Source organism: Rhinopithecus roxellana, chromosome 18 (genome assembly GCF_007565055.1).
Source record: "Rhinopithecus roxellana isolate Shanxi Qingling chromosome 18, ASM756505v1, whole genome shotgun sequence".
NCBI lineage: Eukaryota > Metazoa > Chordata > Mammalia > Primates > Cercopithecidae > Rhinopithecus > Rhinopithecus roxellana.
The window spans coordinates 55975905-56047993 of record NC_044566.1 but is presented as its reverse complement, the minus strand read 5'-3'; the positions used below and the strand labels follow the sequence as shown (position 1 = coordinate 56047993).

The 72089-nt window shown below is 39.5% G+C and overlaps 1 protein-coding gene across 5 annotated transcripts; it reads left to right on the top strand.

Moving 5' to 3' along the window:
* The first annotated feature begins 15775 nt into the window (after positions 1–15775).
* On the top strand, positions 15776–27087 carry CCNA1 (cyclin A1). 5 transcript variants are annotated; one of them, XM_010383103.2, is made up of 9 exons: positions 15776–16030; positions 17251–17439; positions 21846–22092; positions 22284–22408; positions 22862–23085; positions 24185–24389; positions 25329–25442; positions 26380–26513; positions 26819–27074. In XM_010383103.2, the coding sequence occupies exons 2-9, from the start codon at positions 17275–17277 to the stop codon at positions 26868–26870; spliced, it is 1266 nt and encodes a 421-aa protein (XP_010381405.1). In that variant the 5' UTR covers positions 15776–16030; positions 17251–17274; the 3' UTR covers positions 26871–27074. The 5 variants fall into 5 exon arrangements, with proteins under 5 accessions (XP_010381405.1, XP_010381402.1, XP_010381403.1 ...); XM_010383100.2 differs by lacking the exon at positions 15776–16030 and adding an exon at positions 16084–16421 and having other exon boundaries at positions 17254–17439; positions 26819–27087; XM_010383101.2 differs by lacking the exon at positions 15776–16030 and adding an exon at positions 16084–16421 and having other exon boundaries at positions 26819–27087.
* Positions 27088–72089: the final 45002 nt, after the last annotated feature.

Here is a 72089-nt window from a genome sequence, read left to right as displayed (position 1 = left end):
AACCCCATTGAAAGCTGGGCAAAGAACATGAACAGACACTTTTCAAAAGAAGACATGCATTCAACCAACAAACATATAAAAGAAAGCTTAACATCACTGATCATTAAAGAAATGCAAATCAAGCCACAGTAAGATACCATGTCATACCTGTCAGAATGACTATTATTAAAAAGTCAAAAAAACAAGAGATGCTGATGAGGTTGTGGAGAAAAAGGAATGCTTTTATGCTGCTGGTGGGAGTGTAAATAGTTCAACCACTATGGAAGACTGTGGCAATTCCTCAAAGACCTAGAGGCAGAAATACCATTTGACCCAGCAATCCCATTACTGAGTATGAACCCCCCAAATATAAATCATTCTGTTATAAACATACATGCACGTGTATGTTCACTGCAGCACTATTCACAATAGCAGACATGGAATTAACCTAAATGCCCTTCAATGATAGACTGGATAAAGAAAATGTGGTACACATACACCATGGAATACTATGCAGTCATAAAAAGGAAGAAGATCATGTCCCTTGCAGGGATATGGATGGAGCTGGAGCTGGAGGCCATTATCCTTAGCAAACTAATGCAAGAACAGAAAACCAAATACTGCACATTGTCACGTATAAGTGGGAGCAGAAGGATGAGAACTTGTGGACGTGGAGGGGAGTAACATGCACTGGGGCCTGTCAGAGAGCAGGGAGTGGGAGGAGGGAGAGGATCAGGAAGAACAGCTAGTGGATGCTGGGCTCAATACTTGGGTAGTTGGATGATCTGTGCAGCAAACCACCATGGCACATGTTTACCCTATGTAACAAACCTACACATCCTGCACATGTACCCCTGAACTTAAAATAAAAGTTGGAAATTTAAAAAATGCTGTACAACTTTGTTTTTATACAATTCAGATCCCCATCTTTTCTCCAAAGTGCAGTTTTGAAGTGGAACGTGATGATATATGGCTTCTAAGAAAAAAGATTAATAAAGTCTTTCTGATTAATGATCTAAGTCAAAATTTAAATGGATACATTCAAAATCAGTTCCACCCTGAATCACCCTTGAATTACATTGCTACAGATTATTAAATCACTCACATTAGTTAGAAATTGCATTTTACTTATCACACAGAAATCATTGCTGTTGTTGAACTGACAGATGATTAACCCCCAACAAATTCCAGTTTATCAATATTAGAGGGAGGGCAGAGCACTGCACCTCAACACATGTGAGAGGACATGCCCAGCCCTGTCTATCCCAGCCTAAGAAAGTTTTCTCTTTTGTTCTTTTGGTGGCCTTCGATTATTCTGGAGTGTTTCTCCTTCACTATTGTTCTGGTCTTAGCTTGTAATCAATAGTTAATCATAACTTCAGAAGTTTCTAGTTAATCAGAATTTCAGAACTTTCTATGTTGGTTACACTTCTTAACATATCAAAAAAGCAAATTTCTATCTTGTTTTTATGTACTTCTTCAGGAAAAGGATCAAAGGCCAGCTTCCTATAACACAAAGGCAGCTTGAACATGATTCAATATCTGCTTCTGGTGGGGTAAAATGTTGATTGTGGATTCAAAGCAAGTAAATAGAAACAAAGAAAATATTTGTTATATTGATCATCTCAAATATTCCTTAGAGTGTGCCATTATTTCCAAATCCCACTTATAAAGTACACAGTATTTTGTCATTATTTAGTTGAATTTATTTTCACTGACTGGTATAGGATTGGTATAGCAACAAGCTGTTAAACTGACCTCTCTATTTCACTAGCTTCCTTCGGTTCCCTCCAGCCTGAATTGCAAACTCTATTTCTCTTCCTCTTTTAGTAACTGTGCCTGCTAGCTTCAGAAAAAAAAAATTCTAATATGTTATATATAAATTGTCTTGGACTTGAAAGCCAAAAAATCAGTTCTAGCTGTATATCTTCCATATTCATTGTAATTGTGAAGATTTCTCCCAGAAAATTTCTACTTGAAAAACTTATCATCTTAATACTTAATGTTATTCTCATCACAACTCCAGAATTTTTAATCACAATACAGTATCCTTGCTTTATTAGGTACATAAGTATATAAAGGAAAGCACTCTGGAATCTGTCTATTGAAAAGTAAGTCTACTCAATTAAGGAAACTAGTAATAGAAATTATTTGTTTCTAAAAGTGAAACTGTCCCTATAAATTTATAAAATAGCAAATAAGGGAGGGAGAGAAACAAAACAAAGATAAACCAAGCTTACAGCATAGTCACATTAATCATTAGGTCAGCTTGCTTTTTGACCAGCTTCCTCATAGTTGTTTGTTGCCTAATGTTCCAGAATTATTGGACCTTGTCATAAGACTTATCGTTTTTCTTAACTGCTCTATAGATAACCTAAGCATTGTGAAATATTGAGTTTTCCATTTGAGATATGATTTCAGTTCCCCTGTACCAGTAAAACTACTAACACCAGATGCTCTGAAGGATACCACAAAGAGTTGACTCACTAAAGAGTGCAGTTTCCACATCCTGATGATTTCATGCCCCTTACCCTAACCAATCAATGACTCCAATTTTCCAGCCCCTTACTCTCCATAATCCCCTTAAAAACTTTAGCCCAGAACACCTCAGGGATATGGAGTTAAGAGTCTCTTCTCATCTTATCACTCTTCTGCCTGGTAATCATTAAACTTTCTCTGCTGTCTCAGTGTATTGGTCTGAGAGCAGGCACATGAACCTGTTAGTCTAATAACAATAGTATCAAAACGCAGAAATGTGAGCACACTGCTGCATAAATGATCTATTTCGTATTTTCCAGAAAGCAGATAGGCAGCTCATTGTATTCCAGTAAGGCTCATTTACACAAATAATGGGTCTGTTCAGTCACGAAGCGAGAAACGAAGCAATATATCTCAAATAAGGACATATCTTGGGTGCTGATGAATTATTGTCTGAGGAATGAGGATATCACAAGCCTGAATGTCAATCTGAGAGGCAAATTCTTAAATTATGGAAGGAGGGTATGAATTTGGTCACAAAATTTAACATACAGCTTTAGTAACAAAAATGAAGCTTAAGCGACAATTTACACAACTATTATGTAAGTCTAGCATTCAGCAGATCTAAGTAGATGTATATCTATAAAATTAAATGATAAAAGTTGGGTTAATTTGCCAGGTTAACAGAATCCAGATTGATCTTTTAGCTGTTCTTGTTCTACCTCTGGACTATTGCATGATCCTGGAAAAGAATGAACAGTTTTTTAACAAGGAAGATGTGATTTCTGGACGAACTCTCCTTGTTCATTTATAAATGGATCTTCTTTATAAATCACATGATGAAGTATGTTTGTTTCTCAAAAAAAACCTCCTCTACATAGATGGTTTCATGTCATCATTTATTGGTACACTTTATCCTAAATTATGGTATAATAACTTAGGGGGAAGCTAGTCAAGAAAAACGTACACATTTGCATACACAGTAGCAGATCTAGACTAATTATGATCACTCTTACTGTGCTATGACTGTTCTCAACTACCACCTAGTCTATCCTGCATTAACCAGTATCGTAGCCACTAGCTGCCTGTGACTACATAAATTAAAAATTCAGTTCTTCAGTTGCGCTGGCTTCATTTCCAATGCTCGGTAGCCACATATCATAGGAAATGCAGGTACAGAACATTTTCAACATTGCAGAAAGTTTTTTTTTTTTTTTTTTTTTTTTTTTTTTTTTTTTTGAGACAGAGTCTCACTTTGTTACCCAGGCTGGAGTGCAGTGGGGCAATCTCTGCTCACTGCAGCCTCCACTTCCTGGGTTCAAGCAATTCTCGTGCCTCAGCCTCCCGAGTAGCTGGAATTACAGATGTGCACCATCATGCTTGGCTAATTTTTGTATTTTTACTAGAGACGGGGTTTCACCATGTTGGCCAAGCTGGTCTCAAACTCCTGACCTCAAGTGATCCAGCTGCCTCGGCCTCCGACAGTGTTGGGATTACAGGCATGAGCCACCATGCCCAGCTGGAAAGTTCTAATGGATAACACATTTAGCTTGAACTTGCAGCTTGCCATGGTAATTGACTTCTTCAATAATAATTTTTTTATTATTCAGCAATTAATATTTTTATTATAGGAAATTTAGAAACTACAGATAAACCAAATGAATTCAACTAGAATCAGCTAATCCTGCGATACAAACAGATAACTATCTAATATTTGGTATGTATTTTTGGTGTTTCTTCCAAGCATATAAAAATTTTAAGTGAAAATCCAGCATACTAAACTTACTGTTTTTGTACTTTATCTCATAAAATATGTTATGAACATTTCTGTATGTCACTTTTTCTCTACATAATTAATAGTTTTTCAGACTATTACTGCACAGTTGTCACTATAGACTCCTACTGCCCTATACTTCATTTAACAAATTCCTTCATTTGAAACATACAGATGATTTTTTAATTTCTCTATTATAAAAAGCTCTATAGGTGTAACTTTGAACCTATTTATGGTTAGTTTCTTAGTATAAATCCTAGAATTGGAATTCATTAGTGTTAATTTACTTCTGAAATGTCACTTTTAGAAATTTAATTTGATGGAGATAGGTCTGAACCAAGGTTTTCTCACCTACGCAGGACAGGGATTAATGAAATGATCTCCAAGTACCCTCCTAGCTTTTCAGATCTAAGAATTTTTTCAGTGAGTGACAAAATATGAAATTCCTAAGAAGGAGGAAAGAAAAAAACACAAAGGTTTGAAAAAGCAATTTAATACATCAGATTTCCTCCCTCATACACATACAATATTGTCATGAAATCAGGAATTTTGGGGCTGATAGGGGAAAGATATGACCACCAGGTGGTAGCAGTACACAGAGTGCTTTGTGTGGTGCTTGGACAAGCTCTCATGTAGGAGTGTAGATGGGAGTGAAGCCCAGGGATCTTGGAGACCTGCCAGAGACAATGGCGTGGGTCCACCACCCAAAGGGGAAGAGAGCAAGGGAACTCCCTGGGGAGTGGAAAATCAGAGAAAGGAGGTTACCTGGCTAGGTGATGTCTCTCAGCCTCACGATGTGGGAGGCTCTGGGTCAGAGAGTTAGGAAGAGCAGCACGGACCTGGGTATTCTATAGCCTCAGGGTTTGGCTTATCTAAGGCTAACAGATGTTGGTGGGATAAGCAAAGCAGGCAGGCTCTGAATGACTAAAAATATGCTTTCTCAGGCCATATTTAAAACAATTGGCTGTACAGGAATTTGAGTTTGCTGCCGGCATGCTTTTGAGCCAATGGTCTTGGTCAGGAATGAAGAAGTAAGCCACGTAAGACCAATATAGAGGGGCCATCTTTTTCTCATTTTTGGAACAAGCATAACTTGCATCTTATTATTCAATCACTTAATCAACAAACATTTATGAAGTGCCTACTATGTTCTGAGCACTAGGCCAGGAAAAGAGCTTCCAAAATTGAGGAAGATGTCATCCCTGACGCTAAGGGACTTACGATTTTGGAAGAGGGCATTTTGAATGGGAGAGTGGAACCCTGAAATGGTAGACAGGAAGCTGTTGCTCTTTCCCTCTTCATGGGTTTTCCTAGAATAGCTGTCTATCTACTAATAATTATTTTACAGTGGTGGTACATTGTATCAAATGTGTTACAATCAATCTACTTTTTTCTCCAACTCCATAATCAATCTCTGTTAATAAGGAGAATTCATTATTATTAAAACTCATACATATGTAGGGATGGAGGTAGAGGGAAAGGTGGCAACTCTGGGCAATTATTAGAAAAGACTTTATCATTAAGATGTCTGAAATCAAATTTGCCCTTCACTTTCTTTTTCCTCAGAATTTAGCTAATCTTCTGGCATTTCTGCTTCTGTTAACTCCACTATTCTGTCATCAACCTGACCTAGAAATTGCAAAATGATGTTTGTCTCCATCTTCTCTTTCAAACCCAGCATACAGTCAGTTGCTAAGTCATCTAGGTTCTGTAGTCAGAGTGACTTCATTGAGCCTCCTGTTCTTTCTGTGTCCATGGCATGATCCTGGTTCAGGTCGCCATTTCCTCTAGCAAGTATATCCTGAAGCATCTCCTACTCCCAAATCCCAGGCTACTCATTGCTCTCAGATGGTTCTTCCATAAACATAGTTCTAACTTCATCATTCGTCTATTCAAAAGTGCCACAGCAAACTCCTTATTCTGGCATTCAAAAATACTACAGGACATTATCCCAATGTTCCTGATTGTAAAGTGTATCCTTTACTATAATCTCAGATGCTATAGGACATCAGCATAACCCATAACATGTTTTATAATCATCTTCTCAGAGTCTTCACTCATGCAGAACTCTCTTCCTAAAATAGGTTCCCCAAACCCTGCAGATCAAAACCAGATCCAGATTTCAAGGCTAAACACAAAACCACCATTTTCAAGAAACCTTTCCTCATTTCTGTAATTAACTGAAAACATATGTGACTTTTAACCAGAACTTTCTCTGGACTTCTTAGAAAATGTTTACTTCACTCTAATTATCTTGTGGCAAATTATTTGTGTATTTGACTAAATAAGACTAAAATCTCCTAAAAGACTAAACTTTGCATAAGACTCTTTGTTACTCATTTATGCAACTTCTGTGTCTATCATTAGAATAAATTAAAATGTGTTGTGCTTTTCATATACACAGAGAACAGTGTACTTCAGGTGGACTTTTTTTTCACTGTTGATTAGGCAGTGTGTTCAGTAATGGAAACTGATGGATGAAAAAAGATATTCTTTGTCAATAAAAACCAAAAATAATAATAAACAATTCTGATATCATGGATAGAGCCACCAAGCTGCCTCATTCAGTCAGAAAAATATTAATTGCCAAAAAGGAACACATTCATGCACACAACTTTATGACTTATTATTAAAATGTTATATGTGTTTGTGATTTCTTCTTTCCAAACAGAATTTTCACAACTGAAAACTATATAGATTCTTTAGGCTTTTTTTTTTTTTTGAGACGGAGTCTTGCTCTGTCACCTAGGCTGGAGTGCAGTGGTGTGATCTCAGCACATTGCAACTTTCACCTGCCAGGTTCAAGCAATTCTCCTGCCTCAGCCTTCTGAGTACCTAGGACTACAGGCATGCCACCACTCCTGGCTGATTTTTTTATTTTTAGTAGAGACAGGGTTTCGCCATGTTGGCCAGGCTGGTCTTGAACTCCTGACCTCAGGTGATCTGCCTGCCTCAGCCTCCCAAAGTGCTGGGATTACAGGTGTGAGCCAGTGCGCCTGGCCAGAGGATATAATAATTTTAAATGTATATGCACCCAACATCAGAGAACCTAGATATATAAAGCAAATATTATTAGAGCTAAAGAGAGAGAGAGTCCCCAGTATAGTAATATCTGGAGACTTCAATAGTCCACTTTCAGTATTGGACAGATCTCCCATACAGACAATCAACAAAGAAACACTGGATTTAATCTGCACTACAGACCAAATGAATGTAATAGATATTTACAGAACATTTAATCCAAAGGCAGCAGAATACACATTCTTTTCTTCAGCACATGGATGATTCTCAAGGATAAACCCTATGTTAGGCCACAGAACAACTCTTAAAGATTAAAAAAAATTGAAATAATATCAAGCATCTTCTCTGACCACAATGGAGTAAAACTAGAAATCAATACATGGAAAATAAATAGTATGCTCCTGAATGACCAGTGGGTTGATGAAGAAATTAAGAAGGAAATTGAAAAATTTCATGAAAACATGACAGTGTCAAAACAACATACTAAACAGCAAAAGCAGTACCAGGGAAGCTGATAGCTCTAAGTGCCTATATCAAAAAAGAAGGAAAAGCTTGAATAAACAATCTAATGATGCATCTTAAAGAATTAGAAAAGCAAGACCAAACCAAACCCTAAATTAGTACAAGAAAAGAAATAATAAAGATCAGAGTAGAAATAAATGGGACTAAAATGAAGAAAATGCAAAAGATCAATGAAACAAACAGTTGGTTTTTTGAAAAGTTAAAATAAACCTTTAGCCAGAGTAACTAAGAAAAAAACAGAAAAGATCCAAATAAATAAAATCAGAGATGAAAAAAGGAGACATTACAACTGATAGTATAGAAATTCAAAGGATCATTAGTGGCTACTTTGAGCAACCACATGCCAATAAATTGGAAAATCTAGAAGAAATGGACAGATTCCTAGACATATGCAACCTACCAAGATTGAACCAGGAAAAAAACCCAAAACCTGAGCAGACTAATAACAAGCAATGGGATCAAAGCCATAATAAAAAGTCTCCTAGTAAAAAGAAGCCTGGTACCCGATGGCTTCAATGCCAAATTCTACCAAACATTTAAAGAACTAATACCAATCCCACTCAAACTATTCTGAAAAATAGAGAAAGGAACACTGCCAAATTCCTTCTATGAGGCCAGTCTTACCCTGATACCCAAACCAGACAAAGACACATCAAAAAAGAAAACTAGAGGCCAGACCGGGCACGGTGGCTCATGCCTGTAATCCCATACTTTTGAAGGCCTAGACGGGTGGATCACCTGAGGTCAGGAGTTCAAGAGCAGCCTGGCCAACATGGGGAAACCCCGTCTCTACTAAAAATACAAAAATTAACCAGGCATGGTGGCAGGCACCTACAATCCCAGCTACTCAGGAGGCTTAGGCAGGAGAATCACGTGTACCTGGGAGGTGGAGTTTGCAGTGAGCCGAGACTGTGCCATTGCACTCCAGCCCCAGCAGCAAGAGTGAAACCCCATCTCAAAAAAAAAAAAAAAAAAAAAAAAAAAGAAAAGAAAAAAATAGAGGAAACTATAGGCTAATATTGCTGATGAATGTTGATGCAAAATTTTATCCTCAACAAAATACTAGCAAACCTAATTCAACAATATAGTAGAAAGATCATTCATCATGACCAAGTGGGCTCTGGGATGCAAGGATGGTTCAACATACACAAGTCAATCATTATAATACATCATATCAACAGAACAAAGGACAAAAACCATATGATCATTTCATATGGCTTTTTATTGATGTTTTTATTGATGTTAATATTGATAAAATTCAACATCCCTTCATGATTAAAAACCTTTAAAAAATTGAGGATACAAGGAATATACCTCAACACAATAAAAGCCATATATGACAGACCCACAGCTAGTATCATACTGAATGGGGGAAAAGCTGAAAGCCTTTCCTCTAAGATCTGGAACACAACAAGGATGCCCAGTTTCACCACTGATATTTCACATAGTATGGGAAGTATGGTTAGAGCAATCAGACAAGAAAAACAAATAAAGGGCATCCAGATTGGAATGGAAGAAGTCAAATTATCCTTGTTTGCAGATGATATGATCTTATATTTGAGAAAACCTAAAGATTGCACTAAAAAACTATTAGAATCGATAAATTCAGTAAAGTTGCAGGATACAAAATCAACATATAAAAAGCAATAGCATTTCTATATGACAACAGTGAACAATCTGAAAAAGCAATAAAAACATAATCTCATTTACAAGAACCACACATAAAATTAAATATCTAGGAATTAACCAAAGATATGAAAGATCTCTATAATGAAAATTAGAAAACACTTATGGAAGAAATTGAAGAGTACACCAAAATGGGAAAATATTCCTTGTTGTTGGATTGGAAGAATCAATATTATTAAACTGTCCATACTACCCAAAGCAAGCTACAGATTCAGTGCAATCCCTATCAAAATACCATGACGTTCTTCACAGAAATAGAAAAAACAACCCCCAAATGTATATGGACCCCCCCAAAGACCCATAATAGCCAAAGTTTTCCTAAGCAAAAAGAATAAAACTAGAGGAATCACATTACCTGACTTCAAATTACACTACAGAGCTACAGTAACCAAAACAGCATGGTACTGGCGTAAACACAGACACATAGACCAATGTAACAGAATAGAGAACCTGGAAACAGATCCATACACCTACAGTGAACTCATTTTCGACAAGGATGGCAAGAATGTATACTAGGAAAAAAACAGTCTCTTCAATAAATGGTATATCCCCATGCAGAAGAATGAAAATAGACCCCTGTCCCTGGCCAGTACAAAAATCAAATCAAAATGAATTAAAGACTTAAATCTAAGACCTTTCAAACTATGAAACTACTGCAAGAAAACATTAGGGAAAATCTCCAGGACATAGGTTGGGGCAAGTATTTCTTGAGCAATACCTCACAGGAACAGGCAACCAAGGCAAACATGGACAAATTGCATCACATCAAGTTTTAAAAGCTCCTGCACATTGATTGCTTCTCGGCCTTTTGGCTAAGATCATGTGTAAAAAAGTGCCTGCACAGCAAAGGATACAATCAACAAATTGAAGAGACAACTTAAAGAATGGGAGAACATATCTGCAAACTACTCATCTGACAACGGATTAATAACCAGAATATATAAGGAGTCCAGACAACTCTATGGGAAAAAATTGGATAATCAGATCAAAAAATAGGCAATAGATTTGATTAGACACTTCTTAAAAGAAAATATACAAATGGCAAACGGGCATATGAAAAGGTGCTCAACCTCACTGATCATCAGAGAAATGCAAATCAAAACTACAATGAAATACCATCTCACCCCAGTTAAAATGGCTTATATCTGAAAGACAGGCAATAATAAATGTTGGGAGGATGTGAAGAAAAGGGAACCCCTGTACGCTGTTGGTGGGAATGTAAATTAGTACAAATACTATGGAGAACAGTTTGGAGGTTCCTCAAAAAACTAAAAATTGAGCTACCACAGGATCCAGCGATCCCACTGCTGGGTACATACCCAAAAGAAAGGAAATCAATATATTGAAGAGCTATCTGCATTCCCATGTTTGTTGCAGCACTGTTCAGACAGTCAAGATTTGGAAGCAACCTAAGTGTCACAGGTGAATGGATAAAGAAAATGTGGTACATATACACAATGGAATACTATTCAGCTGTAAAAAAGAATGAGATCCTGTCATTTGCAACAGGATGGATGGAACTGGAGATCGCTGTGGTAAGTGAAATAAACCAAAGAAAAACAAACTTCTCATGTTCTCACTTATTTGTGGGATCTAATAATCAAAACAATTGAATTCATGGACATACAGAGTAGAAGGATGGTTACCAGAGGCTGAGAAAGATAACTGGGGGCTTGGGGAAGTGACAATGGGTCCAAAAAAATAGAAAGGATGCATAATACCCACCATTTGATAGCACAACATGGAGACTGTAGTCAGTCATTTCATTGTATATTTTAAAATCACAAAAAGAGTACAATTGGATTGTTTGTAACACAAAGAATAAATGATTGAGGGGAAGGATGCCCCATTTCCCATGATGTGATTAATATGCATTGCACGCCTGTATCAAGACATCTCATGTACTCCATAAATATATACCCCATTATATATCCACAGAAATTAAAAATAACTTTCCCAATTATTTGTAATTATTTGTACAGCCATTGAAAATGGCTGTATTGTCCCACTGAAATTATTTTTTCCTTGGTGCAGAATCTGGGAGAGGCCTCAACTGTGCATCATGGGAAACTGATTTTAATAATGCATCTCTAGTTGTGCGCGTGATTAGGGACTGACTGATGGTAACTAAAGTCAGCAGAAACTTCTTCCTCTCACCAAGTTCCTGGGAGGTTGACTTCTTGATGAGTTAATTGCTAATGGAGTCTGTACCTGAGCCAGTAGAGACAGTCGTGAGGGGTATTTTTGGACATCACAATTTAGTGCTTTCCCTTGGAAGGTGCTGGATAAACACCGCTGAAAATTCCTGTTCTTTGGGTACCCCATTTCTAGGGTATATATAGACTATATTTCCTGCCCTGTCTTTTTTTTTTTTTTAGAGATGGAGTCTTGCACTGTCACCAAGTGTAGTGAGTGGCACGATCTCAGCTCACTGCAACCTCCATTTCCTGGGTTGAAGCAATTCTCCTGCCTCAGCCTCCCATGTAGCTGGGATTACAGGTGCTCACCACCATGCACAGCTAATTTTTGTATTTTTAGTAGAGACAGGGTTTCACCATGTTGGCCAGGCTGGTCTCCAACTCCTGACCTCAATTGATCCACCCACCTCGGCTTCCCAAAGTGTTGGGATTACAGGCGTGAGCCACTGTGCCTGGCCCTTGCCCTGTCTTTAAGACTTTAATCATCTTAATGATCAGATCTGGATACCGCCTCCAAGTCTTCCCAGCAACATACCTTTTTCCTTTTCTCTGAAGCTCCAACTGCTCCCCCTTTATACCTCTGTATTCCTCATGGTAAAATAAACACTAATTATGTGCCACCAGGACTGTCTGCTGTATTTCCTTGCCTGGAACAACAGCTCCTTGAGGGCAGGGATAATTTTTTATTATCATACTCATACCCAGCTACTGCCTGGCATACAATGGATGCTCAAAACACTTTGCGAAATGAATGAATGAACAGTAGACTTTGTCTAATCTCATGTATGTATTCATACTATTTTCACTTGGAGAAGGTGACTTCTTGCAAGTCTTAATGAAAACTTACTTCACCCATTATGTACTAAGGCATCCACTTTTCACAACCTGATGAAATATACTTCTTAAGGTGTGCACAGTTTTGGCTGCTTTTCAAGCTGGACTTGCTCAATGCTTTGGTCATCTTCCCTGGAGCTAAGTGCTAAAATGTCACAAATTGCAGCCGGTTCCTTGTTTCTTTCCAACATCTATCTCTCATCTTACTGTTCAAACTATGTTCTTAGTTAAAAGTATACCTGAGAATGACAGAAGCGTGTTATGAAGAGGCAAAATATGTCCCTAAATGGACCGTTGTCCTTAAATAAACTTGGCTGGTTTTTAAAACAATCTTTCTTTCAGCCTTATCCTGAAAATCAACTTGATTTTATACTAATTAATAAAAACTGATATGTTTCAACAGGAGGTTAATTACTAGCTAGGATGAACAAATGCAATAGAATAACTGCCTCTGAAATACCAAGTAATTGCTGACAAACTGAAAGGACTCTCTGAATTGTAATTTGGAGAAGGGAGTTGATTTTAATAGGACTTGTGGGTTTTAAAAATTCCTAGTAAAGGGTCGGGTATGATGGCTCAGGCCTGTAATCCAGCACTTTGAGAGGCCAAGGTGGACAGATCACGAGGTCAGGAGATGGAGACCATCCTGGGTAACACGGTGAAACCCCGTTTCTACTAAAAAATACAAAAAAAAAAAAAAAAAAAAAAAAAAAAAAAAAAAAAAAAAAGCCGGGCATGGTGGCGGACGCCTGTAATCCCAGCTACTCAGGAGGCTGAGGCAGGAGAATGGGGTGAACCCAGGAGGCGGAGCTTGCAGTGAGCTGAGATCCAGCCACTGCGCTCCAGCCTGGGCAAGAGCAAGACTCCTCAACAACAACAACAAAATTCCTAGCAAAGAATTCAGCTGTCATCCTTATTTTGAAAATTAATCCTAGAGTTAAAGCTAGTTGAGCATTCACTGTCAGGTTGGAAGTGCTGACCAACGAACTTTTTAAGTTAAAAAAAAAGCTGTTATATTAGTATTTAAGTTATGCCAAATATTTTAGATATTAAAAAAGTTGTATTTACAAGTATGTTGTTTAATTCTCAATATATTACCAAATATATAGTTTATTTAAAGATGGGAAAAATTTAAATTTACTTATGTTTGAGTTCTAATCCTATTTTGCTATGCAAATCTAATCCTGATTTGCATAGCAAACTCAAGATTAGATTGTAATGCTGCTAAATGTAACATTATAATTATGCATTTCACTAAAACTGTGTAATTTGTGAGAAAGTCCTTTCTACTCCCTCTGCTCCTTTTGTTCTTAATTCTAAGGCCAAGTTTTTAGTTTAGATTTTTAAAGTAAAAATCGAACACCTATTCAGTTAAATTTGTTTTTATGTCATTGTCATAAATCATTACTCGTTGGAACACAATATTCAATGAAGGCTTTTTTTTTTTTTTTTTTCTGATATGGAGTCTCACTCTGTCACCAGGCTGGAGTGCAGTGGCCGGATCCGGGCTCACTGCAACCTCCGGCCTCCTGGGTTCAAAAGATTCCCCTACCTCAGCCTCCCTAGTAGCTGGGACTACAGGCGTGCGCCACCACGCCCGGCTACTTTCTGTATTTTTAGTAGAGACAGGGTTTCACCACGTTGGCCAGGATGGTCTCTATCTCTTGACCTCGTGAGTCGCCTGCCTCGGACTCCCAAAGTGATGGGATTACAGGGGTGCACCATCGTGCCTGGCCTCAGTGTAGACATTTTTTAGAGCCAAGAAAGTCATAAGTATTGCACAAGTTATACACGTATCTCAATTTACATGCACACATAGATATCAGTTCATCGAACACACTCTCCTGTTTAAGATATGACCAGAGGCTTGTAACGACGATGTAGAATTCTAAGCACAATAAAACAGTCATAAACTATGTAACCATTCCCCTTTGCCAAGTCTAGCAAAGTGGATGGAGCAGGAAGAAAGATGTTCATGATAATCCTATTTCATATAGATTAAGGTTGGATTAGGGTGCAGCCATTCAGTTAAGAGGAGGGGTATTAAATTATCCGAGGGTCTCATTTGGTTACTTTTTAAAGGCTAAAGATGGCTGAAAGTCATTGGACACCTTTGTAGCCTTGTCATCTGGTCCTGGCCAGATCTGAGTTGGGAAAAACCAGCCTCAGAGCGACTTCAACCCTGGTTTCAGCTTCAGCCCAGAAAAGCGGATCAAAACGACAGGTTCCACGAACAAACACTGCGCCAGCGCCTCTGTTTTGGAGAAAAGAAAAAGGGCGTAAGGTTTCGGTCACTTTTGTCCGAGGAAATCAGATGAAAAGGGGTGTACAAAGGACCAGGTCTCGTGAGCGCAGCCAATCTTGTCCGCTCCCAAGCGACTCGGGCTCTTGGCAGGACTTGCCGCAGAGTCCCTGACGCAGTTAAGCCACTGAGGCCTTCAGCGTTCCAGGAAATAACAACACTGTCGGCAGGTGGGGGAGGGCTCCTGGGAAGATATCCAACAGAGGCGCCAGGCAAGAGGACAGAAATACTCCTTTCATTCACCTTGCGAAGCAGAGCATTTGGTCCCCGTCGGCGTCTGACTGTTGTGGCAATCTAGATGTTACCAGAGTTCCCGTGTTTCCTTCATATTCAAAGGCACAGGAAATCGGGGGTGCAAGAGGACTGCTGTCTCTCAAGGAAACGTATCTCTCTGTGACAAACGTATAGAAATGAGTTTCATGTTGAACAAGATCTGTTTCTGCGTTCCTCCCTCATCCAGCCTTGATTCTCCAGATGCTTCCCAACTTCTTATTAAGATTTGACTCAACTGCACGGCTTTCAACCCGCGCTTTTGTTAGAATACTTCTATTTTCACCCTAAAGCAATGCCCACACTCAGTTTGCTTGGTAAAAATGTTAATAACGCACACTTTAAAAAAAGGCGATAACCGTTGCTTGCATAAAGTGGCCATTTGAATACACTTTGGGTCTGATTTAGAGATTTAGGGGTGTTTAAACAAAAAAGCAAAAGTAGTAACAGACTACAGCATTGGTAACGTGTGTGTGCATATATACATTTTTTTTTTAAATAAAGTTCGATTATTTCACCTGGCTTGTCAGTCACCTATGCAGGCGTCTGAGCCCCCGGGTTTCCAGGAGCCCTCCGTATAAGGACCCCAGGGACTCCTCTCCCCACGCGGCCAGACCGCCCGCCCAGCCCCCAGCCCGGAGCGCTGCCACCGACCCCCTCAGCGTCCCAAGCCCCAGCTCTGTCGCCCGCGTTCCTTCCTCTTCCTGGGCCACAATCTTGGCTTTCCCGGGCCGGCTTCACGCAGTTGCGCAGGAGCCTGCGGGGGAAGACTTCTCGTGGGGACCTCGAGCACCACGTGCGACCCTAAATCCCCACATCTCTGCCGTCTCGCAGGCCACATGCACCGGGAGCCGGGCAGGGCAGGTGCCGCCCGCAAGGACCCCCAGCGATGGAGACGCCACACTGCCGCGACTGCACGTGGGGCCACCCCGCCGCGTCCCGGCCGCCGCCAGGCAGGAAGCATAGGTGTGTGAGCGCACCCAGAGCGAGCCGCGCCCTCGGGCCAGCGTGGGCAGGGCGCCGCAGCCTGCGCAGCCCCGAGGGCCCCGCGTCGCTCTCCCGAGCCAGGGTTCTCAGGAGCGGGCAGCGCAGGAGACGTTACAGGGGGTTGTTAGCGGCTGTTGGGAGAACGGGTCACAGAAACAGTCCCTTCCAAAGCCGGGGCCATCGTGGGGTGGGCGAGTCCGCCCTCCCAGGCCGGGGGCGCGGACCAGAGGGTACGTGTGCAGACGGCGGCGGCCGGCCCCACCTCGCCCGGGCGGAGACGCACAGCTGGAGCTGGAGGGCAGTCGCCCGTTAGTCCCGCAGGGGCCTGAACGCCCAGGGGTCGCGGCGCGTCCTACCAGGAGCGAGTCAGGTGAGCAGGTCGCCATGGCGATGCGGCCCCGGGGAGCGCACGCCAGCCGCGGTCGGCATGGAAACGCTCCCTCCGGGAGCTGTCCGGGAACGCCGCTGATTGGCCGATTCAACAGACGCGGGTGGGCAGCTCAGCCGCAGCGCTGAGCCGGGTCGCCTCCCAGGCTGGAATCGCTCATCACTTGGTACCTCCCTCCCCGCCCTGCCCCGCCCGGCCCCGCCCGGCCCCGCCCGGCCCTGCTCGGCCCTGCCCGCCGCTACCTCTTAACCCGATCCTCCAGTGCACTTGGCAGTTGTTCCAGACACGTAGAAAGATATCGCCGGGAAGAGCTGGGCCCGATTTGGGGTCCAGGCAGGTTTTGAGGACTCCTATCTGGTGGGAGGAGGCCGCAGTGCACCACCCTGCTTGTCACTTGGGATGGAGACCGGCTTTCCCGCAGTCATGTACCCTGGATCTTTTATTGGGGGCTGGGGAGATGAGTATCTCTGCTGGGGAAGACCGGGGCTCCCAGATTTCAGCTTCCAGGTAACGTGGGTTTAGTATCCCGACTTGGAGGCTTGTCAGAATGTTTCTCTCCTTCCAGCCCAACACGAGGTCTTGGGATAAAAAAAACCCCTCAGAAATTCAAATGACTGTTTTAATTCAGAGCAACTTTGATCGCTTGTGCGGTCGCTCATGCCCTTTCAGCACTAACAATTGCTGGGAAGATCAGCAATTGGTGTTAGTCCATTTGCTTGGTGCTCTCCCTCCTAGAGGTTCTCTTGTGTCCTTGGAGCCCCGGGTGGACGGGGTTGAGTAACCAGCCTGTCTGTTTCTCTTTCCCTGGTAGCAGCAGCCTGTGGAGTCTGAGGCAATGCACTGCAGCAACCCCAAGAATGGAGTTGTGCTGGCTACAGTGGCCCGAGGTCCCGATGCTTGTCAGATACTCACCAGAGCCCCGCTGGGCCAGGATCCCGCGCAGAGGACAGTGCTAGGGCTGCTAACTGAAAATGGGCAGTACAGGAGGACCTGTGGCCAGGTAATGACTCAGACGCATTGGGAATGATGCTTGTGGAGAACGGCTCTCCTGCTTTGGTGCCAGGTGCTTTTCTCTTGCCTTTGTACCTACTACTCCCCCTGAGTATTACAACCCTGGAATCTGGACAATTGGGAAATTGATCTTTCCTTTCCTTTCCTTTCCTGTCCTTTCCTTTCCTTTCCTTTCCTTTCCTTTCCTTTCCTTTCCTTTCCTTTCCTTTCCTTTCCTTTCCTTTCCTGTCCTGTCCTGTCCTGTCCTGTCCTGTCCTCTCCTGTCCTTCTCCTGTCCTTCTCCTTTCCTTTCTCCTTTCCTTTCCGAGACGGATTTTGGCTCTTGTCGCCAGGCTGGAGTGCAGTGGCGCTGTCTCGGCTCACTGCAACCTCTGCCTCACGGGTACAAGCAATTCTCCTGCCTCAGCCTCCTGAGTAGCTGGGATTACAGGCGCCCACCACCATGCCCGGCTAATTTTTGTAGTTTTAGTAGACAGGGGATTTCACCATGTTTTGCAAGCTGGTCACTAACTCCTGACTTCAGGTGATCTGCCCACCTCGGCCTCCCAAAGCGTTGGGATTACAGGGGTGAGCCACGGTAGCAGGCCAGTTGATTTCTTAAGATCACCTTGAGGGGTTCGGTTTTCAGCTAGAAATAGTGATTAGTTTTCTTTGTTATTTTTTCCACTATCAAGGAAATAGGTCTAGGAACTGTTTGGATTATGTATATTAAAGTAATTTAAGGGCTGGGCTAAAAGGAAATGTGAATGCTTCCAAATAAACTGTGGAAGTGGGGTTCCTCCAGGTCAGAGCAGTGTTCACATTGATGCAGGCTGTGCCTAAAGCAAACCTGGATAATCTTGGCTGTGTTCATTGGGGATAGTGTTAAAATCAGGATTAGATTAGGCTAGACTCAATTACTCCAAAAAGCATGCTTTGAAAGCAGACATCTTCCCAGTACTGACTAAGCAGCTACGCTAACAGGTAATGGTCCCTCAGGTATTAGTTGTGTGAACTTAACTGATCATAGATACCTTAACAGACAAAAACTATACCTTTCCTATTTCATAGGTGAGAAAATCTGAAAGGTTTAAGACTCTGCCAAAAGAAAGTTATGATAGAAACTAGATTAGAAGCCCCTCATCTACTGACTCTTCACGTGATCTGTTCAAAACTTTGGAGAAAATTGAGTGGAAGTGGTTTTAACAAATTTTAATTTGCTTAGCGATGTTTGCTTTTTAAAACTTAAAGCCTGAGACTTGGTTCTTATGAATTGTCAGTTGTGCCTATGTTGAGTGGTCACATTTTAAATTCCCAGTTGCTAACCTCTTATGTTACCTGGTGCCACTTCTGCATTTCCCTGTATCTATCCTCTACAACCTGCTTAGAAATCTATTTTGCATCTTCCTTTCTCCATTTAATCCTCGGTAACCTCCTCCTTCATGCTCACTCTCAGCTGATGACTTTGTATCTTATTTTCCTAAAAATATAGAAACATCCAGAAGAGAATCTGCACATGTTCCTGTGTGCCATATAATCTGCCATCCACAACCTGTTATGTGTCTGCTATGTCCCTGCTGTCATGCGAGGTCGCCCCCCTACCCCATGTGTACAATATACTCATGTCTCCTTGTTTCTTCAAGGATGTCACTCTAGCCACTTTTCTTTCTCTCGTTAGTTTTTTCTTTTCTACTGGGCCCAACCTGTAAGCATACAAATATATTGCCATTTTTCCATCTTAAAAACCTGTCAACTAAACGCTCCCACTGAGTGTTACAACCCTGGAATCTGGACCACAGGGAAGAAGTTGATTTCGTAAGATCACCTTGACCCGTCCCTTTTTCAGCTAGAAATGGTGACGAATTTTCTTTGTTAGTTTTCCAATATCAAGGAAATTGGTCTAGGAACTGTTTGCATCATGTCGATTAAAGTAATTTAAGTGCTTAAAGTAATTTAAGTAATGGGACAGAAGCTGTCCCATTTAAAGCCACCTATCTTGAGAGTTTGTCATATCTCGACATATATAATGTTGCCTTTCCCAGTAACATGTAAGCTCCATCCAGGTGTTGATTTAGGTTGTCATGTTCACTGTTGTGTGTCCATTACTTTGAACACTGCCTGGGCCTGACCAGGATGGCACACAGTGTTTGCTGGATGAATGCTCTCTGTCTCTAGTTCTTTTTCTGCTCTATTTTGACTCAATTAATAGTCTTTTCCTTCCTCGACTGATCAACATTATTTGACATGGTTGATCATTCTTTTTTCCTTGAAATAATTTCTTCTCATTCAGCTTGTAGAACATCACTCTCCAAGTTTTCTACCTAGCTCACTGGCCACTCTTTGATATTCTAATTGCTACTTATATATCCAGTCTCTACAAGTTAAAATGCCCTATGGCCTAGTCTTTGATCTAAATCTTGCACTCAGTCCCTTAGTAGCCTCTTAGTCTCCTAGCATTAAACACTCTCTATTTGGTGGACTGATATTTCTATCGCTGGCCTGGGCCTCTGAGCTTTATTGCAGGCTCACACATTCAGGAGTCTACTTGGCATCTCCACTTAGATCATATAGTAAGCAACTTCATGCTTGTGTAAAACGAAACACCCGTCCTTTTCCCTACTCCCAGACTGCTCTTCCCAAGTCTTCCTTATCTCAGTAAATGGAGTATCCATCCTTCCTGTTATTTAGCCTCCAAACATTTGTCTTCCTCGATTCCTCTTTTTCTGTCACCCCACATCTAATCTAATGAGAAAATATTATTAGCTCTACTTTTTAAATGTCTAGAACCATTCTACTCTTCACAGTTTACAATTACTTTCCTGGTTCAAATCGCTATTTTGTCTCACTTAGAATTTTCAAGTTTTGTAATTGATTGACTTACTTACTCTCCACACCTGTGCACAGCCAGAATAATCCTTTTAAGACATAAAAAGATTATACCACTCCTTTGTCCCAAATTCCAGTGGCTCCTGTCCCTGCATAAAAGCCAATTCTTAGATCAGCTTTGGCAAGCCAACAAAAACAAAATAATAGTAATGAAAACTTATCCTTAATTGGCCTATGGTAAGTCCCTCATGATTGGCCTCTCTTTTCTTTCTGTCTTCATGCCCTATGTGACTGTCTCACTCTGCTCAGTTTGCTCCTACTGTGTCTTTTCTAGTTTGTTTTCCTTCCTCTCCCACAGACTAGAATATAAACTCCATCAGGTAGTTCTTTTTAAACATTTTGTTCACTGCTAAATTATGGGCATGAGAAAAACTTCTAGCACATAGTAGATACTCAGTAAATATTTGTTTATTAAGTATATGTCCCAGCCTATGGACACAGTGTCTATGTAGCAAGAGTCAAACTTGGCAGTAACTTGGAGTCCTGGTTGTAGCAAGAGTCAAACTTAGCAGTAACTTGGTTAGCTGGTTACAGTAACTTATGATTGTGACTCTTTGTTGTCTTTGTGATTTCCCCCCCATTACTACCTGCTGGATTTCAAGTGTTCATTTTCCTGCTAGACATAAATCATGTATTTAACTTGGTAAATAAAAGGGAAAGTTATGGAACCACCATAACTTAGAAGTCGCCTTCAACAGTACACATCAAGATACATTATAAACAAAATGGTAATGTGGTAGACAGAGCTGGCATTTGCATAAATATAGCTCAGGCTCGTAGAGCTTGCCCACCTGCCGTGACTCAGCTGACATTCACGCCATCTAGCATGGCTCACCTTAATATGCAACAGTGTTTGATGCATTATGCTTGTTCACTGTGGTGGCACCACAGTTGTTCCCATTGTTCATGTTATAAGAATAGAGAAAAAGGAGAAGTGACTGAGAAATTTCCCCAGGAGTAAATGCATTATGTCATACGTAAAGGTTCTGTGGCTTGTAAGAGAATTTAGCAGCATTTGGAAGTTTGGAAACTTCCAAAATCATCATGTTTCTTAATAACTGGGTATGAAATGGAAGCATTATAGGGGCCATCTGGCTAAAAAGTTATTTATTTAAGGAGGAGGGGAATTGTAGGAACTCAGTCACTGCATCAAGAGTTATGCAGACTACTTATAAAATCTCATGATGCTATAAATATAAAAGCCAATTTACAGTTTTGCCTTTATATGTGGTACCTATTTCATTTTGTAAGAGAGCTATAGGTTTTCTTTTTTCTACAATCTTGAGTTTCCTTTGATAACTATGTGATTAAATTTTAGGTAGCTCTTTCTCCAAATATCAAATGTAGACAAAGATAAGGGGGCAAAAATTACACTTTTGAAGATTTATTCTTGGAATTAAATTGCCGACATAGATTTTTCAGTTTAGAATTTATCTTACCTTCCCAGGCTGTTGGTTTGAGTCACGGAGGTTCACATCGCCTCTGTGGTCTTTGACGTGGCCTCTAACAAAAGATTTAAACGTTTTTTAGGGGTCCACAAGAATCAGGTGTTATTCTGGATCAGAAAATGCCTTCCCTCCAGCTGGAAAGAAAGCGCTCCCTGACTGTGGGGTCCAAGAGCCCCCCAAGCAAGGGTTTGACATCTACATGGATGAACTAGAGCAGGGGGACGGAGACAACTGTTCGGGCAGAGAGGGGATGGCATTTGAGGATGTGTATGAAGTAGACAGCAGCACACTCAAGTCAGACCTGCACTTCCTGCTGGATTTCAACACAGGTAACTAACTTGCCAATGGCTGATGGCTGATGGTACCCTGTATTTATAACTGCCTGCAGCATTCAATAGCTAGTACCTAGCAAGAGAAAAACAGCAAGAAATAACTATATTCACAACTGCCTGTGGAGGGTTAGTGGCTTGGACAAATGGTTAAATTAAATGAGTTATCTGACAATGTTGAATTCTTGCAGTTTCTCCTATGCTGGTAGATTCATCTCTGCTCTCCCAGTCTGAAGATATATCCAGTCTTGGCACAGACGTGACAAATGTGACTGAATACGCTGAAGAAATTTATCAGTACCTTAGGGAAGCTGAAGTAAGTTTTCCCACCTTCTACTTCAATCTTCAGGACCCAAACTCTTATTATTAAGATAAACTATATACTCTTGGCTCATAACCACTAGTGAATGGCACTCTTATGCCAGCTAAACATAAGAATATCTATGAAAAATAATAATTGTGATGGCAAGTAGCAATTGCTTGGACTATTTCTACATGATTCAAAGGGTTTCTATGTGAAATATTTTACTTTTAGGAATAATTCATATTGCCATTCTCCCCTGCCCCCCCCAACCCCATGTTATTTGCTAAACAATTACTTTATAGAACCAGAAATTTACACTTTCTTCCTTATTATGATAAAGATTTATTTGGCTCTGATCAGGATCTTTCCAACCTTTGCTTGTGAGATTTTTAAATAGTAACTGTATTGTGGAATGATCTTTCTGAAATTGCACCTACTTAAATATCAAAACCTTTTCCCAATCAGATAAGGCACAGACCCAAAGCGCACTACATGAAGAAGCAGCCGGACATCACGGAAGGCATGCGCACGATTCTGGTGGACTGGCTGGTGGAGGTTGGGGAAGAATATAAGCTTCGAGCAGAGACCCTGTATCTGGCTGTCAACTTCCTGGACAGGTTCCTTTCATGTATGTCTGTTCTGAGAGGGAAACTGCAGCTCGTGGGAACAGCAGCTATTCTTTTGGCTTCGTAAGTGTTCTTTCAGTTTTCATAATATGAAACTATCACTTGTCAAAACACTGAATTTTTGTCCTCCATTTCTTATCGAAGAAATGCAATGCTTGATAATTAAAACTATTCATGTCTCCTTTGATAAAAGATCATCCTCTTCACAGGATTGACTGAGAAACTGAATCTTACCACATGTTTACTCTTCAATCACCTGGTTGTGGTTTATAGCAACAAGTTCAATGTCATGACTAAGGCAGCCATCAGCTCAAATTCAGGATCTAATTTAACTATTTTGCAGTGTACCTTTTGGCTATTTCCTATCTATTAAGTCCTATTTAAAGACAGTGTGGTTACAAAACGCTATCTTCATGATCTAGCAAATGGCCCATAACAACAGGTTTATTTGGTTACAGTGAATAAACTACTTCAACGGGTTCCTGTTACTATCAGTCATTTGTAACAGCACCTAATTGTGTGGGCTGGGTTGTGGCTGAGCTACCTTTAAGTGACCTGTCGCTGAGTGGTAATTTCTTTTCTGTTCTTTTGGTCTCAAACATTCTATTGCTAATGCATAAAAACTTGCCAAAATTCCCCTAAAGAAAGGGGAAACAAAGGCAGAAGGAAAGAATTGATCATAGTGAAATTATATCATTATGTCTCTTGGCTATAAGCATCATTTGCTAATTCAGTGGAGAAAGTCGAACAGCATCTTTTTAAAAACTAGAGGCTTGTGGAGTTTGTTTCTATCATTGTGTTAATCCTAACACTTTTTTCTGTGAAATGATTTGAGGTCTGTAGAATGTGTAGGAATTTACCTGTAGTGTCTGTCATTCAGAATCTTTCAGCGTATCACAGGCCCAAAGCTAAAATTCTCAGTTGGAAATTATTTGTTACTACTCCTAGCAGTAAATATAACATATCCTTGTAATAATCATGCTCTTGGTCCAGAAACACGCTCCTAATATTTTCATAGCCTGGAGTCATTTAGTGGTATTTAAGTGGATATGTGGCTGCAAAGTAAGTCTGCAAGGGCCGTGTGAAGAGGCATGGCTTATGGTAGCACAGGAGTAGAGCTATAGGTTCCAAGTTTTACTTCTAAAAACTCTTCCTTTCCCAGGAAATATGAAGAGATATATCCTCCTGAAGTAGATGAGTTTGTCTATATCACTGATGATACATACACAAAACGACAACTGTTAAAAATGGAGCACTTGCTTCTGAAAGTTCTAGCTTTTGATCTGACAGTGCCAACCACCAACCAGTTTCTCCTTCAGTACTTGAGGCGACAAGGAGTGTGCGTCAGGACTGAAAACCTGGCTAAGGTGTGTATACCATGTGATTTCCAGGAACTTCCAATGCCAAGGATTGTAAAAATCAACTTTTCCCAATTATCCTTCAGTTCTTTCCTTTTTGGTTTTCTTCCCACAGGCCCAGAAAAACTGTTCCAGTGCTGAAAGAGAGCTAATTTTAAGAACCCAGCTTTTGGTTATAAGGCATTACTATTGACTATGTTTGACAGGCACGGGTTGTCTGATCACCCAACTGTTTAAAAATTTAAGCTTGGAAACTGTTCCCTTATTGGATACAGATCACATACAAACAAAACTTCCTAGGTTTATAGAATGGGAACAAAGTAAATCTAGTTTAATATGGTTCTAGTCTCATCCTAATATATTACTAAGTAATGAGCATTATTTGGTTGTTTGGAGTTATAGAACTTTAGTTGAAGGCATTGGAGTATTGGTTTGGTCAACTGGGTTTCCAGCGACCATAATCTAGGATATCTGGTATTTATGTGCTGTGCATAGAGTAGCAAGGATGTCCACATGTTTTACTATGTTTCTTCTAATATGAAATGTTCCCACTGGTGCTGTCCTAGTCTCTGAACTGCATGCATTTGCCTGATAGATTAATAGCGTTAATGTTTTTGTCTTTTGGCTAAAATCTCTGTTCCAATTCCAGCTGCCAGAGCAGTGCTACTTTATCTCAGCATAAACATAAGCATAAGAAAAGCAACCTATCACCTATCCTTTGGGAGTAGGCCAAATACTTTTGCAATGACATTTTACCAAAACATAAATGTTACTGTTGTTATAGACAGGCATACCAATTACTAACCCAGTAAACAATCTTGAGCATCTATTTCTATAGATGCCGACTGAACAAAGATAAGACACCATTTATTTCCTTGCCATTTCCAGGCTTACTTGTGACCTTAATCACATTTCTAATTCCAATGTGTTTTCCTCTCTTGTGCTTAGTATGTAGCAGAGCTGAGTCTACTTGAAGCAGACCCATTCTTGAAATACCTTCCTTCATTGATAGCTGCAGCAGCTTTTTGCCTGGCAAACTATACTGTGAACAAGCACTTTTGGGTAAGATCTAACTTCTTTCTAGATGAAATTCAAGGTCTATCTAGAATGGGCTTGCCTCTTATGAGGGCAAGTTAGTTCACTGAGGATCTAGTCATCTTGACAGCAGACCACATGCTGCTGAGTCTTCCAGGTCAGTCTTCATGGCTTTGACTCAGTGGCTTCACTCTATGAGGAGTGAGATTGCAGGAAGTCGAGGAGATAGTATCGCATGCTCCTTCAACAGAAGCAGGCCTGGAAACCCCAATGCCCACTGGTATTCAGGGAGGGCCCTTGAGGTACATTGACTGCTTCAAGCAAAAGTTGTTGACTTTTACCCTCTATATTAAAACAAACAAACAAACAAACCTGGGTCCAATTAGGATGGCCAGAAGATTGCACTTCAAGCTTTCAAGACAACAGGGTAGTAAAGTGTTGCCTCTTGCCCAAGAAGGTGACAACATCAGAAAAAGACCCCTAGGTTTGGCTCTGAAGGCTCACTGCTGTACTAAAAGAAGGGGGGTGTCTACATTTATTTTCATGAATGCTTATGTTTTTTTCTGCTGCATTTTCTTTTTTAAAAAATTTTCTTTTACCTTTTTAAAGCAGTTCTTATTCCAGCACTGCAGTGTTTTGACTAAAAATTTTTCATATTGTGTACAAATAGAATGGTCAGCCAAGCAGGGCTCTATAAGGGCCAGTAAATATTTCACTCATGAGGGAACAAGGAAAGTGATCCAGCCCCAAGTTGAGCATTATAAATTTATAATACGAGAAAATTTAGAGTCCTGGCTGTACTTTCTGATATTTTCCATCTAAAGTCTCTGAAGGGGGTTCTGGTTTCTTTTGAGATGAATGTGAATGTTTACTAAGGGATTAATTCCCTTTATTTCAAATTGGTTATTTTCAGATTTCTAATGTAAAGTTACATGAAGCAATTTTTTTCTTTTGTCTTGATTAGCCGGAAACCCTTGCTGCATTTACAGGGTATTCATTAAGTGAAATTGTGCCTTGCCTGAGTGAGCTTCATAAAGCGTACCTTGATATACCCCATCGACCTCAGCAAGCAATTAGGGAGAAGTACAAGGCTCCAAAGTAAGTCACTGACATTTTCATATCTTAGCTCTCTATTTAAAGATTAATGGGTTATAGTAATGGTTACTAGATTAAAAATAGATTAAATTGTATATCTGGTGCCAGGTTGGAAAAGTAAGGTTACATGTACAAATTTACAAATAAATTTGAAGAGATCTAGATTTATAATTTGTCACCTTTTAATACTTGTAGTCAGCCAACTTCCTTCCATTCTGTTAAAATTACTGGAAAGTTTTCTGTGGCCTGAGATTTTATCAAACTGAAGTCCTTGGCTTGTGCTGACCTTGCTTTTGGTCTTGTTTCAGGTACCTGCATGTGTCCCTCATGGAGCCACCTTCAGTTCTTCTTCTACAATAAGTTTCTGAACGGAAGCACTTCCAGAACTTCACCTCCACATCAGAAGTGCCATTAATTGTCATAGGCTTCTGCAGTTTGGATCAACTAATGTTGTTTACAATATAGATGACATTTTACAAATGTAAATGAATTTAGGTTCCCTTAGACTTTAGTAGCTTGTAATATAGTCCAACATTTTTTAAACAATAAACTGCTTGTCTTATGACCATGTGTTAGACTTATTTACTAATTATCATGGCTGACATATTCGTCTGGAATGTTTGTTGAGAGTATTAAAAGTGTTATCTCTATTTCAAGCATCTTCAAAACTGGTTTTGTAAACGTGGCATGTTATTAGGATTAAGTGTTCCAAGGTATCCAGGGATATTCACGGTTGATAAATGGCTACTCTGAGGCTTTTTCCTTCCTGTCTCTTTATTTCCCAGGTAGCTCTCCATAGATTAGTAAAGGAAGGAAGGGACAGCCTAGACAGATGAGTGAAGGGATTTGAATAAGCACTGCCTGCTGTAGCTTCACTCCACCATCCTAGTCAGTAAGACAGGGGTTGAGGCCCAGATGTAGTCACATACCTGTTAGGAGTCACTGACATTTAATTCTAATCCAAGGATACCATGCTTATTTGTACAGGGCTGCTATTATGTCTATGATCAGGTTTGATTTAGGCACCCATTAAGCATATATTTCTGTCTTAGAAGATGCTTTGGGAGGTAGAAAAGGCAAATTTCACCTTCAGAAGGAACATCAGAATAATGAACCCAACCCACCAACTGTGTCTCTTGGGAGACCTCTACCCTAAGCTTTGGTATGGCTTGAATTATTCCTGATCATTCATGATCTACAGTTCACTAATCTATGTATGGTTTCTCTTCCCTCTCCTCTCCTCTCCTCTCCTCTCCTCTCCTCTCCTCTCCTCTCCTCTCCTCTCCTCTCCTCTCTTCACTTTTCAGATGGAGTTTCAGTCTTGTCACCCTGGCTGGAGTGCAGCGGCACGATCTTGGCTCCCTGTAACCTGCACCTCCTGGGTTCAAGCGATTCTCCTGCCTCAGCTTCCCGAGTAGCTGAGATTACAGGTGTCCGCCACCACACTCAGCTACTTTTTTGTATTTTTAGTAGAGACAGCTTCACCGTGTTGTTCAGGCTGGTCTTGAACTCCTGACCTCAACTGTTCCACCTGTCTCAGCCTCCCAAAGTGCTGGGATTACATGTGTGAGCTACCATGCCTGGCACACCTGGCTAATTTTTTGTATTATAATTATTTTATTTTTTTGTAGAGGTGTTTTTTTTGTTTGTTTGTTTTTGTTTTTTCCATATTGTCCAAGCAGGTCTTGAACTCCTGGGCTTGAACCCTTGGGCTCAAGTGATCCATCCACCCACCTTGACCTCTCAAAGTGCTGGAATTACAGGCGTGAGCCAATGCTTCTGCCCAGCACTTATGTAGGCTACAAGATGGGTAAAATGGAAAACAAAACAATTGTCTTGAATTTCTTTTAAAGATTGGAAGGAAAAATGAGTAGATTTGGCCTCGAAGGTGGGTGGTGCTTATTGGAGATTAAATGTGAATTTTGCATTGTGCTCTTGTTATCACCAAAATTAGTAGCCCTGGACCAGTAGTTATTGAGCCCTCTGGGCTATGTGTGCCTCTGCAGAGGGGCCTCTGGAGAGGGGATTCCATGGGGAGTCCCGAAGACTTGATTTGCTTTTTCTGCCTCCAAAACCTTTCAAGAGGATAAGAAATCCATATCTTCTAGATTCCTTTACATAGAAGAGATTACACTCAGGCAGGTTTTGGTGAAATGAGTATAGATGAAATTCACTGCAGCTTTTGTTTCTTTCAAGTTCTAATGAAATTATAAACATAAAAATACAGCCATATTTTATGAAGACTTTAAAAAATTTTAAAGTACCCAGAAGTTCTTAAAAGATTTTAGCATTCCCTCCACCCTGCTTTTATTTCCCAGCAGATAAACATTCTGAAGGTGTCTCCACTTCTGGTTCCAGTGAAGAAATTATTTCCCTAAATGTTTTGATATTTATTGCCCACGGTTCACAAAGGGGATACAGGACCTGTATTAATACTGAATTCTGTTTTTATGTTATATGATTAAAAACTTATTTCATATTCTAATATATGACCCTGTGTTTCTGTTCACTGCATGAACATGCTGAACTTTCCAACTATCCTTTTGTACTTCAAAAGGATGACAGACAAATGGCTTCCTCCCAAGTGTGGAGTGGGAGAGGGCAGTTCTGTTTTTTTTGTTGTTTTTTTGTCTTGTTTCTGAGGCAGAGTCTCCCTCTGTTGCTCAGGCTGGAGTGCAGTGGGACAATCGTGGCTCACTATCACTACAGTCTCGACCACCCAGGCTCAAGCGATTCTTCCACCACAGCCTCCCAAGTAGCTGGGACTAAGGTGTGAGCCACCATGTCCAGCTTGAGGGCAATTCTGGGTAAGGTTTTGGTGGTAGAAGTGCTGTGTTTGTCCCTTTCAAGCCTTAGGGCTTTGGACCTGGCTAGGGAAGCTTCCTCTCATCCTTTATCCACTTGTGTTGGTTGATCACTTTCCTGTGATATGTGTTTGTTTTGAAATGGACCCAGACACAATAACAGTTTCTTTCACTGGTAATATTCTTACTTTACAACGTTTTGTGTCAGCTAGAGGGGACCTTGTAGAAATAGGTTCTCCATTGTGAATTATTTTACAAAGGAGCTTTTGTTTCTAAAACCAAATTCAAAATGTAGACTCTCAATTACAAAAGCATCTTATAGGACTGAACACGTAACTTTTATGTTCTTTGCTGGTGGTGGTTTGCCCATACCCCATTCCACCCCACAACACACACACCCACTGATTGCAAAGGCCTGACCCTTATCTTAGACTTCCCTTTCTTAGTGCTTTTTTATGTCTCTGAAATACTTTATCTAAAAATAGAAGTAAAACCATCCCCTGTGTATCTCCCGCCCAGTTTCAGAGGGAATAGCAGCCTGTGTGTCCCTTCTTTTATACCATTCTTTTCCTTTTCTTCCCTGAATTTGGTGTTGATCAAATCCGTGCATAATTTTTATACACTCTTGTGCCATATGATGATGTTTTGGTCAACAACGGTTTGCGTATAGATGGTGGTCCCGTAAGATTATAATACTGTATTTTCACTGAACCTTACCTATATTTAGATATGTTTAGATACATGAATACTTACCGTTGTGTTAGAGCTGCCTACTGTATTCAGTACAGTAACATGCTGTAGAGGCATGTGGCCTAGGAACAAGAGGCCATATCATACAGCCTAGGTGTGGAGCAGGCTATCCCACTGAGGTTTGTGTGAGCACACTCTACAGTGTTCACACAGTGATGAAATTGCGTAACAGTGCATTTCACAGAACACATCCCCATCGTGAAGCAATGCATGACTATACATCATAAGAATGTGTCCATAAACAATAATGTTTGTTTTTAAAATGTAATGATTATTGACTCTTTCTCACATCCTTCAGCGATAGGGATCTTAGGCAGCATTGCTTTTTGAAATTATATGAGTAAGTAGAATCCTAGTTATTTATACTATTGTATTGTCTTATGTGAATAAGTAGAATCCTAGTTATTTATACTATTGTCTTATATGAATAAGTAGAATCCTAGTTATTTATGTTAGTGTATTGTCTTGTATGACTACACCATGATTATCTCTTCTGTTGATTTTCCCACATCTTTCTCCCTACCCCACTCCTTGTCAGCCAGCAATGGAAATTGGTTCAGACAGGGCTGTGCGTGTGGGAGTGCCACACCTGTCTGCCTCTGGAGGCTTTTTAACCTGTGACTTCAGACAGATCCAGGCCTTTCTGAGGAACTCATGCATGACCATGAACGTAGGGGCCCTTGTTGAAGTGGCTATAAGAGAAAACTATAGGAACAGCATTTGTCAACCCTTTATCAGGAGCAAAAGCCCAAGAAATTAGATGGATATATTCAAACTGTTCAGTTGTTTCTGTTTTCCCAGTATGTTTTTGCCACCAGAGTTAAAATATCTAGACACGTTACCACTAAAACTTGGAAATGGACATGTATACTCTTTGCTGAGAGTGCTCTTGCCGGTGCCATGGCCAGGCTTTATGTTCCATGTGTCTGGACTCGGGGATGGGGTCTGAGGCTGGGGTGGCGCTCCTCAGAGCTCATGCCTGTGGCCCTACTGGCATCCTGGCTCCAGGGCAAGTTCCATGTGCAAGACCCAGGTCTCCTACGATGGTTTTTGTTATCCCAGGGAGGATATCCCATTCATCACAAGATGAATAGAAACTGACTTTAGGCAGCAAATTGTTTAATATGTCTTTCATCAGTGATTCCTGGACTTGATGGTGAGTTTTGAAAAACTAAGTGGTCATGCTCAGTGAGCCAGAGTAATGAGGGAGGAGGCCCGAGGGGAGAAGCATAAGGACAAAGGACCTGGGAAGGAGACCATGGGTGACTGAGTCAAAGTAGGGTCTGCGGATGGAATGTTCTTGAAGCAGATTAAGTTTTCTGAGCAGGTAAGTTGACTGACTGAGCTGATGGGCCCATTCACTTGCCCAGAGTAGGTGTCTGCCCAGACCGACAGGTACTTGCTTCTCCTTTGTCATCTCCTCCCTTTCACTCTGGCTGGATATCCTGCTGAGCATCTCCGTGTGTTTGTTCACGTCAGTCAAGACACTATTATTTGCATCAACCTGTTGCTACCTGCAAACTTTGGCTAGCTAACTGGTGAAAGGGAGAGCTATTCCCACTTTGCAACAAACACACACGGGAATGGTGGATAGTTATGTAGTTTCAGCCACTCACAGCAAGTTCATAAATGTTCTCAACTGATTTATAGTTATATTAACTTTTTATCCTAAATATCCTTCCCTCTTTCCCCATGTTTACTCTTGACATTAACCACTCTTTCCCTGCACTATCAAGTGTTAACTGTAGGACAGGGACTTACATCCATTATAGGCATCCCATCTTTATGATCAGGGTATGGGCTATCACATTCAAAAACAAAACCACCTTTTTCTCCTTCTGGTTTGTAAGCAAAGGGAGAAAGAGAATACCAAAAGCTACAATCCCAGAAGGAATCTGCTGTTGGGCTGTTGGACTGCAGGGGGCTGGGAGACATGATATCTGTATCTATCTATCTATCTATCTATCTATCTATCTATCGATAGATAGATACAGATATAGATATAGATATCTATATCTAGATAGATAGATATAGATATAGATATATATGCCCCTGCCCATGTAACAAATGGAATTCCTTTTAATTGCACGAACAGTTGCAAAGTTGCACAGTACCCAAGGCTGGGAGAGCAGCCAATCCTGGTCCTTTATCCAGCACGAACTCAGCTAATGGAGATGGTACATCAAGACACTTACATTGAAGCTCAGAATGGAAGCTTGGGCTCTGCACCTACCAGCTGCTGGGCTGTGCCTATGTGTCACCTTGCTTCTGTAAGTAGCTCTGGCTGGAGTTAGACTCAAGCATGACAGGAAAGTACTATCAGGATGCTTTCTGTGCTCTGCTGCCCTAGCCTCAAACTGAACTAGAGATCAGACGTTCGATAGATGTCAGGATCAGATGCTGACGGGAGGGAATGGGGTCAACTTGGGTTCATCTGATTAAGCTCAAGCCTACTGGAAAGGTTTTTCTCTCCTTGCTTTAGTCTGCTATGGAAACAATAACATCCTGATGTAAATAAACTTGTGGAGATGAATATCTCATTGTCACAGTACTGATTTTAAACTTGTGTCATCTAAAACATTCTTTCTGTAATTTGGGTGCTTCTCAGCATCTCATTCTTTTAAGAGAATTGCAGCTGAGAACTAAAGCACTGGCTTTCCCCTTTCACCTGCGTATTTATCCTTAACAAAGACCCTTAGGCAGGACACCTGGGTCCTAATTCCAGCTTGGTTATTACTGGTGGGATGCTGTTTTCGTTTAGGTAAGCTAATTACTTTAGCCATCCCCAAATCTCTGGGGCCCACCACCCTAAAGGCTTATCTCATGTCACTCTCCAGTGTGTGTTGGGGAAAGAGAGCTTTTGCTTCCACATGATCATCCTTCCCTAGGAGTCCCTGCTGTATTCTTGTATTTGGCAGGTGAGGAAAGAGAAAGAACGGGGGCCGGTGGGGGGTGGGGGAAAACACGCATTCTGACTGCAGGGAGCTGGGAGTCATGATTTAGCCGCAGGCTTGGGAGGAAAGGTGATATGGTTTGGTTCTGTGTCCCCACCAAAATATCATCTCAAATTGTAATCCGTATAATCCCCATATGTCAAGGGAGGGACCTGGTGGGCGGTAACTGGGTCATGGGCGGTTCCCCCGTGCTCTTCTCCTGATGGTGGGTGAGTTCTTCTGAGATCTGACGGTTTTATAAGGGGTTTTATAAGCCCCTTCATGTGCTCTTTCTCTCCTGCTGTCTTGTGAAGAAGGTGCTTGCTTCCCCTTTGCCTTCCGCCATGATTGTAAGTTTTCTGAGGCCTCCCACCCATATGGAACTGTGAGTTGATTAAACCTCCTTTCTTTGTAAATTATCCCGTCTCAGGTAAAAAAAAAAAAAAAAAAGGACCAATACAAAAGCGGAATTTAGTGTTGATAAACAGCCTGTGTTTACCACAGTGGGATTTTCACTTAGTGTCCCAAACTTCTGTCTGTTCGTGAATGAGAAATTTGATTGGGTCAGTGTTTTTCAGTTTTGAGCTACTGATCCATTTTTACTACTTCTGCCATATCTAGATGTCACCTTTAAAATGACTTACTTTAACTTAACATCTTCTTAGCAGTAATATTCCTGAAATAATGGATGTGATATGCTAGTTACCTGTTTTCTAACACATATTAGAATATTTAACTAGTGAATGTGTGTCAATTGACTGTATGCTCTATCAGATACATATATCAGCCCATGGGAATTCAGTGATCTGAGATTCTGTTCGATTGTGTGGAATTTTTTTTTCTTTTGAGACAAGGTCTTGCTTTGTCACCCAGGCTGGAGTATAGTGGTGTGATCAAGGCTCACCGCAAAGTCAACCTCTCAGGCTCAAGCAATCTTCCCATATTGGTCTCCCTAGTAGCTAGGACTACAGGTATGTGCCACCATGCCTGGTTAATTTTTTGATATTTTGTTGAGATGGGATCTCACCATGTGGTCCAGGCTGGTCTTGAACTCCTCAGCTCAAGCGATCCTCCCACCTCAGCCTCCCAACGTGCTAGGATTACACAGTGAGCCACAGTGACTGGGGAAAATTTTTAATGCTTAAAAAAGAAAACGTCAGCAAGAATTCGCTTTGTTATATGTCCTAAACCTGACAGTACTTGGGCAAGAAGTGTGACTGCTGGTCACAAACTGCATACTGTCTTGAGAACAGCACTCTTTTAGGATGATTAAGGACAACAGAAAGGGGTCATAGGGATTTAGGCCTTTAAATAATAGTACAGCATCTCATTTCTGCCTTATTTCTCCAAGCTCTCCTTTCCCCTCAAGCACTAAAAGCAGGAGCTGGGGAAGTGGGAAGACTGACATACTGTCTTTTGGGGATGGACAATTTGATATGACAGTTCTGACATTTAGGGCAAGAGCTGGGCTGGAGAAGGTGCTTAAAGGTGAGATGAAACTTCAAACTAGAATTTCTCCTTGAAATAAAGTATAACAGGAGTTGTGTCTCCAGGGCCTGAATCCATCTCTGTCTGCACCTTCTTCTGTCCCTGCCTGTCATTTCTCATCTGCATCAATCCCTGTAGCAACCGTCTCACCGCCCTTCAGTTTCCTCTCCCAGTTTCCAGAGTTTCTGAGATGAAATTGATGATATCTCTTTCCTGCATCAAATTCTTCAATGTCTTATCACCATTGGGATAAAATACGGGGTGCACAGCCCCTTCCCACACCAGACCCTGCCCACCCAAGTAACACCCACTTTAGTTAACCTGTGGTTCCTTGGGTGGACCACACTCTCTATCCCCGGGGTCTCTCCCACGTACTTCTCTCTTTTTGAAAAACAGTTGCCACTTCCCTATACCACTTGGCTACCTCTGAGGTGATTCTCCAGAGCTAACCTTTGGCTTTGGCTCCCCTGGCAGCTTCAGGAAAGTGTCCCTCAGTATGGCCAGCTGACACTTGCCTGCCTCCTCTCCTAGAGCACAGGGAGATGCATTTCATCCCTGGACTCCCAGCATCTGGCTTTAAGCTAGAGAGTCAATCACATTTGGTTGAATGAATGGAAGGATTATGCTTTTTCTAGATAATCACTAGCTCTTAATCCAATCAATTATAAAGTACTATATCTGGGAAGTATAAAGCTTTTCAAAATACATTTGAATAAAATGAAGTTAAAAGAAAAAAATCACAGTTGAAGGTTAAGAGTATATGGTATCAGTGTACCGTTAAAAAGTTCATTCTCTTCATAATTATTACATTTATTGTTGTATAAGAAGTTGGGAGATAAAGCAAAACTTTGGTTAAAGTCTTGACACAAAAGGAGTTTCCTAGATGAAGACTGGAGATTCAGTGGCTTTTGGAGGACAGGTCCAGGGTTTTACTGTCTTTTTTTGCCTTTATGTGTTTATCTGCTTTAGAGAGAAAATTTTGCCTTCAAAAGAGAACTCTTCCTGAGCTGCCATTTAATAAGCAACAGCAACAACTTTATTTTGCATGTAATCTGATGTATCATAAATCATACTTGCTTTTGAAGTGCATAAACAAAAGCTACCTCACTGTTTTTTGTTTTGTTTTGTTTTGTTTTTTGGAGACGAGGTTTCCCTTTGTCACCCAGGCTGGAGTGCAGCAGCACGATCTTGGTTCACTGCAACTTCTGCCTTCCGGGTTCAAGTGATCCTCCCACCTCAGCCTCTGGAGTCGCTAGAACCACAGGTGTGCACCACCATGCCCAGCTAATTCAGAAGCCCTTTTAATAAAATGATTTATTCTTCAATTCCTGAAAAACAAAACCCACATCATGATGACATAAAGGCCCAAAGCTTTAGCTTTGTGGCAGAATGGTAGGGGGACATAACTTCATCAAAGCCCTGGGAAATAGAATAACTAATGCAAGGAAATTTGTGGTTATGGAGCAGTTAAGTTACAAAAGCCACTTCAAAATCCTAGGCTTAATTGATTCTCCCACCTCAGCCTCCCAAGTAGTTGAGACTACAAGCATGCAACACCATCTATGGGTTCCTTCCTCCCTCCCTCCCTCCCTCCCTCCCTCCCTCCCTCCCTCCCTCCCTTCCTTCCTTCCTTCCTTCCTTCCTTCCTTCCTTCCTTCCTTCCCTCCATTCATAGTGACAGAGACTCAAACAGGCTGGTCTCAAACTCCTGGGCTCAAGCAATCCTCCCACCTCAGCCTCCCAAAGTGCTGGGATGACAGGTGTTGCTACCGAACCTGACCCTCTATATTATTTAGAATTTGATTTTTACAGGTATGTTTAAATTACCTGTTAGTAAATTCTCTATAAACCTTTTGAAGTGCTATCCAGCTCTTTATTTTAAATAGAAGAATTTAAAATAATTCTTGGTCAGACATGGTGACTCTTTGGGAGGCTGAGGTGGGAAGATTTCTTGAGCCGAGGAGTTAGAGACCAGCCTGGGCAACATAGCAAGACCCCCATCTCTGCAACAATACAAAAATTAGTGGACATGGTGGCACATGCCTGCGGTCCCAGCTACTTGGTAGGGTGAGGCAGGCAGACTGCTTGAGCACAGGAGGTCGAGGCTGTAGCCGTGATCCCACCACTGCACTCCAGCCTGGGCAACAGAGTAAGATCCTGTCTCAAAAACAAAAGAAAGAAAAGGAAAAGAATTATTCAGCTGCAGTTAAGGAAGATTCCTAGCTCCTTAGACCTGTTGGCATTATAGTCATTGCCCTTGTGCCCCGATGAGGCATCAGGAAAGTTGCAGCCTTCTTCCTTGAGTCCTCTGGGGTTAAATTGTTGAATGCTGCTAATGCAGATCACCAGGTTAGTGATGGGCTCTGTATTAAATATTGACACAAAATAAATTTCTGCAATATTTTTAAATGTCTCGTACTATTAGGCACTTAGTGATTTTATTATATTTTCACTTTCAGGAAAAACTAAAGTTTGGGTTGCTAACATCTGACAGTGTAGAATTCTGAAACTTATAACTCCATAACATCAGCTTAAAACAATTGATACCACAAGACACATACAAATACTCCTTGTAGGAGAATTATGTTGGCTCTACATTTTGAGAGTTATTCAAAGATCCTTAAAATTATCTGGAAAGCTTCAGACTGGCATTTTCAAGCAAATATTAGTAGTCAATCCTGTGGCAAAATACAAGCTCCTTAAGGGCAGAACTATTCTTTTCTTTATTTTTGCATCCTCTATAGCCTTGCTGCTCAAAGTGTGGTCCACGGATCACCGACATCAGCATTGTCTGGAAGTCTTTTAGAAATGTGCAACCTTGGCCCCAACGTAGATTTACTGAATTTGAAACCTGTGCTTCAATAAGACAGGAAATTTGTGTGCACATTCAAGTTTGAGAAACACTGGCCTATAGCACCCAACTAACTGAATGCTGGAAATGTAAGAGCTTAATAAAGTTTGACTGGTGTTTGCAGACTAGAACCTTCAAGAATTAATCATCAGTTTCAACTTCTGTGTTCCAAGGGTTGCTTCGGACTCTAGACTTCACTGTTACACATCTGCTAGAAATAAACAGCAAGGCAAAATTTAAATAACAGGATTTTGTAAGAAGTCCCATTCTATTTGATTATCTATCCTGTACTCAAACGAACACTGAACTTGGAGAGAAGGAGCCATCTCTGTCACTCTCCTGCTTCCTTTCAACCACATAGTGTCCTCTATGTGGCAGTATAACTCTGAGAAATGTGCAGAAAGTCAACACTTAGTCTTTAGTTACCATCTCTCTGCTCAGAGCTGTCTGTCCCACAACAACAGACTGGTAAGACAGTCCCTGAGTCAGGCCTCTGCTTGCAGTTGGGAGGCCCTCAGAGGTTTTCTCTCCTACTTTGTCTATTCCGTTAAACTCAAGAGGCCAAACGTGTCAGATCTGGCCGTATCACAGTACTGTAAACTCCACTGCCTCCTCTCCCTTAACTCTGGAAGCTTACCTAGAAAGGAACTCCAGAAACCATGGGAAAACCAAGTTCAAAATCATAACTCCTCAACACCTGGGCCTAGGTTGGAGGGAGTTGGTGCGTGAACAGGCCTCACATGGAATCCTCCAGATGGAATCCTTAAGCACTACCCTAATGACGTGGTGTTACCCATGACTAACATGAGCTTCAGGTATCACATTTGCAGGGTTGGGAGTGGGAGCATCTTGGCAAGAATGGTTTTCAGCAAGGGGTGTGTGTCCTATGGGCGGTGAAGCCAACAGTTAGTATATCCTCTGGGCATTAAGCACGTGACATGACCACAAAGAGCTTTTGTAGCTCTGGGTTGGGGAGGATAGTTATGGTATGTGTTGATGAAGCAACAGTGCAAAGTCATTCAGTGCTACAGTGGCTAGAAAAAGAATTAACGTCTTGTATTTTTCTTGGATATACATTTTTCAGTGCACTTTCAACTACATTATTACATTTGATCCTTACAAGATTATGTGAGAATAGGACAGACATTGTTAGCTTCATTTTATATCTAAGAAAACTAACCCACTTCTTGGCAAGTTTAGAGTTTGCAGTGGTAGTTCATGACAGTGGCTCAAATCCACTTATTTTACTCATTCCTTGACTCAAGTAACTTAATGCCTCTGTAATGCAGTTTCTGTAGCAGTAAATGGAGATGAAAATAATTGGGCCTTATTCATATGGTAGTTAATACACACGAAGATTTTAGCATAGTGCTTGCCTGTACACAGTAGGAGGTGATAACTGTTAGCTTCAATGATTACTGCTGGAGATCACAAAGCTAACGAGTAGTAGACCTAGGACCTGAACCATGATCTCTGCTTCTAAGTCCAATAATCTTTTCATTATGCATCAATGTGAGTGATTCTGGACACATCTCAGGCACCATCTCCTTCAGGAAGCATTTTCTCACCCCACCCCATTCCTGGCCAAGTGCTGATGTGAATTTTGACAGGAAGCAGCCTCCTGTTCAGTCTTTGCAGCTGAGACCACATCGTATCTCTCTACCTGTGCTTCTTTATTTTGGTTGACCCCCTTTTGTCTTTTCTCTCTTCTCCTGGAGGTGTATTTATTATCTATGCCTGTAATTATCCAATTCTCTTGCAGAGTCTGATAAAATCACAGTTTAGCTCCAGCTGTGTAGCTTTCTACAGCCCCACATGAAGCTCCTGCTTACTGCTGAGAAGACACATAGATGTGATTTATAATCAGATTGCAGGGGAATGTGGCATGTTGTCAAGGTTTCATTTCTGACCAAACAGGAGGGAGGAACTAAAAATGGGGCTGCCAGAACAAGAAGAAAATGTCAGGTGCTTGAAGGAAAGTGTAAAACTCAGACTCTAATCAGTTGGATGATGATATAATACCCTTTTTGGGGGCTTTTTGTCTAATTCAGTAAAACTGAAATATACTTGAGGGAAACAAACTCATTACAGATTATATAGATAGGAATGCATATGTGTAAGCATAGAAAGATACAGATACATATATGGATAGACATGTACATATGTCTTCGTTTTATTCCTGGAATTAGAAATGTTTATCCCATGCAGTCAAGCCTCAGTATACAGGGCCATCTTCTCACTTAATAATCAGTGTTATTAATATAAAGAAACCATTCAAAATTTGTGTGATAATATAAAAAGTCATACTCATATTCTATTACTAGGCATTGGCTACTGCTATTTATACAACACATTGAACGATGTGACTGTTGGCCATGAACAATTTGTAACTTTACTAAAATGGATCCCCATTCTAATAAGCAGCTTTAAGGAGGAATTTTATAAGCTTAGGGAAGTATTTTGGGACAACAATTAATTTACTAAATATAAGCAATCTATTTCTTTTCTTACATAATAGGAATCTTGTTGCTTTAGGCAACCTGTTGGAAAAATAGGTTTCACTATTTTTGCAAGTCATCCATGAGGAGGAAAAGACAGTGATTGCTTAATCTGAAACTTTCAAAAGGATGAAATATAATAGTTAGAGCTACCTTAATACATGAAATATGAATAAGGGATTTCTGGGTTGGTACAAACTATTTTTAAGTTCTTCTATACCTACAAGAATAACAACCTTGCTTAATTTAAAACATTACACCCACTGTTTTTCCTTGGTTTGAGAAAACACAAGCAGATTTGACTTCACATTTTTTCGACAAGAACATAGTTAGCTGATGGAAGGTGGGATGTGACATGTTAGTCAATGATGGGCCCAAAGCTAACCGTGAAATCATCAGTGTAGTTTTAAAATCAATTGGCAACACAGTCCCATGCTGAAATCATGTGATAATTTTCTCAGACACCTAATGTTTCAAAAAACGTCACGCTATGAATTTTGATTAGGGTTGTAATCTAAACTGGCTCTCCAGTTTTAAAATGATTACATAAAAACATTGATTATGTGCCTAAAACACAGTTTTGCTCAGGAAGCACATTTGGGTGAAAGGAACAGTTGTGAAATGAGCAGCACACATTTCCTTCACTTTAGAAAATAATCAGATAATATATTCTTCTCTTACGATGCTACCAGTTCAAAGCTTTTATGCATTTGTCTTTACATGAATATATCATCACCTAATTACTAATGCTGAATGAGCTGTGCTAGTTCATTTTCTGTGAGTGACCCCAATAATCTTAGCCTTAACAAATTTAGGGGCCGGGCGCGGTGGCTCAAGCCTGTAATCCCAGCACTTTGGGAGGCCGAGACGGGTGGATCACGAGGTCAAGAGATCGAGACCATCCTGGCTAACACCGTGAAACCCTGTCTCTACTAAAAAATACAAAAAACTAGCCGGGCGACGAGGCGGGCGCCTGTAGTCCCAGCTACTTGGGAGGCGGAGGCAGGAGAATGGCGTGAACCTGGGAGGCGGAGCTTGCAGTGAGCTGAGATCCGGCCACCGCACTCCAGCCTGGGCGACAGAGCCAGACTCCGTCTCAAAAAAAAAAAAAAAAAAAAAAAAAAAAAAAATTTAGGGAGGAAGGAATGACTAAGGCATTAACATCCAAGTTCTGCAATGAGGCCTCCAGCATGCCCTTCTGTCTGTGTAGTTAGAGACTTTCAGTGAGAACAAGGAGTGCTTGTCATCCTTTCAGTTGTCTCTTACTTAATGTTTGCCCAGAGGTTGGTTTTAATTTGGGCAAGGGCTCCTGGGGTCTCAGTTTGTGTAACTTTTTTGAGGCAAGGGCAGCAAGGAAGAAGCATTCTACTAGGCAGGTTTAGATGATGGCCAAGCTTGTAAGTCACCTGCGATGTCCAAGCTTGTAAGTCACTTGGGGGACTATCAAACAATTTTTATGATTCAGGGGTCCCAGCAGGCAAGATTCCAGGCCAATTTGGAGAAATGAGAATAAGAAAAGAAGAAAAGGAATCCCAGATGAAAATAATTTAAGCCAAAACTCACGAGAAGTCACGGGCACAGTTCAGGAATTCTGTTACGATTGAATAATAGGTTGTTGTTAAGCCTAAGCTTAAGAAAAAGACTCGCAGAGGGATCCTGGTCTAATCTTCATTTTAGACTCACTCAGTCCTAGACTTGTTGTCATCCAGCCCCTGAATTGTTGTCGTTGTAGAATACCAGAATGATACTGCCATAGAAGAAATGGTCACCAACTCCCTGAATCAACAGGGATTTTTCCATTTCCCAGGGGAGGTAAGAATGCAGAAAGGTCAGGAAAGGAACTGAGCCAGCAGTATGTTACTAAATATTTAACAACTGGGCCGGGCATGGTGGCTCACACCTGTAATCCCAGCACTTTGGGAGGCTGAGGTGGGCAGATCACCTGAGGTCAGGAGTTCGAGATCAGCCTGGCCAACACGGCAAAACCCCATCTCTACTAAAAAATTCAAAAATTAGTTGGGCATGGTGGCAGGCTCGAGTAATCCCAGGTACTAGGGATGCCGAGGCATGAGAATCACTTGAACCTGGGAGGCGGAGGTTGCAGTAAGCCGAGATGGCGCCACTGCACTCCAGTCTGGGTGACAGAGTGAGACTCCATATCAAAAACAAAAAGCAAACAAGAATTAATAACTGGCTCTCTGGGGAAAAAAAAGTATACCGAGGTATATGTACATATGCTTATTATGAATTGTACTAACGTAAAGAATATGTAGCATACAACTTATAAATAATAAAAAATACTCATATAGCTAATTGATTCTTACAGACTACTTCTGTTAATTTTTGCTGAACTTTCAAAATCTATAGCCAATCTACAGTTGCCATTGAGAAACAAATGTAGTTCTCACATGAATGTTAGTGGATATTTTCATTTAAGTCAATGAATGAGACTAAGTAAAACATCAAAGATGTATGAGGGAAATAACTATTTGGTCAATGACTGGAATGCTGGAAGAACGTTTCCTCAATGTTTTAATACTATTCACAATGCAATGGCCAGAGACATAACATATTTAAAAAGTTTAATCTGCATTATTTACATTTTATCCATCACTTTCTTAAGTTTAAACAAGGAACTGGAAAACTTTTTCTGTAAAGGGCCAGATAGTAAATATTTTAGGCTCTGCAGGCCATATGGTCTCTATCTCGACTATCTCTGTCTATACAATTCTGCCTCTGTAACACGCATGCAACCCACAGACAGTATGTAAACCAATGAGCGTGACTGTATTCCAACAGAACTTTATTTATGAACACTGAAATTTGAATTTCATATAGTTTTCGTAAAATATTATTCTTCTTTTAATTTTTTTCAGCAATTAAAAAATATAAAAGCCACTCTAGCTCATAAGCCATACAAAAATGGGCAATGGGCTAGATTTGTTTTATGTGTTACAGTTTGCCATTTTCTGGTCTAACCAATCAATAAAACAATAAATAAATTCATAGCAGTTATCAACTTCTGTGATATAAATATTCTCACCATGGCTGATTTCAATCTCTCAATGTGACATCATTGAATGCAGTGAAGAGATGTGGAGTAGCATGTCATTATACAATATTTCCACTCTATGGATAAAATAGAAAAGAATAGCCTGAAGAACACAGATAATATTAAAATGTAGTAAAAATAATTAAAATTATGAGTGTTCAGCCTTTATTACCTTATTTCTAGTATAACTTTATTATTTGTAATCTTACACAATTTTATTTTTTATTTATTTGTTTTTGAAACAGAGTCTCCCTCTGTCGCCCAGGTTGGAGTGCAGTGGCAAGATCTTGACTCACTGCAACCTCCATCTCCCAGGTTCTAAGTGATTCTCCTGCCTCAGCCTCTGGAGTAGCTGGGATTACAGGCGCATACCACCACGCCAGGCTAATTTTGTATTTTTAGTAGAGATGGGGTTTCACCATATTGGCCAGGCTGGTCTCGAACTCCTGACCTCAGGTAATCCACCTGCCTTGGCCTTGGCCTCTCAAAGTGCTGTGATTACAGGCGTGAGCCAACAAACCTGGCCTACAATTTTATTTTTAATAATGGCTATGTTCAACAACTGGCTGGCAACATCCTCAAACATTTAACAATTGACTCCCGAGAGTTGGTACAGGTTGTCTCCACCAAATCACAAAACTCTGCACTTTTCTAGAGCATATTGCAGTACTTGACTCTGAGATTCCCACAGCTACACTAGCTCTTCATCCATAGACGTAGAATTGCCCTCTGGAGCTACCCACAAGGAGTTCCAGGAATCTTAGGCCCTAAGTCATCTCAGAAGCTTTTGCTATCTCTGTCTTCCACATAAAAGTGGGATGAGAAGGAGACCTTTATTGCCACAGGAACAAGCAATAGCGGCAATATCTAGCATTTCTGGGGTGTTTACTCTGGGCCAGGTACTGTTTTAATCGTTTACTTATAACAGCTCATTTGATTGTGATTCATCCCAAAGAGTAACTTTCCATCATCATCATTTTACATTAAAGGATATTGAAAAACAGAGATGTGAGGCTGCTGGTCCACTCACACATGTAAACAGCAGACTTCCAACCTCCCTAAATGCTAGGTTGTGCATACTTGAGGAGATAAGTACCTCTAGTTTATGATTTATTTATTTATGTACCCAATAACAGATTATCAACTAAATTCAATATATCCCAAATTGGGCCATCACCTTTCCTCCCAAATCTTTTTCCTCTGTTTTTTCCTCCGCGCCCGGCCCCTAATTCGACTTTTAATATTTCTTTTCACTATACCTTTTCTATGTTTAGATACACAAAAAGGTACAATACAATCGGGTTGTAAGTCGCTAACAGTATTCAGTATTAGTAATATGTTGAACATAATGTTCAAAAAATGAGGCTGGGGCAGGGTGCGGTGGCTCACGCCTGTAATCCCAGCACTTTAGGAGGCCAAGGCGGGTGGATCATGAGGTCAGGAGATTGAGACCATCCTGGCTAACATGGTGAAACCCCGTTTCTACTAAAAGTACAAAAAAAATTAGCCGGGCGCTGTGGCGGGCGCCTGTAGTCCCAGCTACTCCGGAGGCTGAGGCAGGAGAATGGCGTGAACCCGGGAGGCGGAGCTTGCAGTGAGCTGAGATGTGCCACTGCACTCCAGCCTGGGCGGAAGAGCGAGACTCTCTCTCAAAAAAAAAAAAAAAGGACGGGCACGGTGTCTCACATATCTAACTCTAGCACTTTGGGGGCTTGTTTGGAGATTCTAGCAGGGGAGTGCAGCTACTCATATACCCTTGACTGAAGACTGGTCCTCTTCTAGCGGGAATGGTGGTCCTCTTTGACGGAGCGCGCAGCTTCCGGAGGGACGCACATGGAGCAGTGAGGGAGGAAGGCAGCCAGATCAGCTGAATCAACCCTGGCGATCAATGCGGTGACAGATGTCACAGTCAGATCGCCCTCACATTCAATTCTAGCACTTTGGGAAGCTGAAGCCCGTGGATCACTTGAGGTCAGAAGTTCGAGACCATCCTGGCCAGCATGGTGAAACCCCATCTCTACTAAAAATACAAAAATTAGCCAGACGTGGTGATGCATGCCTGTAGTCCCAGCTATCTGGGAGGCCGACGCACTAGAATGGCTTGAGCCCGGGAGGCGGAGGTTGCAAGTGGGCCGAGACTGTGCCACTATACTCCAGCCTGGGCAACAGAGCAAGACTAAGTCTCCAAAAGAAAAGAAAAGAAATCACCTGATGATGCATTTCTTAGCACACATCCTTATTGTTAAGTGATGCATGATTGTACATACGATACTTTTGAAATCTGTTCATCCATCAGTTTACAGACACTTAGGTTGACTCCATATCTTGGCTATTGTGAATAATGCTGCAAGGAACATGGGAATGCAAATATCTTTTCCACACTGATTTCATTTCCTTAGAATATATACCCAGTAGTGGGATTGCTGGGTCATATGGTAGTTCTACTTTTAATTTTTTGAAGAATCTCCATACTATAATTCATAATGGCTGAACTAATTTACAATCTTACCAACAGTGTACAAGGGTTCCCTCTTCTCCACATCTCTACCAAAACTTATCTTCTGTCTTTTTGAGGATAGCCATTCTAACAGGTGTGAAGTGATAGCTCATTGTGGTTTTAATTTGCATTTCTTTGATGATTAGTAATATTGAGCATTTTTTCATATATCTGTTAGCAATTTGTATATCTTCTTTTGAGAAATGTCTGTTCAGGTACTTTGCCCATTTTAAAACTGTATTTGTTTTCTTGCTATTGAGTTGAGTTCCTTATATACTTTTGACATTAATCCCTTTTAAGATGTGTGGTTTGTAAATATTTTCTTCTATTTCATAGGTTGTCTCTTCACTACATGGATTATTTCACTTGCTGTGCAAAAGCTTTCTAGCTTGATGTAATATCGCTTTTCTGTATTCATTTTTGTTGCCTGTGTTTTTGAGGTTATATCCAAAAAATAATTGTCCAGAATAATATCACAGAGCTTTTCAACTATGTTTTCCTCTAGCAGTTTTTTTAGACTAAGGTCTTACTTTTAAGTCTTTAATCTATTTTGAGTTGATTTAAGTATATCGTGTGAGATAAGAAACATTTTAACTTTCACCATTTAGTATGATGTCAGCTATGGGGTTGTCATGTATAGCTTTTATTGTGTATAGCCTTTATTCCTCCTATACCCAATTGTTGAGAGGGTTTTTTTTTCTTTTAAAATCATAAAAGGAGGCTGAATTTTGGCAAATGATTTTTCTACATCTACTGAGATGATGTTATAGTTTCTTTTTTTGTTCTTCATTCTGTCAATGTGGTGAATCACATTTGTGGATTTGCATATGTTGTACCATCCTTGCATCCTTGGGAAAAATTCCACTTGATTATAGTGAACCATCCTTTAAATGTGCAATTGAACTTGGTTTGGTAGTATTTTGTTCAGGATTTTTGCATCTACATTCATTAGTGATGTTGGCCTCTAATTTTCTTTTTCTTGTAAATTTCTTTTCTTGTGATTTTCTTTTCCTTTCAAAGTCCTTGTCTGGCTTTGGTATCAGGGTAATGCTGGTCCCATAAAGTTAGTATGGAAGTATTCCTTCTTCTTCGATTTTTGAGAAGAGTTTGTGACAGATTGGTCTTACTTCTTTAGATGTTTGGTGCAATTAAGGAGTGAAGCCATTCAGTTTTAGGCTTTTCTTTGATGGGAGACTTTATTACTGAATCTCCTTCCTCATTACTTTTTTTATTTTTAAATTTTTCTTTGAGACAGAGTCTTGCTCTCTCCCAGGCATTATATACTTCCACCATTATTTTTAAACCCAGGAGACCTTCAACTTCTCGAAGTTGATAACTGAGTAGTTCCTCCAATTGATGCCCCCATTTGTGTAATAATTACATCCCACAATCTTGGCTCACTGCAGCCTCTGCCTCCCGGGTTCAAGGGATTCTCATGCCCCAGCCTCCCAAGTAGCTGGAAATACAGGCGCATGCCACCACTTTGGGTGATTTTTGTATTTTTAGTAGAGAAGGGGTTTCACCATGTTGGCCAGGCTGGTCTCAAACTCCTGACCTCAGGTGATTCACCCCCCTTAGCTTCTTCCCAAAGTGCTGGGATTACAGGCGTGAGCCACCACGCCCGGCCTCTCCTTTTTCATTATTGATCTCTTCAGATTTTCTATTTCTTCATGATAAAGTCTTGTTAGACTGCATGTGTCTAGGAACGTACCCTTTTCTTCAAGGTTTCCAATTTGTTGGCATAGGGTTGTAGATAATAGTCACTTATGATTTTTTTTTTTTTAACTCTGTGGTATCAGTCGTAATCTCTCTGCTTTCATTTCTGATATTATTTATTTGAGTCTTCTCTCTTTTTTTGGTCTAATTAAAGGTTTGTCAATTTTGTTTGTCTGTTCAAAACACCTATTGATCTTTTCTTTGTTTTTCTAATATCTATTTCATTTATTTCTGCTCTGATCTTTATTATTTCCTTTCTCTACTAACTTTGGGCTTAGTTTGTTATTCTTTTTCTAGCTTCTTGAGTTGTAATGTTAGGTGTCTATTGGAGATCTTTCTTCTTTTTTGACATAGGCATTTATTGCTATAAATTTTCCTATTAGAATTGCTTTTGCTGCATCTCATAAGTTTTGACAGGTTATGTGTCCATTTTCATCTGTCTCAAGATATTTTTAAATTTAACTTTTAATGTATTCTTTGACCCATTGTTCAGAAGAAGGTTATTTCCATGTACCTGTAAATTTCCCCAAATTCCCCGTTACTTGATTTCTAGTTTCATACCATTGTGATTGTAAGAAATACTTGATCTGATTTTAATCTGAAATTTATTGAGAGTTGTTTTGTTTCCTAACATATGATCCATTCTGGAGACTGTTCCACGTGCTCTTGAGAAGAACGTGTATTCTGTTGCTGTTGGATAAAATGTTCTGTATGTTTGTTAAGTCCATTTGGTCTAAAGTGTGGTTTATGTCCGATGTTTCCTTCTTTAGTTTCTATCTGGATGATTTGTACATTGCTAAAAGTGGTGTATTGATGTCCTTACTATTATTGTATTACCGTCTATCTCTCCCTTCAGATCTATTAATACTTGCTTTATGTATTTAGGTACTTTGATGTTCAGTGCATATATATCTACAATTGTTATATCCTCTTGAAAAATTGACCCCTTTATCATTACATATTGACCTTCTTTGTCTCATCTTAGCATTTTTGACTTAAGGTTTGTTTTATCTGATACAAGTATAGCTACTTCTGCTCTCTTTTGGTTTCCATTTGCACAGAGTATCTTCTCTTATCCCTTTGCTTTCAGTCTATGTGTGTCCTTAAAAGAGACATGGGTCTCTTGTGGGCAGCATAGTTGTATTGGGTTTAGAATCTATTTAACCACTCTATGTCTTTTGATTGGAGAATTTAATCAATTTACACTCAGGGTAATTATTGACAGGTAAGAACTTGCTACTGCCATTATTATTATTATTATTGTTATTATTATTATTATTATTATTATTATTTGCTGTTTAGTAGATCCTTTAGTAGCTCTTATATTGCTTTCCTCCTCTCTTGCTATTTTCCTGTTTAATTAGTAATTTTCTCCAGAGGTATGCTTTGGTTTCTTACTTTTTATCTAGTGTTTATCTAGCATGGGACTATTGCTTTGTGGTTACCATGAGGTTTACATAAAATGTCAACAGTCTATTCTAAGCTGGTAACGACTTAACTTTATTTTTCTTTGTTGTGTAGGAGAAACTCATCTTAAGCTTAACTTGAGTGACAACGTGAAGTTGTGCAAAGAGCTCTGAGAACTTGTGCCAATTCCTTAAGCTTTTTGAGTCTCAGTTTCTTCAACTTTAAAATAGAAATAATTGTGCTTTCCTTACAATGTTGTTCTGAGCATTTAATGAGATAATATACATTAAGCTGTCTGACACATAGTCAGTGTTTGGTAAGTGCTGGTTTCTTTGACTTCTTAAGCAAGCACAAACTTACACTGCATCCGTCAGTCCCACATGTCATTGCCAGTATATTAATATCACTGCGCTGACCAGTACTAATCAATTTTCTAGGCCAGCTCTATATTTCTTCCTAGTATCTGTCACTGTTGCAGTAAGTCTGGTAAACCTAACCATAATACATGAAAAAATGCAATTGTTAACCTGAAAAAAGAGAAAATCCAGACTCTTTATCCTGAATACATTTTCAGGATCTGGTTTTAAATCCCAGGTAAGTAGCTTGAAGCTCACATCCCTGAAGAAAAGAGATGTCTACATCTACCATGTTGCCCAACTTGAGGGGTGCAATTCACATTGTACAGTATCCTATGCTGTACATCAAAGATACAAGGTAAATGGTGCCACTGAAGTTGTGCAGTGCTGCAATGTTGGACAACTTGCTGCTGTTCTCAATTTTACGTGATTGTTTGGGAAGTAGGGTATGGAAGTAGGGAGCAATCAAGTTACACTTTGTTCTCCATTTTAGGCAAGACCAATATCCTAGGTTTTGAGGTCTTTAAATACTTCAGAGCAATTATCAAAGAAGTAAAAGATTGTAAGTGTTATAGATAACTGGCAACATCATTTTCAGAACAGATGTTTTCATTATAATACAGTAATCATAGTACTAAGCAAGGATTTCTGAACAAATTCCCATCAATGGGAGGATAGAATTGTCCTTGCCATCATGCTGTATGGGGTAATCACAGAGCATGACAGCAATCTACTTGTCTTTCCCACAAAAGGGCTTATATATCCAGAGAAGATGGGCTCTTCAGTGTGGGAAGATGAGGGTTGTGAATCTTAACTACTCAATGTAGTACAAGCAATTTTAGATCCCAAGATAACCTAACAATAAAGTGATGGTGGTGCTTATTATCTTAATCTGTTGGTGTGTGAATATTATTATTCATAAACTTAATCCTGATCTCTTGGGACTGCAGAAGGTTTCCAGGACTTCATTTCTTAATGTCTTCTTTACAGTTATAAATCTCAAAACAAATACAATAATCACAAGGGAGCTTCAGCAGCCGGGATAGTTAAACACTACTTACCTTCACTATGTAGAAAAGATAAGTGCTCTTCATTGCAAAAGAATCCTTTACGGGTAAATGTTTTGCAGTAGAAATGTTCCTTCTGACAAAATTTGCTCTTTTAGAACATTGATACATAATATATGTACACATTTTGGGGTGCATGTGATAATTTAATACATTCATATAACGTGTAAAGATCAAGTTAGACTAGTTGTTCTTGTTTGTCTTTACACTAGAATTTGAATTATTCTTCTGTTTGAAATGTACCATAGATTATTGTAAACTTTAGTCACCTGACTGATCTATTGAACACTAGGCCTTATTTATTCTATCTGACTGTATATTTGTAACACTTAATCAACCTCTCTTCACCCCTGTTCACCTCCCCTACACTTCCTGTTCTCTAGTAACCACCAGTCTACTCGCTATCTTCATAAGATGTACTTATTTTTTAGCTCCCACATGTGACAACGTGCGATATTTGTCATTCTGTGCTCAGCTTATTTCATTTGACACCAGGACCCCCAGATCCATCCATATTGTTGCAAATGAAAGGATTTTCTTCTTTTTATGGCAGAATAATTTTTATGGTATAAATACCACTGTTCCTTTATGCATTCACCCACTGATGGGCACATAAGCTGATTCATATCTTGGCTGTTGTGAATGGTGCTGTAATAAACATGAAAGTGCAGATATTTCTTCAATATACTGATTTTCTTCCTCTGGGATATATACCCAGCAGTGGAATTACTGGATCATATGGTAGTTCTATTTTTAGTTTTGGAAGGAACCTCCATACAGTTTTCTATAGTGGCTGTACTACTTTGCATTCTCACCAAAGAGTAAAAGTGGTTCCCTTGCTCTGCATTCTCATAGCATTTGTTATTTTCTGTCTTTTTGATAATAGCCATTTTCACTGGAATGAGATAATATCTCACCGTAGTTTTGATTTGCATTTCCCTGATGAATAGCAATATTGAACTTTTTTCATATACCTATTGGCCATTTGTATGTCTTCTTTTGAGAAATGTCTATTCAGATATTTGCTCATTTAAAAACAAAATTATTATATTTGCTATTGAATTGTTTGAGTGCCTTATATATACTGGTTATTAATTTCCCTCACCAGTTAAATAGTTTGCAAATATGTTCTTCCATTCTGTAGGCTGTCTCTTCGCTTTGTTGTTTCCTTGACTGTTCAGAAGCTTATTAACTTGACGTAATCCCATTTGTTCATTTTTGCTTTGGTTGCTTGTGCTTTAGAGGTATTACTCTAGAAACCTTTGCCCCAGCCATTGTCCTAAGGTGTTTCCCAGTGATTTATCCTAGTAGTTTTAGAGTTTCTGGTCTTAGATTTAAGTTGCTAATCCATTTTGATTGATTTTTGTATACAGTTAGAGATAGGGGTATAGTTTCATTCTTCTGCCTATGGATACCCAATATTCCCAGCACCATTAATTGAAGAAACTGTCATTTCCCCAATGTATGTTCCGGACACCTTTGTCCCAAATGAGTTGGCTATAAATGTGTGGATTTATATAAGAATCTCTATTCTGTTCCAATTGTCTGTATGTCTGTTTTTATGCCAGTACCATGCTGTTTTGGCTACTACAGCTTTGTAGTATAATTTGAAGTCAGGTAATGTGATGTCTTCAGGTTGGAGCTTTTTCTCAAGAAGGCTTTGCCTGTCCTGAGTCTTTTGTGGTTCCATACGAACTTTAGAATTTTTGTGTGTGTGAGTGTGAAGAATGTCATTGGTATTTTGATAGAGATTGCACTGAGTCTGTAGGTTGCTTTGGGTAGTATGAACACTTTGCCAATATTGACTTTTCTAGTCCACAAACATAGAATACCTTTCAAATTTTTTGTGTCCTCTTCAATTTGTTTTATCAATGTATTATATTTGACATTGTAGAGATCTTTCACTTGTTTGGTTAGTTTTATTCCTAAGTATTTTTTGTAGCTATTGTAAATGAAGTAACTTTCTTTTTTTCAGATTTTTTTGTTGTTGTCATGTAGCGATGCTATTGCTTTTTGTATGTTGATTTTGTATCCTGTAACTTTACTGAATTTGTTAAACAGTTTTAACAGTCTTTTTTTTTTTTTTTTTTTTTTTTTTGGTAGAGTCTTTAGGTTTTTCTAAATATAAGATTATATTGTCTGCAAACAAGGAACATTTGACTTCTTTCCAACTTGGATGCCTTTTATTTCTTTCTCAAGTCTAATTGGTCTAGCTAGGATTTACAGTACTATGTTAAATAAAAATAGTGAAAGCAGACATCCTTGTCTTGTTCCAGATTTTAGAAAAAAGACTTTTATTTTCCCCCATGCAGTATGATGCTAGGTGTGGGCTTGCCATATATTGCCTTCATTGTATTGAGGTAGGTTCTTTTTATATTCAGTTTCTTCAAGGTTTTTATCATGAAGGGATGTTGAATTTTATGGAATGCTTTTTCAGCATCTATTGAAATGATCATACAGTTTTTGCCCTTGGTCTTATTGATGTGATATATAACATTTATTTATTTACATGTTTTGAACCATCCTTGCATCCCTGGGACGAATCCTACTTGATCATAATGAGTAATTTTTTAATGTGTTGTTTAATTCAGTTTGCTAGTGTTTTGTTGAGAATTTTGCACCTATGTTCCTCAGTGCTTTTGTCCTGTAGTATCCTTCCTTTCTTTTTTGTTATGTCTTTGTCTGATTTGATAGAAGGTAATGCAGGCCTCATAGAATACATTTGGAAGTGTTCCCTCTTCTTTAAATTTTTGAAGAGTTTCAGTAGAATTGGTCTTAGTTCCTTAAATGTTTGGTAGAATTCAGCAATGAAGAAAGTGCACCCTGGCCTTTTTTTTTAACCTTTTTACTTGGGAGACTTTAGTTCTGTCAGGCCTGGACTTCTCTTTGATGGGAGAGTTTTTATTACTGTCTCATCACTTATTATGGGCATACTTTGGTTTTCTATTTCTTTATGGTTTAATTTTGGTACATTGTTTATGTGTCTAGAAATTAATCTACTTTTTTCTACATTTTCTAATTTATTGGCATATAGTTGCTTATAATAGCCTTTCGTGCTCCTCTGAATGACTGTGGTAACTCAGCTTCATGTCTCCTTCTTCATGTTTGATCTTATTTATTTGAGTCTTCCGTCTTTCTTGTTTGTTAGTCTAGCTAAACTTTTGTCTGTTTATATTAAAAATTTTTTTTGTTTTGTTGCTCTTTTGCATTTTTTCAGTCTCAATTTCATTTAATTTTGCTCTGATCTTTATTATTTCTTTTCTTCTCTTAAGTTTGGGTTTGGCTTGTTCTTGCTTGTCTAGTTCCTTGAGGTGCATCAGTAAGTATTTATTTGAAGTCTTTTCATTTTTTTGATGTATCTATTGCTGTAAACTTCCCTCTTGTAATACTTTTGCTGTATTCCATAGGTTTTTTATTGTACATTTCCATGTTTATTTGCTTCAAGAAATTTTTTAATGTTCTTAATTTCTTTCTGACCTATTGGTTGTTAAGGAGCACGATGTTTAATTTCCAACTATACATATATAGTTTCCAAAGTTTCTCTTGTTATTTATTTCTAGTTTTATTCCATTGTTGTCAGAAAAGACACTTGATGTGATTTCTACTTTTTTTTTCAATTTGTTTTTACTAGCTGTATGGCCTAAGATGTGGTTTTTCTTGGAGAATGCTGCATGTGCTGATGAGAAGAATGTGTATTCTGTACCTGTTGAATGTAATGTTCCGTAATTGTCAATTAGATACATTTGGTCTATAGTGCAGATTAAGTCCAATGTTTCCTTGCTGATTTCTGTCTAGATAATCTGTGTAATGCTGAAAGTGGGGTGTGAAGTCCACCTATTATTGTATTGGGGTTCACTTTGTCTCTTTAGCTCTAATAATATTTGCTTTATGTATCTGGGTGCTGTGGTGCTGGATGCATATATATTTATAATTGTTATAAACTGTTGAAGAATTAGTGCCTTTATCATTATGTGGAGACCTTCTTTATCTCCCTTATTTAAAAAAAAGAGAGAGGGAAGAGACAAGCGACTTTGCCTAGGAACCCAGGAAATTATCCCTTATCTTCCCCAGGTCCAGCAAGGGCTATGTATGCAGTAGTCTGCAAGATTTGCAACATACCTGGGCTTAGGGCACCCCTAGTTCTCAAACTGCTGCAGTAACCACAGGTTTAGATAACACTCAATCCCCTTTGAATTTTTAGAAAGCCCTCCCAAGAAGAATGGGTAGAAACAAGGCCAGACTCTGAAGACTGGAATATGTATCTAACTCTCCAATGCCCAGACATTAATGAATGTCCACAAGCATCACGAACCTCCATTCATACCTTCATAAACACTAAAGGATAAATATATCAAAAATAATAAATACAATGAGATAAACAATATCAAAAGACATAAAAAGAGACAATACTTATATTAGGTGAAATAGACAACAAGTCAAAAACTACAACTGAGTGGCACACTGAGACCACAGCTCCTGAGACCAGCACAGCACCAGGGTTCACTCAAAAATTGCAGTCACTATGGCCTGGCTGACACTCAAATTTATTTGGGGCCCTAGGACACTTTAATCAGCCAGTGGTGAAGCGAATTGGAATTCAGACTCTTTCTGTTAGGGAATTCCCTTCTGGCCCGGGGCTGCTCTAAATACTTCCTTTGTAGGTACCCTTAGAATGGTGCCAATTTGTGATCCACTGTGACAGGGTGGCACTAAGCTCTATTGCAAAGTCCACTCTCACTGCTCTCCCTCCCACAAAGCACACAGATTCTGTCTCTTGGCTGCCCTGTATGGAGTTGGGGGATGGATAGTACAGGTAATGCAAGACTTATCTTTTCTACCCTTTTCAATGTGTCTTTCCTTGTTATGCTAAACGTAGGTATTGTGATGGCTCATCTCTTGTTCTTTTTATTTTTATTATTTATTTATTTATTTATTTTTATTTTTTGAGACAGTCTTGCCCTTTCGCCCAGGATGGAGTGAAATGGCAGGATCTCCGCTTACTGCAACTTCTGCCCCCAGGGTTCAAGCAATTCTCCTGCCTTAGCCTCCTGAGTAGCTGGGATTACAGGCACCCACCACCACGCCTGGTTAGTTTTTGTATTTTCAGTAGAGACAGGGTTTCTCCAGGTTGGCCAGGCTGGTCTTGAACTCTTGACCTCAGGTGATCTACCCGCCTTGGCCTCCCAAAGTGCTAGGATTCCAGGTATGAGCCACTGTGCCCGGCCTGTTGTTGTTCTTATGAAGGTGTTTTCTTGCATACATAGCTGTTCAATTTGGTGTTCCTGTGGGGGGATGATTAATAGCTTTTCTATTTGACCATCTTGCTCTGCCTCCAATCAGAAACCACATCTTAGTTGAGATTTGAAGGATGAATAGGGGTTATCCAGGCAAGGAATGTGGGATTAGAGGAAGCATGCCTAGGTGGCATAAATAATTTGGATGCCGAGCCTGCTTGGCTAAGTTTAAGAACCTTAAAGTTGTTCTGTTTGGCTGGAGAAGAGAGGCAAGAATTAAGGCCACTGATCTAGGCAGATACCAAATGGAAAAATATTTTGAATTTGTGTTAAAGAATTTGGATTTTATCTTGAGGGCTGTTCATAATTTTAAACTGGATATTGACACAATTGCGTTTGTCTAGAAACTTCATCCAGGCTACAGAATGGATTGGGTGGTCTGGGGTTAAAGCTGACATTACTTACTGTAGCATTTTCATACACAAAATGAGAAAGGAAAAAAATGAAAAATGTGTGAAATTTGGTCTCCTCTGTCGGCGACTATTGTCTGTAATCTTGACCCAACATTGTGAAATACATTCTCAGGAGCATGGGATTCTGATTCTCAACGAACATAGGAAGGTTTAAAAATATTCTACCTGGATATACAAGTAAACGGCTGCTCAAATTTCTGTCTGCTCATATCCTACCCTGGAGCTTGAAAGGAAGCCACTTTCTAACACACATAACAATTGTATAAATCAGTACCAAGAATTATGGAGAAAAAACACCAGAGAATTATAGAAATTCAATTTAAAATCTACTGAAAGCTTTGGTTAAGGCTTATGTGGCTGTACAGAGAAATTGCATGAGGTAAGAAAGCCGTTGTCATGGCCACAGGACAGTTGGTATTTTGATAAAATTAAAATGCCCTCTCAGGAAAGGTTCTACCATTCTCTGGAATAACTTTTTAGAGCTTGAGGTGAAGGAAAGGCAAGACGTATGTGTGATAAGGCATTATGTCCAGGTGATACGCAGAGTCTAGCTTGTATTCCAGGAGCTTCAAATTCTTGTTTTCTTTTCTTTTTTTCACCAAAGGCAGTATGAGAGTAAAACTGATCGAATTTCACAAACTGCACTTCTGGTAAATTTTAAAAGAACTTAAAATGTTATCCTTGAAAATGATACAATAAAAGGGGACATCTGCACATATCTTTTGTTCTAAGAATCTGAAATAGTAAGCAATCCAGCAGCATTCCAGGTCATAGAATCTATGTGGTATTGCAGTTGTTAAATATGCATAATTAATTGAATGCTAATTCTAATCATCATACTGTCAGATATAAATACCATCTGGGAAGGGTTGTCTTATGATAAGACTAACAGTGCAAACATTGTAACACTATTCAAAGGCAGAAGAAGCCATTCTGGAGTTTTGCTAAAAATAGGGTGCTTAGGTGTAAAAGGAAATTAGACGTGCATGTTCTGTCCACCAAAGTTGACCATTCATTCCATTCCAAACTGCCAAACCACCCTTTTAAGATAAAAGGAGCTTGAATTGAGGAAGTATGAGAAATGGATAGGTTTTCTGTTATTTGTACAAATGATTCTTCTTTTCTTTCATGCAGTTGTGCAACGCTAATTAAGTAAATAAGAAACTAGTGAAATAAACTTTAGTAGAAGGTCTAAACATAAGCAAATGTTGCATTCTGCAATATTTAATACATGCTTCTTAAAGCTGATATATGTATAGACATGTATGGACACACACTTAATCTTTCTCAAGAAACAGGTTGTTTTCAGTTGCATTTCGAGAAGTGTATTATTGTTTTGCTCCATTACTTTTAGTTTCTTATTCTAACTGTGTAGAACTATTTAAATAGGAAGAAATATACTCTTCAAGTCATTCTGGTTTAAAAATTGTGGCTTAGAAGCAAGCTGGCTTCACTTCCCCCACAGAAAATGAATATATATATATATACCCAGTATTGAGATCATCACTAGCAATATCCCAGAACTCAAGTATAAAGATGAGATAGTTCCTGGGTCCACAATGAAGTTAAAAAACTTTAATTAGACAGTAAGAGAATTGGACTTCCCATATCTGTGACACCACTCCCCCATCCCCAATCTGCCCAGCATCAAGTATGTGGAAAATTTCCCCGACTCAAGATTTTGACACTTGGAAAAGTGAAAGCGAGATGGACAATCAGCTTCCCCACCATCTTGGGTTCCCTGGCAGGAAACCTATCTCTGCTTCAATCCATAGGAAATATTATGAGTGCCTAAAAGGAGAAGTATTCCTGAAGACAAGCAGAGTCAAAAGGAGGAGGCAAGATTCCCATCCCCAGCCCTGGAAACTCTCCTCTGTAACTCCACCAAAAGAGACATCAAATCAGAGTGGCTGTTCAGTAACCATGCTGTAAAAGGCATGTTCCACAGTTCCTCTGGACACAAACCCTTAACCAGCCATCCCACACTATTGGAACATGCCTTTAAGCTATCCTCTATTTGAGGTGGGCACTGCTCCAATCATTTACTAGAACTGAGTCAAACCACTAAGTTGCTGTTTCCTTTTTAGCAAATGCTGCTGCAGCAGCATCACTTTTCCTCACTTAGTGGGGGAAAATATTTAACGGATAAATTATAAAGAATCTCTAAGCAAACAGACCCAATGAAAATGAAAGCAAGAAAGACAGAGAAAACTGGAATAAATAACTGAAACTTCAATGCAAAAATATAAAAGTATGCATGCAAGAAACAGAAGCAAACAGAACCATGACCTCACAAAGCAAGAAACAAACCAGTGACTGACTGTGACAAGATGATGCTACATGAGTTCTCTGACCCAGAATTCACAATAGCAGTTTTAAGGAAACTCAGTGATCAAGATAGCATGAAAAGGCAATTCATAAGTTTGTTACATATTAGCATTATAAATTTAACAAAGAGATTGAAATAATAAAAGCAAATCAATAGAAATCATGGATCTGAGAAATACATTTGCCAAACTGAAAAATTTAGTTGAGGCTCTCAACAGCAGAACAGATCAAGCAGAGAAAAGAATAAGTGAGATCAAAGACAAGCTATTTGGATACACATAGAGAAGAAAAAAGAACCAAGAATGAGAAGGAACGACAATTGCCTACACAATATGGAAAATTACTTCAAAAGGTCACATTTCAGGGTTGTTAGTGTTTAAAAAGGAGTTGAGCAAGAGCAAGGAGTAGAAATCTTATTCAAAGAAATAATAACAGAAAACTTTCCAAAACCCGAGGAAGATATAAATGTTCATATAGGGAGGTCAGAGAACACCAAACAGATCCAACCCAAATAGGAAGACCAAGGCGTACAATAATCAAGCTTTCAAAACTCAAAGACAAAGAGAGTATCCTTAAAAAAACAATGGGAAAGAAGCAAATAACATATAAAGGAGCTCCAATTCTTCTGGCAACATGCTTTACAAAGGAAACCACATTAGTCAGGGGGGAATAAGATGCCATTTTGCAAGTGCTGAAAAAGAAAAAAACCCTGCTATTTAAGAACACTGTATCCAGCAAAACTATTCTTCAAATATGAAGGAGAGATAAGGTGTTTCCCAGACAAACAAAAGCTGAGATAAGTTACCACCACCATTACCACCAGACCTGTCTTATAAGAAATGCTAAAGGAAGTTCTTCAATCAGGAAAAAAAAAAAAAAAAAAACACTAATATGCCAAAAGAAAACATGTGAAGGTATAAAACCCACTGGTAAAAGTAAATACATGGACAAATCCAGATTTCTCTAACAGTGTAATTGTGACATGCAATCCACTCATAACTTTAGTATGAAGTCTAAAAAACAAATCTATCAAATCTAATGATAGCTATGCAATCTCATAAGACACAGACAATATAAAAATATGTAAATCGAGATGACAAAAAATCAAAATGTGGGTAGGATGAAGTTAAAGTGTAGAGGTTTTTTAGTTTTCTCTTTGTTGGTTTCTGTTCTTCGTGATCTAAGATATGTTGTCATCTCTTTAAATAACTTGTTATATCTATAAGACTTTTTTGTAAGCTTCATGGTAACCACAACACAAAAACCTATAATAGATTCACTAAAAATAAAAAGCTATGAATTAAAACATACTACCAAAGAAAATAAATTAACCGCAAAGGAAGGCAGTGACAAAAAAAGAAAGGAATAGAGGAAGTTACAAACAACCAGAAAACAGGTAACAAAATGAGGGTAGTAAGCCCTTATTTATCAGTGTTAACACTGAATGTAAATGGACTCAATTTTCCAATTAAAAGATACAGAGTGACTGAATGGAGAAGGAAGGAAGAAAGGAAGGTAGGAAGAAAGGAAGGAAGGTAGGAAGAAAGGAAGGAAGGTAGGAAGGAAGGAAGGAAGGAAGGAAGGAAGGAAGGAAGGAAGGAAGGAAGGAAGGAGGGAAGGAAAGAAGGAAGGAAGGAAGGAAGGGAAGGAAAGAAGGAAGGAAGGAAGGAAGGAAGGAAGGAAGGAAGGAAGGAAGGAAGGAAGGAAGGAAGGAAGGAAAAACAAAAAAAAGAAGAAAGAAGGAAAGAAAGAGAGAGAGGGGTACAGGCCACAACTCCTGATTGCACTTCCTCCAACCTTTCTCCCATCCACAAATCTCATCTCCTTAAATAGCACCACCAAACATCCAGTTGCTCAAACAAATTTTAGAAGTCATCCTCAATTCCTCTGCATTTCTTGTACAGTGAGCATGTTCTGCTCATCTCTTCCTGCTTGCACTTCAAGTCAGCCGGCTCCTCCTCATCTCCTGTGCTCCCACCGCCAGCTCTCATTTGAATAACTATGAAATCCTCCAGCGTGTTCTATCTGCTTCAACTCTGTCCCCTGAAAGTGTTCAGTTTTGATTTAGCTTCAAACATTAGAAATTTAATATTCCAAAGGATTCTAAAAACGGATTAAATGTGCCAACAAGAAGGAAGTTTAATATGCATGCCATACCAGAAATAAATTGCTTTTCAATAAGATATAATCTGCAATAAAGTGCTTTTTCTTATGTCTGGCTAGAAGCCATAGACTCCGTCACTTTTCTCTCTTTTCAGAATCATATTTCTTTTCTGTTTCATATATTTTATTGATACATAATAAATGTACCCACTTTGGTAGGCCGAGGTGGGCAGATCACCTGAGGTCAGGAGTTTGAGACCAGCCTGGCCAACATAGTGAAACCTCATCTCAACTAAAAATGCAAAAATTAGCTGGGCGTGATGGTGGGCACCTGTAATCCCAGCTACTCAGGAGGCTGAGGCAGGAGACTCACTTGAACCTGGGCGGCAGAGGTTGTAGTGAGCTGAGGTCATGCCACTGCACTCCTGCCTGGGTGACAGAGCGAGACTCGGTCTCAAAAAAAAAAAAAAAAAAAAAAAAAGAAAGAAAAGTACCTATTTTCGGGGTGGTGTCTGTGATAATTTAATACATACATATAATGTGTGAAGATCAATTCAGCATAATTGAGCTACTGATCACATTAAATATGTGTATTTTCTTTATGCTAGAAACATTCAAGTTATTATCTTCTAGTTATTTTGAAATGTACAATTGATTATTGTTAAGTATAGTGACTCTACTGATTTATCGAATACTAGGTTTTATTTCTTCTTCTGTTTATTTGTACCCATTCATCAACCTTTCTTCACTCTTCATTTTTCCCTACTTTTCCTAGCCTCTGGTAACCAGTAATCTACTTTCTATCTTCATGAGATAATACTTTCTTAGCTCCTACATATGAGTGAGAGCATGTAATATTTGTATTTCTGTGCTTGGCTTATTTCATTTAACATGATGATTCCAGATTCATCCATGTTGCTGCAAATGACAGGACTTTATTCATCTTATGGCTGAATAGTATCCTATTTTCTTTATCTATTCATCTGTTGATGGACAATTACGTTGATTCTATAACTCTTCAATGTATTGATTTCCTTTTTTATACCCAGAAGTGGAATGAATGGACCACATGGTAGTCCTTGCTTGTTTCTCATCATTTGATTGATGATGTTTCTCATCATTTCTCTTTTAGCTAGTTTGTTGTTTAGGTACAGAAATGCTACTGATTTTTGTATGTCGATTTTGTATCCTGTGACTTCATTTATCAGTCCTGAGTTTTTTGGTGGAGTCTTTAGTTTTTTCTGTACATAAGATCATGTTATCTGAAAACAGGAAAATTTGACTTTCTCTTTTCCAATTTGGAGGTCGTTTATTTATTTCTCTTGTCTAATTGCTCTGGCTAGAACTCCCAGTACTACTTTAAATAAGAGTGGTGAAAGTGAGTGTATTTGTCTTGTTTTAATTATTAGAGTAAAAGCTTCCAACTTTTCCCCATTCAGTATGCTGTCAGCAGTGGATTTGTCATCTATGGCCTTTATTGTGTTGAGATATATTCCTTCTATACCTAATTTCTTTTTAGTTTTTATCATGAAGAAATGTTGAATCTTATCAAATGCTGTTTCTGCATCTATTGAGACGATCCTATGGTTTTTGTTCTTCATTTTGTTGATGAAATGGATCACACTTATTGACTCGCATATTTTGAATCAGCCTTGCTTTCGGGGTATACTCCCTCCTGATCATGGCATATGCTTTGATGTGCTGTTGGATTTGGTTTGCTGGTATATGTTTTGAGGATTTTTGCATCTATGTGTATCAGGGATTTTGGCCTGTAGTTTTCTTTTTGTTGGTTTGTCTTTGTCTGGCTTTGGTATTAGGGTAATGTTAGCCTCATTGAATGAGTATAAACTCATTCCCTCTCCTTAGCTTTTTGGAATATTTTTAGGAAAATTGGTGTTTGTTCTTCTTTGACTGTTAGAATACAGCATTGAAGCCATCTGGTCCTGGCTTTTCCTTCTTGGGGAGATGTTTCATCACTGCTTCAACCTTGTTACTGGTTATTGGTCTGTTTAGGTTTTCTATTTCTTCCTGGTTCTGTCTTGATAGGTTGCATGTGTCAGCAATCTATTCATTTCCTCTAGGTTTTATAAGTCGTTGGTATGGAGTTTTCCATAATAGTCTCTGATGATCCTTTGTATTTCTGTGGTATCAGTTGTAACATAGCCTTTTATTCTGATTTTATTAATTTGGATCTTTTCTCATTTTTTCTTGTTTAGTCCAGCTAAAGTTTTGTTCCTTTTTCTTTATCTTTTAAGAAACCAACTTTTCATTTGGTTGATCTCTTGTATTGATTTTTTAGCCTCTATTTTGTTTGTTTCTGCTCTGATATACACTATTTCTTTCCTTCTACTAATTTTTGGTTCGGTTTGTTCTTGCTTTTTTTGAGGAGCATTATTAGGTTGTTTTTGGAAATCTTTCTATTTTTTGATGAAGGTTGTTTTTTTTTTTCTATAAATTTCCCTTCCAGTATTGCTTTTGCTGTGTCTCATAGGTTTTGGTATGTTGCATTCTTATTTAATTTGGTTCAAGAAATGTTTTAGCTTCCTTCTTAATTTCTTCATTGACTCATGGCCGTTCAGGACCATGTTGTTTAATTTCCATGTATTTGTACAGTTTCTAAAGTTTCTCTTGTTATTGATTTCTAGTTTTATTTCATTTGTGGTCAGAAGAGAGACTTGATATGATCTCAGTTTTTAAAAATTTGTTGAAACTTGGTTTTTTGGCCTAACATATGGTGTATTCTAGAGAATGTTCCATGTGCTGATGAGAAGAATGTGTATTCTGCAGGTGTTGGATGGCATGTTCTATAAATGTCTGGTAGGTCCATTTGGTCTATAGTGCAGTTTAAATTGAGTGCTTCTTTTTTGATTTTCTGTTTAGATGACCTGTCCAATGCTGTGAGTAGTGTATGAAAGTCTCTAGCTATGATTGTATTGAAGTCTATCTCCTCCTACATATACACACACACACACACACATATGTGCTTTAGTGTTATGTGATTGTATATTTAAAATTGCTTTATTCTCTTGCTGAGTTGATCTCTTTATTATTACATAATGACCTTCTTTTTTTTAAAATATAGTTTTAGACTTAAAGTCTATTTTATTTGATATAAATATAGCTTCTTCTGCTCATTTTTGGTTTCTGCCTTGTGGAATGCCTATTTTCATTCCTTCATTTTCTTTCTTTTCTTTTCTTTTCTTTTTTTTTCCAGGCAGGGTCATGCTCTGTTGCCCAGACTAAAGTGCAGTGGCACAATGATCGCTCACTGCAACTTTGAGCTCCTGGGCTCAAGAAATCATCCTACCTCAGCCTCCCTATTAGCTGGGACTGTAGGAATATTCCACCATGCCTGGTTTTATCCCTTATCCTTTCAGACAAAGAAAATATGTGTGTCATACGTGAAGTGAGTTTCTTGTAGTCAGCACATAGTTGGATCTGTGTCTTTTATTCATTCAACCAATCTATATTTTTTAATTTGGGAATTTAATCCATTTACATTCAAAGTCATTATTGATAGGTAAGGACTTACTCCTGTCATTTGTTAATTGTTTTCTGGTTATTTTATATACTTTTGTCCTTTTCTTTCTTGCTTATTACTTATCTTTGGAGTTTGGTGTTTTTCTGTAGTGAAAATGTTTGATTATGTTATCTTTCTTATTTGTGTATCTGTTTAAAGATACACAATTTTATACTTTTGAGTTTTATAGTTTTGTATGTTGTCATTAATGTAGTTATTGTTCTTGTGTTTTTACATGGAGTGCTCTGTTAAGCATTTCTTGTAAGGCTGGTCAAGTGGTGATGAATTTTCTGTTTTTGCTTTTTCATGAAAGATTTTACTTCTATTTCATTTCTGCATGATAGCTTTGTTGGGTATATGATATGATTTGGCTGTGTCCCCACCCAAAATCTCATCTTAAGTTGTAATCTTTATTATAATCTCCGCATATTGGGGGAAGGCTCTTGTGGGAGGTGATTAGATCATGGGGGCAGTTCTCCCACACTGTTCTCATGGTAGTGAATGAGCACTCACAAGATCAGATGGCTTTTCCCCTCTTAGTTCTGCACTACTCTCTCCTGCTGCCATATGAAGAGGAATGTGTTTACTTCCCCTTCCGCCATGATTGTAAATTTCCTGAGGCTTCTCCAGTCATGCAAAACTGTGAGTTAATTAAACCTCTTTCCTTTATAAATTACCCAGCCTCGGGCAGTTCTTCATAGCAGCATGAGAATGGACAAATACAGTTTATTTCTTTCAATACGATGAATATATCATCCCATTCTCTCCTGGCCTGTATGTTTTTGTTGAGATATCTGCTGTTCATCTAATGAGGATTCCCTTATATGTGACCTGATACTTTCTCTTACTAAAACTTCTTTGTCTTTGCCTTTCGAAAGTTTGAGTATTATGTGCCTCAAAGAGGACATTTTTGGTTGAATCTATTTGGGGATTTTTGAGATTTCTGGGTCTGGATATCCATATCTCTCCCTAGACTTGGGGAGTTTTCAGCTATTACTAGATTAAACAGATTTTGTGTGCCCTTTTCCCCTTTATTTCTTCTGAAATTCTGGTAATATGATCATCTATTCTCTTAATGATGCCCCATAAGTCCTGTAGGCTTTCTTTTTTCTTTTTTATTCTTTTTTTCTTTAACTGGTTTATTTCAAAAGACGTGTTTTTTTGTTTGTTTGTTTTTTGTTTTTTAAGGTGGCTCTGCAAAGAGCCTTTGGCTTATAAGGCAGTGTTATTGTTGATACTTCACTTTTCCTCTACCTTGAAGTGACTCTCAGTCTTCTTGGGCAGCATCATAGCCTGGATGTTGGGCAAGACTCTCACCTGTGTGATAATGACTTTACCCAGCAATTTGTTGAGGTCTTCATTATTGCAATTGGCCAGCTGCAGGTGGTGCAGGATGATACATGTCTTATTGTCACAGGTCCCATTGCCTGCCAACCAACTCCAGAATCTCAGTAGTCAGGCACTCCAGCGTTACTACTAGGCACACTGGCATATCAGCCCTTACTTTCTCATAGTAATTGCCCTTCAAGAGCAAGAGGTGCACACAACCTGTCAAGAACTGGAGACTAACCCAGGAGGACTGCATCTTGGCCTCAGTCCAATCCTTGTTGCTCTGCTTGCCACATCCAGACATAGTGGAGGGGAGTAATTGTCAGCATGAGTATAGCCTAAACATAAACTTACCTAATCAACTGATCAAAGTTAAAATATGGCAAAATGTAAAACAAACTCAAATTGAAGGATATTCTACAAAATGACCTACCTACAACCTTAAAATTCATGAAAATGAGGAAAGACTGAGGAATAGTTCCACACTGAAGGAGACTAGAGAGATGAGGCAACTGGGTCCAAAGGATCTTGGATTGGATCCTTTTGTTATTAAAGACATTATTGAAATATTGGGGAAAATCTGAGTGGGATTTTGGTGTGTAGGGTATTCAGTTCTTTATACTCTTCATTATACTGTTCTTTAAGTTGACATTGTTTACAATTTTAAAGAAAAAGAAAAACTTATGTCTCAAGAGAGTATGTTTGAGGTGGGCATGTAATAGGCAAGAAATGTTTTCTGTTCAGTGACATAGCAGAATCGAAAAAGGTTGATTTGGAGTGCTCTAACTCATTCAAGCTTCCTAAAAACATTGACTGTGGCAAAATCTGACCTGAGCTGGTTTATCTTTTTGAGAATGTGGATAGGTTGTGACAAAGAGATTTACCTTTGCAACCAAGACCAATGAGAATAGAATTGATCTGAAATCCTAGTATAGGAGTTATTCTATATAGAAAACCAAGAGAAACTCAATTTTCTAGTAAAAACAAGAAGATGAAAATATGATCATGTTATAGAACTTAACAAACAATGTGTTATAATTGCTTTGCAAATTTAGGAAAGACTTGGTTCTCTACTGTGTAAGCTATTCAATAAATTTGTATAATATGGTCATTAAAAATGTGGCTTATAAAATCCAACGTAACTTTTAAAAGTGTTCATGAAAATATTGTATAATTCTAATCATTAATAAAAGGAAATAAGGACAGCTCTCATAATCAACTTCCACAAAGTGAACTCACTGGATTGAAGGGTCCCCTCCATTCCCCTTGTAACTCACACTAGTTGATGCCCTTGGAGGACTGACATGCTGGTCACTCATGAGTGGAAATAGAGCCTTTAAAAAAACACAGTTGAACTTGATGGCAGATTCATGAGATGGTTCTTAAGGCTTCCACTCAGCAGCAGCAGATGTTCCTTACTCTCACATTTTATTAGCCAAAGCAAGTTACCTGAAAGTCACATGTCAGTAGAAGGGGCGATAGTATGATCCTTCCATAGACAAGGGCAGGGCAGGAAGTGGGACATTGAATGGCACCCCAGTTTCTGGTGGAATCTCTGGAAAATCCTGAAGATCCCTGATACAAACCTTTCTTTCTTAATCTGATCTGTCCAGAGACTCTAGGGCTGACATTCATGCCCTGGGAGAGAACAAAGCTGCATTGTCCCAGGGCCTAGGAGGATGGGCTCAGTAAGGAAGGGCAGCAGTGATGTTAGAAAATAGTGTAATTTGGGCCGGGCGCGGTGGCTCAAGCCTGTAATCCCAGCACTTTGGGAGGCCGAGACGGGCAGATCACGAGGTCAGGAGATCAAGACCATCCTGGCGAACATGGTGAAACCCCGTCTCTACTAAAAAATACAAAAAAAAAAAAAAAAAAAACTAGCCGGGCGAGGTGGTGGGCGCCTGTAGTCCCAGCCACTCGGGAGGCTGAGGCAGGACGATGGTGTGAACCCAGGAGGTGGAGCTTGCAGTGAACTGAGATCTGGCCACTGCACTCCAGCCTGGGCGACAGAGCGAGACTCCGTCTCAAAAAAAAAAAAAAAAAAAAAAGAAAAGAAAATAGTGTACTTTGTATAAATTGAGAATAAGTTATCTCTTTCCAGCTTAAAATTTTATATGCTTTCCGCTACATCATTTTCTTCCCATCCTTCAGTTGGGTTCAAACTAAAAACTATATATATACACATTGTGTGTATGTGTGTGTGTATATATATACACATAAGGTTTCCATTAAAATACAATTCTTATTCAGAAGAGGAGACTTTCTAGGCCAATAGTAGCCAAGGGTTTAATTTAATTTACTGCTATGCAAAATTTCAGAAATACACCACCATTGGAACATAAGATAATTTTAGTGTTATATCAATGACTATTTTTTATTTTAATAGTCTTAATACATATCAAAATAAATAACATATCAAACCTATAATTTCACAGATATTGATTGGAATTAAAGCAATTGTTTACATTTAAAAAGTGAGTCAATTTAAATAAAAATATTAGCTCAACAATGCAAGTGGTGGTTTATGAACACAGTGAAAATTATGAGGATGGCTGAGAAATGACAAAAGTTTGGGAGATGTCAGTTTTGTTTATCAGATTAACTAATTATTTGCCCACTGAAAGGGAAGTTACACAGGAAAAAACACGTTTGAGTGGTAGTAGGGGTGAAGTTGGGAGACTTTGGAATCATGGAGATGTTGTTGAATCTGGGGGTCCCTGAGGGCTGGAAAAACAGCACAGCGATCATGGTAATAGGGGCAAGAAGGGCCATAGGAGGCAAGAAGGACCATAGAAATGTGACAAACAGGAAAAGATTCTTGTTTCTTCATAGAGTTATGCAGGGCTGGCCTGGCTCACGTGGGATGCATTTTTCTTCATGGAGGCAAATGTCAGGGTTATGAAGGAAGAAAAAAGTCTTCATAGATATTTTTGCAATTACGCGGATACTCATTAGACTGAGAAGGTTTAGGTACCTGTCTATTACAAAGGCTACCCAGGCATTCCCTAAAGACATCATGGCTGTGACAAACTTACTGATGAGAATTCAGCGATAATCAGTGTAGGGGATCTCCAGAAAGCTTGTTTTTCTGTAATAACGGCTTGAGGTTTAGCAGAAAATAGCATTTTTCTGGCTACCATTTCACATTACAAGTATTCATAACATCTTTGGGAAAGGATGCCCCAAGTCCGTAAAGGCAGCCTGCCCATGCTGCAAGCAGCAGCAAAGAATGCTTTTGAAGCTATGTCTTTTCCAGTGCCTTACGATTCAGAGTTGCATGCAAACAAAAGCTTGCAGGAAGTTCTCCCAAACCTCCCTGGGGCTGTCCTTAATACTTGGTGTGCTAACAATAATCTCAGCTTGGGAAGCAGTCTTCTATTTCTCACCCCCAAGGTTCAGCAGGCTGAGGCAGGAATTGCCTCAGCTGCAAGTGCTTCTGAGCTCCAGGCAGAGAAGAGGGACTTCTGATCTCCCAATGCAATGTTCTGAAGTGTGGATTTAATAAAGGAAAAAAGAGTACTCATGACTTGACTGCTTTAGGCCAGGTGGTTATAAAGTCCAGACGTTTCCCCCTGATAACAAGATCTGAAAATCAGAATTGCTCACTTGTAAATTAACTGCTGAAATTTGGCTAATGTATCGAACGCCCTTTAGAGGAATGGCATTTTTTATCTCAAGGTCAGAAAAACTGCATAATTAGAGTTTCAGTTTTGTGAATGTACCAATAACTGCCAGGCTGGGTCAAGCATATCCAGTAACTAGCTATGGGCCCTAGGTGGATAGGACCTTCTTGGGACTTTGTTTTTATCATCTTAAAGTTAGAAGTTTCAACTAGATAATTGAGAGTTACCCTTCCACCCTAACAAGCTGTATGCCAATACCTTTCCAAAGGTGACCATCAATTTGTTCTGGTGTGTCAGGTGGGGGAAACTGGGGCTTAGGAAAGAAAATGGAGAAGATATTTATTTTTCACACGTACAGAGGAAGGCTTTGTGCACATCTGGCAGTAACAGTCCGAGGTCAATCCTTTACAAAGTCATCTAATATAGCAAGCAATTCTTTGTAAGCAATGAATGACCATTAGCAAGATGGAAGAACAACTTTGGGCATAGAAATGGCCTCTGACAATGGCACAAATGTGTAATTGCCTCTTATCACACAAGACGTTATCCACAATGGTAAACTTGAAGCTTTTTTGTTTTGTTTTGTTTCTTAAAGCTTCTTTGATCTGTCCTTGTATCCGGGCAGACTCGATCATTACTTGCCTTTTTACTCCAAGTAAATTTGTACCCCAAGGAAATATGAGTTTTGTGCTCATTCTGCTTGAACGCACTGACATTTTGTTAACTGACTGCCCATTCTCATGAGGGGTCAACACAGATGGCAGCCTTTGAGGTCTCAGATGCAAGCCCTCCTTCCTTGAAGGAGGTTGGAGCCTGAGTAAGAAACATAAATATCTGTTTCAATGAGATTTTCTTACAATTTCAAGAACGAAATCCCCCTACAGCTTATTATTTTGGAATTTTAATTCTCTGCTCTTAGGTCTTCAAAGAGTGTATATTATTCATCTATCCATTCATTTGTAAATAATTAAATTCAAGTTTGGTGCCAGCAACTATGAAGCACCAGGGATACAGAGGTGACTTTGACACAGTTCTTGACTCTGAGAACTCACAATTGTGTTTGGAAGACAGCCATGTAATCAGCTCATTAAACAACTGTATTCATTATTAAATTTGGTTTGTTCATGACAAAAACTCAACTTCAGACAGCTAAGGTATGTGAGGAGTTTTATTAGATCAGAAAGAGAAAAAAGTGCAGTCAGCACTTGGGCTTTTTTTTTTAACATAAAAGTCTGAACTTTAGGGTATCTTTCTTTGGAAAAGAAAAGAGGATATTCTAGAAAGACTGTCATGCATTCCTGGAAATGCATGAGGAAGCTAACTAAACTATGAAGTATAGCTGAGGAGTGGGTGCCTCCTAAATATGGTGCAAATGCTTTCTTGTTCGTCTCAACCCACTATTTGCACTGTGTTTACATATGTAATTACACTCAGCCCTGGCCACTTATTTGTGTTTCTTGTTTCTTCTCCTTAAGCATTTGAATTATTAAATTCTTGGATCAAAAGAAGGTCACGCTGGAGGTGGGAAGACCAGTTGGTAAGTTATCACAGCAGTGTCTGTAAGAAAAGGTGCTGGCAATGCAGATGGAGAGTCAGGAATAGTGGCAAGATATTTTGGTCATGGTGACAGAACTTGGTCACTGGAGGATTACATATTTTTACTTCTCCAGAGATATTTTTGGAATCTTTTGGATTTGTTTCCTCTGTGCATTTATTTCAACCTGATTATGGAAGTCTTTCAGACATTACGTATTATTTTTTTCCTCTCAAGGAACGAACTAGAGCCCTAGAGAAAATAGGCCAGGGATGTTGAGGAGGGGGCTTGGCTAAGCATTCTTCAAAGTAAGCTGGTCTAAGCCCAGGTCGAGTCCAGGGAGAGCCACTAAGCAAGGTGCAGGGAGCTATTCTCGGCTTAGGGAAACAAAACATTATCAGACACTCAGAAGTCAGGCACAGTATCAGGAACCCAGGTAAAGACAGAAGCAATAAGAATCAGAGGCCTTGGCTTTGAGGCCAGCAACAGGTTAGAGCCCATCCAAGAGTCCGGGTAATAATCACGGGATGAAAAATGTGTATGTGTGTGTAATGTGGATGAAGCTGAGCCTCCAGGTGGAGGAAGTAGGTAGAAGTGAGGATTTAGGGGCCAAGAGGTAAGGCAGTTCCTGACAGTCCAGGGAATCCACACTCAGAAGACTCTGCTCCTGGCTTCCCATGTGTGCTATTTATCTTGCTATTCTCAGGGCGTATCACCTGGTGGTCTGCAGACTGAGCATCCTGGTCTGATTCTCCCAAAGACAAGAGGAAGAGAGGAAACCAACATTCAGTGAGTGCCTTCATTAGGTCAAGTGTCTTCTTGTTTGGGCTTCACAACAATACTAGGAAGGCATTATTCTCAGAGTAACCTGACAGAGATCACAGGACAAATCAATGGCCAAGCCAGGATTTGGACACGAATCTGCCCATCTCCAAAGCCCACGCTCTTCCACTCATTCCACATGGATGCTATAGCAGGGACCACTCAGTGTCATGTTTGCTCTTGGATTCTGGAATCAAGTGCTTATCTTCCAAAAATATTGTTTTTAATCTCATGTATGGTGTTTGTTACATTTAACTTTTAACAAAGTGACTAATGATCTTTAAAAAAAATTAGAAATAGAGTGTGAGCTTCTGAAAAAGCAAATACTATATCTTATTGTCTTATCTCTGTAATCCCCACAGTGCTGGCATGACACCTTCATAGATGCAAGGAGTGTGTGTGTGCATGTGTGTGTGTGTGTGTGAAATGAATGGACATTCTTTCTCTACTTATCCCTGCTCCCTGTGACCCTATATAGGTTCTTTGGCTCCTGCTCCTATAACTTCTGCATTTCTTCTGGAGTTATCTAATACATAGACTTCGGCATTCCTCTATTTAGCTTCCAGAGACTATTTTATCTTGATTTCTCTATACTTGCTGGATTTGGAACCCATAGAGTCCTTCTTTCTTGAACATACTCTGTTCCCCCCTAGCACATTGTCTCCTGGGATCTTGGCTGGGTCTTGGACACAGAAGGTTCTTCTATTTGGATACAAAAACTCTGCCTTGAGAGGATGGAAAAGACTTTACATAGGTTGAGGTGACACATGAAGCAGACTTTGAAGATGAGAAGGCATTTTCAGGTGGAAATGAAACTAAAGGAAAGGTATTTTAAGGAAAGAAAAAGGTATGTGTGATGGTTTATTTGAAGATCTGTGAGAAATTTAATGTCACTGGAGCCAATGGTGAGTAGTGGAAGATGAGGTCAAATTAACTTTTTAGTAAGATAGTTTTTCTTTTTCTACTTGTTTCTCAGTATGAGGCAATGGGATGAGGAAATGACTCTTCCTAGTTGATGTCCATGGCCCTTGGAAGAGCACTTCAGCCTTGGAAGAGAATGTCTCAGTTCTGGAACCACCAGACAGAAGAGTTTGTGCTTCTCCTAAAGAGCTTCAGGGATAGAGAGAGCTCCCCAAGATCATAATTCTTCCCACCAGTTTTCTAAGTTTTCTAATACTTGCTGGTCAGAAATGT

Bases quoted from the DNA above. Each gene is read 5' to 3' on its own strand.
- CCNA1 (XM_010383098.1), top strand. From the start codon at position 16,839: ATGGAGACCGGCTTTCCCGCAGTCATGTACCCTGGATCTTTTATTGGG. The intron at 25,443-26,379 runs GTAAGATCTAAC...TGTCTTGATTAG, and splicing joins CTGTGAACAAGCACTTTTGG to CCGGAAACCCTTGCTGCATT. The intron at 26,514-26,818 runs GTAAGTCACTGA...GTCTTGTTTCAG, and splicing joins GAGAAGTACAAGGCTCCAAA to GTACCTGCATGTGTCCCTCA.